General features: G+C 37.3%; 6 protein-coding genes across 6 annotated transcripts; 3 read left to right on the plus strand and 3 right to left on the minus strand.

Moving 5' to 3' along the window:
- The first annotated feature begins 19,145 nt into the window (after nt 1-19,145).
- Nucleotides 19,146-21,786, plus strand: LOC110372149 (ADP-dependent glucokinase). The gene is made up of 3 exons (XM_021328711.3): nt 19,146-19,671; nt 19,907-20,352; nt 20,522-21,786. Exons 1-3 carry the CDS (start codon nt 19,337-19,339, stop codon nt 21,211-21,213), a joined length of 1,473 nt encoding a protein of 490 aa, XP_021184386.3. The 5' UTR covers nt 19,146-19,336; the 3' UTR covers nt 21,214-21,786.
- Nucleotides 21,787-24,151: 2,365 nt separating this feature from the next.
- On the minus strand, nt 24,152-25,683 carry LOC110372171 (nuclear nucleic acid-binding protein C1D). Its single transcript, XM_021328734.3, has one exon. The coding sequence runs from the start codon at nt 25,488-25,490 to the stop codon at nt 25,056-25,058; it is 435 nt and encodes a 144-aa protein (XP_021184409.1). The 5' UTR covers nt 25,491-25,683; the 3' UTR covers nt 24,152-25,055.
- Nucleotides 25,684-26,490: 807 nt separating this feature from the next.
- On the minus strand, nt 26,491-30,402 carry LOC110372138 (26S proteasome non-ATPase regulatory subunit 1). The gene is made up of 2 exons (XM_021328695.3): nt 29,740-30,402; nt 26,491-29,157 (listed from the first exon to the last, which is right to left on the minus strand). The coding sequence occupies exons 1-2, from the start codon at nt 30,257-30,259 to the stop codon at nt 26,666-26,668; spliced, it is 3,012 nt and encodes a 1,003-aa protein (XP_021184370.1). The 5' UTR covers nt 30,260-30,402; the 3' UTR covers nt 26,491-26,665.
- A 484-nt stretch (nt 30,403-30,886) lies between these two features.
- LOC110372142 (signal recognition particle receptor subunit alpha homolog) lies at nt 30,887-43,205 on the plus strand. The gene is made up of 10 exons (XM_049844353.2): nt 30,887-31,094; nt 31,592-31,844; nt 32,064-32,174; nt 33,211-33,346; nt 33,767-33,908; nt 37,269-37,401; nt 37,800-37,942; nt 38,518-38,673; nt 41,840-42,047; nt 42,238-43,205. The coding sequence occupies exons 1-10, from the start codon at nt 30,978-30,980 to the stop codon at nt 42,666-42,668; spliced, it is 1,830 nt and encodes a 609-aa protein (XP_049700310.2). The 5' UTR covers nt 30,887-30,977; the 3' UTR covers nt 42,669-43,205.
- Nucleotides 43,206-45,680: 2,475 nt separating this feature from the next.
- Nucleotides 45,681-48,896, plus strand: LOC110372158 (uncharacterized). The gene is made up of 4 exons (XM_049844359.2): nt 45,681-45,852; nt 46,228-46,386; nt 48,112-48,241; nt 48,623-48,896. Exons 1-4 carry the CDS (start codon nt 45,730-45,732, stop codon nt 48,889-48,891), a joined length of 681 nt encoding a protein of 226 aa, XP_049700316.2. The 5' UTR covers nt 45,681-45,729; the 3' UTR covers nt 48,892-48,896.
- Nucleotides 48,897-51,998: 3,102 nt separating this feature from the next.
- On the minus strand, nt 51,999-60,597 carry LOC110372150 (protein maelstrom homolog). Its single transcript, XM_064038560.1, has 11 exons — nt 60,324-60,597; nt 59,530-59,731; nt 58,967-59,110; nt 58,327-58,557; nt 57,573-57,736; nt 56,940-57,083; nt 56,249-56,311; nt 55,111-55,177; nt 54,567-54,632; nt 53,408-53,479; nt 51,999-52,350 (listed from the first exon to the last, which is right to left on the minus strand). Exons 1-11 carry the CDS (start codon nt 60,450-60,452, stop codon nt 52,316-52,318), a joined length of 1,317 nt encoding a protein of 438 aa, XP_063894630.1. The 5' UTR covers nt 60,453-60,597; the 3' UTR covers nt 51,999-52,315.
- Nucleotides 60,598-60,948: the final 351 nt, after the last annotated feature.

A 60,948-nucleotide genomic window follows, 5' to 3' on the forward strand; every position in this document is an offset into this window, starting at 1 on the left:
TGTCATCCTTCTGGATCTCATTTTGAAATTGCATGGTCTTGTGACAAAGAATATAATTATTCGTTGATTATTCATCACAATATTATAGTATAGGTAGACACCAGCAATAATTTCTAAGACCAAGTCCAAATGCGCAAAATTAACCGCAAAAAATACAAACGATTTTATAAATAACCAACGAGCTTTATTCATAATCCGAATCATACACCACAATTTACTTACCACAAAGAAAAAATATGATAAAAAACACTCAAAGCAAAATTAGGTCATATGCAGAAATCAATGTTCTACAAAAAAATAAAACAATTTAAGAGCGCTATTACAAAATCGAATCGCTCAGGTTTAGGTAAATTAGACGATAGCCGGCAGCACTTGCGCGCGTGTGCGTCTAGTGAAATACGCAACGCACACCTGCGGACCGCCACGCGGCACAAACAAACTTGAGACTTTGCCACTTTTATTTTCGAAATAGTTTATTGGTTTTATAGTTTATGAAATATTATTTGTACCGATGAATTTTATAACCTAGAATAGCTCGATTGAGTTACAATAAACAAATAATCGTTTACAATTTTTAAATTATTTAATCGACAACCAAACTATTCACCATGTTTATCAATTTTAGGTATAAGTAATTAATTTATAAAAATAACTAAAATCTATAATTCGTCTTCCATGTATTGTATCTTCATTTTCCTGCAACAATAAAAACTAGGAATGTAAATAGTTTATTAAAACAAATATGTCTGTTGCGAGTGACAAAAAATACTTACCATATTATTTGTACTGGTATCCGATTGAGTCTGATAATCTGAATTAAATATGCTTTCATTATCCTGCAAGAATCAAAGATATCCAATAATATTATTATGCAACAGCGAAACTAACGACGATGACATTTACGTACATATTTCTATATAACCAACATCAAAAAAAGAGAACCCAATCTATAACATTTTCGCATTACAATATCATGGGTTAATACTTGTGTATATTACATTTCAATCAGATCATTATAACTAATAAATAAAATAAAAACTCACTAGTATCAAAACGAGTTCGTTGCGCAGGTTGCGCTATATTTTTCGAGCTCCGGCGCGTTTGCGCGGCGCAACAGCGAGCGATACGTCCTCCCTTGATAAGCGCCTGGCGCTGACTAAAGTTGAACACCGCGCGTCACAAGATTTTTGTTTGCATTGCAAACAAAAATTATTTTAAAATATTGTTTTCCTTTTAAATAGACCAATTTTTTTTTTCAAGCTTTATAACAATACCACCTTAATTATTAAATATGTTTTATTTGAATTTGGATTATACTTTCATAGATAAAAAATATAGTTTTGTACGGAAAATTGTCAGTAACTCTCAGTTTTATAGAATTATTTTTGGTGTATTACTGTATGAATTGTAATAAATTGGTGTAAGCAAGCACAAGTACAAGATATAGTTGTATCTTGAGCATTTTTATAAATGGTTAAATTGCTATATCCTCGAAGTACTGAAGCATCAAAAGATTCCCAAAAGCAACATTTTATGAAACATCCTTTGCAGAGACAAAGATTTTACTGATGTACGTGGACAAATTAAAATATTTATTGAAAACAGCCCCAAGATAAATGATCAAACTTTCTTAATCTTATTTTTGTTTTTTTTTTGTGACTATATCCAAAGCATAATGACGCATCAAAACTCGTATAAAACTCGAAAATTTGTGATAGCCCTCTTAAAAAAAGAAGCGACTGGCTGCAACCATAAATTAAAGACCTCAAATGAAGATAAAAAAGACCTGAAACGAAAATGAAAACAAAAATCTCCAAAGAGGTCGAATATAATCAAATGACTCAATAACACAAATAACAAATGAAATCAAAAGCTAAACAGTAGCCTAACATTTAAATAATGAGTCAGTATTGGTCACGACAGCCGGGAGCTTCGTATTACCATAAAAGGTTATTCGGCCATATTAATGTACTCGTGGAAAGATGTTGTCTGTGGTACGCGGGAAACTGTGATTGAAACATAAACAAGATAGATCTGAGATAAAGCTAATGATGGATTCATAAGTTGTAGCGACATACTAATTATGGTGTTCGTGCGTGCATAAACGAGCCTCTTAGTAAATACAAACTTATACCTGCATACACACGTGGAAACCGTAAAAAGTAATAAGCTATGTAAATGGAGAAATGATCAATTTCGATGTTTTGTAAGTAGTCTTATATCACTGTTTTTCATTTGCAAAAGAAAAATATGGAACCATTGCAAAATAGTTGACGTGGGTTTACATTAGGTATATGAAAAATAACCACCCGAATGAGTTTTCCCAAGATTTTCTTACTCGTTTTACTGTTCAAATATTCCTGTCTACTTTCTCGTTTTATTGCAGTTTTTCTCCGAATTTTACCAGATTATCACTTTAACTTGATTTTCTTCTTCTTAACTTTTTTGTTTTGCATAATTCTATTTCTGTCTACAGCGGAAATGCTTATTATTTAGTCGATAAAGTCGTTATGACGTCATCATCATAGTTTAATGTCACATTGAGAATGGATTTTGTATGCAAAATGGCTATATATTTTACGTAACATCCTGTGTTGGTTTGTTAGTTTTTTTAATACTAATCCGTTAAATGCCAAGGTACTTATAAGGAGGTTTGACTAATATGACGGTGTATCATTATTGGCACATCAGGTAACTAGATACAATTTGGCTGTGGGATCCAGCAGGAACATAGTTAATATTTAGTCAGTAAAAGTCTGACATTTTGCTTACGCTGCATCCATGTTACCCCCTAACAAGAAAGTCTCTACCTCGTCTTCTCCTCGAGGGTCCACCTAACCTTATCAATATGTAACTTATACATATTATTCAAACCGACTGATCTTGCTTGAGTGAATTAGGTAAAAATAAAGGTTTTTGAATACTTTTGCATTCCTCCGATATTTTCCTGTAACGAACTATGCTGCAACTATCCGGCCATTAAATTATAGATCCATATTTAAATTAAACAATATTATTAAGAGGTCACAATCACAAGAACTTCAGCAGTAACAAGAAATTGTAATAAGATCTCTTCAAACAATCGTGCTCAAGCAATTTCGAACTTAGCCTCGTTCATTGAGTCCTAGGGCTTAGTACTTAAACTTATGTAGGTATATAAACAGTTCAATTAGGCCATTACATTGATCATTACTCACTCAGGTGCCCAACACTCAACTCCGAACTTCATCGAGTCGCATGCGCATAAGAATGATGCAGATTTCCCATATAAAGGATGGAACCGATCTACAATCTACAATTTTAACGGCAAACTCAAAAACTGTACGCCAAGCCATTTTCAACCTTAACACGTCCACATAAAGGTTGCAATAATGAAAATTGGCGGAAAATATAGATTGGCTAATTCCACTGGACCCAACCTTAGGTAAGAGACTGTTTACATTAAAATTAACGGCCGGAGACCACTGTTAATGAAAATTGAAGTTTATGCCATAGAAAATAAAGGTGGTTATTCTATTTTAAGGCAAGTATTGAACGGTATAGTACGCGTTCATTCAAATGAATGGGATCCAATTACATATAAATGTTTCGTGAAGGCGATACTTTAATAATTGATTGCTAATATCTTTAATTGTGTTGTAGATCAGTTATCAAGAGATTAGATAAGATTATTTACATGTTCATAAATAACTTCCATACACTAGAAAATAGAGCATTGCTATACATACATTAACAATAGTAAATGGGTTTAGAGACAATTTGCAGGCGTATTTACAAAGTGTACATAGCCAAAACGCATCCATAGGAAACTGCTCGCTGATATTTTGTAATGCTGTTTTTAGGGTTCCGTAGCCAAAATGGCAAAAACGGAACCCTTATAGTTTCGTCATGTCCGTCTGTCCGTCTGTCCGTCTGTCCGTCTGTCCGTCTGTCACAGCCGATTTACTCGGAAACTATAAGTACTACAGTGATGAAATTTGATGGGAATATGTGTTGTATGAACCGCTACAAAAATATGACACTAAATAGTAAAAAAAAGAATTGGGGGTGGGGCCCCCCATACATGTAACTGAGGGATGAAATTTTTTTTTTCGATGTACATACCCGTGTGGGGTATCAATGGAAAGGTCTTTTAAAATGATATAAAGTTTTCTAAAAAACATTTTTCTTAAAGTGAACGGTTTTTGAGATATCAGCTCTCAAAGTCGTAAAAAGTATGTCCCCCCCCCTCTATTTTTATAACTACGGGGTATAAAATTCTAAAAAAAATAGAGGTGATGCATGCTAATTAACTCTTTCAACGATTTTTGGTTTGATCAAAGTATCTCTTATAGTTTTTGAGATAGGTTGATTTAACTGTAATTTACGGAACCCTTCGTGCACGAGTCCGACTCGCACTTGGCCGGTTTTTTAATTTGTGATTTCAAAGTATACACGATTTTTGCTGCTTGAGTATAATTCGTAGCTTAGACGTGCACATGCATCTTTCCAATTTATACACGGTCAAATTTAACTATACAAAATTAATATTAGGTAAAGCATTAAATAAAAAAGGCTTTTGAATCTGAGTTTGTTTATTAAAAATGCTAATTAAACAGGCTTCTTTTTGATATCATTATACGCCCCCAAAAATGTATGTTGCCTTCTAAATTACTAAGTCACCCACAATTAACGAGCATCTAAATAATACTATCTTAGCCACTAGTATCTTCTAAGTAAACCACTCTAAATACAACTCAGCATGATGGTTATTTTTTAGCATCTAAATTTGTAGCATGCATTCTAACAGTAAACTTCTAAAATAATATTAAATGACACCATAAAATATATTTACAAGACTACGTGGAGTCGGTTTTGCAGCGATTCATTTTCGTCACTAACTTCAATTTTTATAATACAATGTTTTTTAATTGAAGGTTATAAATGGCAATATACTAAAAAGGAGGCCGAGTTAGTAAATTAGATGACAATGTATAAATAATGTTGTAAAATTGGAAGCTTAATCATGTGTTCAATAAATAATTTTGTGGCTGCACTTATATTTCCCATAAAAAATCAACTTATTTAAAAAATATACAAAAAAAATTGAATTTACGAGCATTATTAATATTTAAATTAACATTAAATGCTAGGTCGTGTTTTAATCAAAATGGCAGCATGCAACTGCTCGCGAATAGATTGGAATCGTAAAGTTTTTCGCACCTATTCCAGTGTATACACGATTAGTTTGCATGCGGACTAGCACTGTATATTATGGAACAAAGCAAGTTACTTTGGCCACTACAAAATATATGCGAGTATTTGCGTACTGCTGCTGTATACATCGGAAGACTTTGTATAAAAAGTGATTTCCAATCTATTCGCGACTAGTTTCACACGCTTGCGTACTTGCCATGTATATTCTGTAAATACGCAATTTGCAGGAAGAACAAGTAAGAATCTAGTTCAATTTGGGATAAAATGTTCCTCGGACTTGTACTTGATTTGTAACATTAACATAAATTATTGAAACTCCCTTTAAATCGCACTCACTCTCAAAAACTGCTTTTTAGGTAGTTAAGTACATAATAAGTGGAAAAAATTAAGATGGAATACCCGTCTAGACTTATTAACAAAAAATTTGTTTAGGTAGATGCTGCCCGTACTTTGTTTTCCGAATTATAAAGCACGTACCCAAGCATAGTTAACTAAGTAATAAAACAACTGGAACTAGTCTGTGAAACGTTCCACGTCGTTTCATTCATGAGTTTGTTCACCGAACAAAAAACACTGTAACAGAATCTCTCTTCATTGAAGATAAGTCCAGTGTTTGCACTAATTGGTCATTACCTGAGGGATCGGAACAAATAATTACGCCTAACAAAACCTTCCCTAACACCTATTACAACGAAATAAAGTTCAAATTGCAACGGTCAAATCCAATATGGCCGCTCCAAACGTCAGTTTTCTCTGCAGACTTAGATACAATTCAAAAAATCTCAACAAAAACAGACCCAGCTACCGAGAGCATACTTTATTAGTAATTTATCATATTTTCTCAAGTTTTAATGATATATTTGATTCATATAGTTTTTAACCAGATTCCTATATTGCATTAATTGCGTTCGTTTAGTTTTTCATTTCCTGAGTTAACAGTATTGAGCGTGGTCACACTAATTGATAAAGTCAGTAATAGCTGTGGACTATAGTGGATCGGTATTCGAGAATTAACATTAGTAGGTGTTTCGGAATTCTATTTAATATCTAGTTACTGTTTATGAGATGCCAAGTACGATAGGCATACTACATAAGTACGTATTATAATTTAAATTAAGCCTAGGTAAACTTAATTGTGTACCTAGTGTAATTAGCAAATACCTGATATAAGCCATTCTTTGTCCTTTTTTAATTGGCCCAGATAATAAAAAAAACATGAAACCGCAAGATAGCAATAAAAAAATATAAACTTGTTCAAAAATTGGGGGGAAACATAATAACACAGAAAAAATCACGTTATATTTTTCGTATTTTTAACCAGATACTTATCTAATGCATTATGCAGTCATTAAGGATAAATTAGTATAGAGGTAAAATAGCACATTTCAGTAAAAAAATATGTCAGTTAATACTACCTACTTTTAATGAAGTCTAAAGCCTCACTTCAGTCAATTCGGAAAGGTCACAAGAATGCCTTGCGGACCGGTTTACTTGGAAGAATAGGTAAATCCTTATTTCACTACTTATGTAATGATACAATTAATGGCTACATTATTTATGGCAAAAACATGTAAATAACAACACCAAATTACTTCGGAATGCCACCCGAGGCTGTGATTTATTTGCGAACATGAAAAAGCTTAAGTTGGTACCCTAGTAGGTAAAGTAGGTACTTTTAGTATTCAGAAACCCATTCAACAGTCAATTAAAATAACGTTTGTTTAGAAGTTAAAACCGGATCAGCATTGCCTTGACATGCACATATGTATAACTGCATAATATGATTTTATTGCAGTGTTATGTATATAGTTACCAACACCCATACCATGGCAAATCTCTCTAGCTTGGGAGACACATCAGCAGTGGATGTTTCATATTTTATAAAAAATCCAGTTAAGTTTCGAAGGATAAACTGTAGGTCCCGGTTGTCATTGAACATCTTTGACAGTCCTTACGGGTAGCCAGAAGACGGTGACTAACCAGTCTTACCTAGGCATGTTGAATTGCTCGGGTTACTGGGTTGAGGAGGTCAGATAGGCAGTCGCTCCTTGTAGAATACTGTGGTCATTGCATTCGGTAAGACTGGAAGCCGACTCCAACATAGTTGGAAAAAGTCTGGGCAGTTGATGCTACAGTTTATATCCCCTAATTCTTCATATTTCCGTCCTGATTCCCATGTCTATCCGACTATCCGTTACGACAGTTGATCCCAATTAAATAATTATGGGTCTATTGATTGATGAAAGTCCTGAGCGATTGATTGCCCCAATTAGCTCATTGATAGCTGCTAATCAACGGCTTAGAAGCTTCAAATGAGGTTTGACTTTTTATTCGTTAATATAAAGGCGGCTGCCCTGTTTTTAAATCATTACATCCATCTTAATTAGGTAATTATCATGTTTTTTTTTACTGCGAACGATTTTCCTAGACAGGTGTTAAAGAAAAAATAAGAGAACTTAGTATATCAAAATGGCAAAAGCTGTAGGAAAAAACGTTTTCATCCCACCATCTCGGAAAGAGTAGTTTTATCCTTTGGTATCTGAGTGCAAAAGCCGTTTTTATCCTCTAGAGCGGCAAAGTGATTTGAATTTAGAACATCGTGTGCAATAGTCCATTTGTGACAATCTTGATAAGACTTTTCAAACAAATACATATTAAATAAATAAAATACTGCTTAAAATAATTATTCAATTAATTAAGTAATTTTTATTATTGTTTTTACATAGATTTTTAACCTCGTTTCATTTTTAAACTGCGTTTTCAAATAAATGAACTTTAATACGTACTTCTATTTAATTTGATACTCATATGTGCGCGCCATTTTGTTTTTTGCATTTCCTCGATGAGGTGGGATGAAAAGTTACGTGTTGCACTCGAGTGCAAAGATTTTTCACCGTGTGCTCTTGGTTATAATTTTACGGCTAGGGTTAGGCATATTATGTACGTAACTACACGTGAAAACTTATTCAACAAATACAAGAGACTGGTACAAAATTAAATTTCATGCTGTCAAGTGCAGTTTAAAAAAAAGAACATGAAGATATAAAAATAAAAAAATCAACGCACATGCGTACAGCCAGCAACATTTTAATTAAAATAAACTCCACACCACTCCTCACATGGTGTGTTATATTTTCAAACCTATTCAAGAAATTAAAATAACAATAATGGATATAAATTATTGTATAATAACAAATAAAAAGGCTAAGTTTAAAAATATGTTTAATTCATCTCGTTGTAAAGCAATTTCTTCACGGTCTATGATCTTGGTAAATTAGTTCATTAATTCTTGTTTTACTTTAGGTACCTTTAAGCTGTATAGGTAATGTGTTGGATATTTATCTAATTAAGAAAACATACCTAAATACTTACACTGAACGCTGCTGAAATTATTTGAAAACAATTTCATTAATACATACACACTTTCTGGTCTCTATATTAATTCTTAAGAAAAGTCCATTTAAGTTTATACCTATTCTGAAAACTTAATAGCGTCTTTCCAGTGGTTTCTTGAAAACAAGCAAAATGTATTGAACCTTCAGAATAACCAACGTGTTGCTTTATTTAATAGTAGATACATATCTAAACCTCAAGCTTTAATTTAAAAGCGTTCATAAAATTAACGGCATTTTTGTCGTATTTCCAGAGCAAAGAGGCGCCTGTTAGTCGTTCGTCGCCAATTAGCTGACTGCCGACTACGCGGTTCAATTTGATCTAATTCACGTGGATATTGTGACTGGCAGCTTACTATCTTACGATCTTCTGAGGATAATCGATTGTAGTGTATCGATTTAATGGCTTGATGATCGAGTCCGGAAACGTTTGCTAACAATCGGTAATTACACTTATGTGATTCTGAAGTCGGATCTACAGTAATTACTTATTAAGTTTTAATGCTTACCTAAATATTGCATTCGCAATTTCTCAATGGTTGACAGCATTTTTGCAATAATAATTGTCCTTCACCATGGTAATTGGGAGCTTACAATACAATGAAGCGCATCTAGCCAATAGGTAGGTAAACCTTACTGCCAGAAATATTCTCACAGACACTTATAGTACGAAGGTTACTAAGATCTACATACATGATATATATACTTTGGTAGCTTCTGCTTGCTACTTAAGAAATCACGCTTCTCTAGGCTAGGGCTGCCATCCGTCCGGGTTTCCCCGGATTTGTCCTCGATTGGAGGCCGTCCGGGGTCCGTCCGGGCGGGGTTTCAAGAAGTGTCCGGACACTTTTCATGTTAGGAAGCACCTTATGGAATTTAAGTATATGGTAATAGTAAATGGGTAAAAAATTGGGTCTTGTTTTGTTTTTTTTTTTCGGCTTCGTCCGGGGAAAATATGCGATTAACGCCAAATGTCCGGGTTTTTTTAAGGTTAGTCCGGATTTGGTGAAATTTGAGATGGCAGCCCTACTCTAGGCTTCTCGTGGAGCAGAATGGGCAAAAAGACTTTTTGACTAAAACTCCCCCAAGTTTCTTCTAGAGCTTTTCGTATTCTAGAGCCACAGTACCTAAGTCTTTCGAATCCTGGAGTCGAAACTCCCATTTCATTTCTCATTCCCATTTCATAACTTGCTATGTAGGTACCTACTCTACTTACGTCATTTCGTAGGTAAGCCACACTAATATTAAAAAGTGCAGCTTAGCTTTGGTCTACGAACGCTTTTTTTAGTGCATTGCCCCTAACAGAGAAGTGCATTGTCACATGCAGACACGATTAGGTATTGGATTACAAAACTATGAATAAAATTATCACACTACATTATTAACAAACGTGTTAGATATAATGCGCAGGTTAAAAAAATATCTGCCTGTATAATTTCTAAGATGCGGTTAAAGTTTGAGTTTATTTTAAAGGGTTTACAAAATTCGTCAAACTGAAACAATTACAAATAAACGTATGAGCATAGGTGAAGACGTAGGCGGAACCTAGTGCAAGGATCTTTATTAGGACAAAAACTTTACCTCAATCGCAAGAATCATACTCATTATTTATTCAGCGATTTAATTAAGTGTAGATAGATAAAAGAGATAATCTGACTAAAAAATTTCACGCATCGCTCAATGCAGATAACGTAAAACCACAGAGCTGAACCAATAATGTCTATTATCTTCTTAGTTTTAAAACAGTTTGTGGTTTTTTCAGCTACCATAAAGGCATGAAGCACTTAACATTATTTTTATATTTGCATATTAAGCTTCACGTGACTTCTCGATTTCTCGTCAATTATTCGCTATTAGGACGTTGAGAAACCAAATATGAATTTCTTGAACCTAAAAAAAATAGTATGTCTTTATAGTCTCGACTTTTTAAAGATGCAAATCTTCAAAATTCAATCAAATTTGGAACCCGCGGCCCTTAGAAGACTTACCTAATGTAAATCTTGGAACCATTAAAAGTAAAAAAATCACCAGTAATTAGGCCCAAGCGCCATAGTGTGAAATGACACTAATCGTTAGTAACTTGAGAATAATCTAGTCAATAAATGCACCCAACTATGTATCAACACTTGATTAACATTCAGTTTTAAATGACTGGCCTGTCAACACTTACAACCATATAGAGAGACGAAATTACTCCGCTTTGGTATCACACCTAGAAATCTCATACTATTTGCATTTAACTCGGGGCTAACTCACTTCTAGATATTGTTTAGATCTTTGTCAGTTTTGAAGCTGGTATAATGTGATATAATTACAAGGTTTTGTAGATCCTTGACAAATTATTGGTCTCCTGTTGTATGCAGGCCCGCCGTAAGCGGGCGTGCAGCGCGTGCACAGCACGCGGGCGGCACATCCTAGGGGGCGGCAAATCTATCGAGTTATCACGTAATATTTAAAAAATACAATATCTTTTTACTAATGATTTGATTTCAATATTTCCGAACACAGCAACAGCGCTAAGAATATTACTTACACTGCCGGTTTCAGCTAGGTACATCTGTTGAAAGGTCATTTTCAAAATTAATGATTCTTAAAAACGATTTAAGATCAATATAGCGTGGGCCAAATGCTATTTAGGGGGCGGCAAAATTAAACCAATAAAATTTCAGAAAAAGCCGCCCTAGTTTTTGTCGTCTCCTATCAATTTTGACTGTTTCACCCTTTGCATCCCCAAAAAAATGCGCGCTCGCTGCGCTTGCGGCTCCATGACAGATATCGCATTTTGTCTTTGTTTAATTGTAGAGGCATTCAATTCCAAAAAAACATTTTTCGCGCACGTCCGCTATGGCTTTTTATGATAATATGTTTACTTCATGAAAACTCTAAGGAAAAAATCGCGCTCGCTTCGCTCGCGGCTTTTGCATTTCACTTCTGTGCATATCTTACTTTTTGACTTTGCTTTGTTAATTTACAGTGGTTTTATTTGTTTTGTGTCCTTAGACTTAAAAATTTTCGCGCTCGCTCCGCTCGCGCTGTCTTACATATGAAATGTGCCTTATAAGTTTTCAACGGGAAACCCACCAAATAACATATTTTACTGACTTTAAACATTGTTATAAATATTTAAGTGCGTTAGTTTAAGTTAATCACAATCTTTCAATACATAGGGGCCACTTGGGTAATGATTGCACTGCATTGATGCCCTAAGCAATTGCTTAGTTTGCTTATGGGCTAACCCAAGACTGCTTAGGTTACTCTGAACATTTCAAGTAAATAAAAAGTTATGTGTAATGTATGTTATGTATTGCAATAGTTATTTATCCAAAAGTAGGTGGGTTTTCTGCAATCAGAGCGGTGCATGTACATATTTCTTTCTGTTGGACACGTAAGATGGATATGAATGGGCGGGGGAGGGGAGGGGGGTCCGGACCCCCTGGATCCGCTCCCGTTATATGTATATTTTTTGTCAAAACGTATGTAGTCGTAGGGCGGCATAATCAGTTTTGCACGCGGGCGAACAAACAGCTAGCGGCGGGCCTGGTTGTATGATAGTCATACTTAGGTATAATGTGACGTTTATAAACTCTTTTGCAAAAAAAGCGGGCACCTACGCGAAATCTTAGTTTTAAGGACTTTACGTGTATTTCAAAGGGGTTTAATGATTGTAGTATGTTTCTAGCATCAAAAGGGTTAGCCAAGCATGCGTGAGAGTGTATTCTAAATTTGAATTTTGTACAATTGCTAAGAAATTGGTTAAACCTTGTTTTGGACTAATTGCTCGCAGAAAGTTCGTCGGTGTTTTTAAAAGCTTATGAAGTGATTTTCAGAAAACTGATAATGCAGTTTTAATTAATGATTAATGTACCTTTTTGTTAGATCAAAACATTTTTGAAAAACTATGCGTGTTTGATAAAATTTTCACCTGCTCTAAATGGGCTATACTGATGATTGATGGCAATGTTAAGAGTTTCGGTATTTTAGTGTAAAGCGTTCTTCTGTTTAGATATTATACCCACGTGTTTTAAAATATCGCTTTTTCATAATTAAACACTATTTAGAGGAGTATCAGTACATTGGGCTGCGACAAAACCAATTTAAAGTAAGCAGTGCCGATCGCAACTCGTCTCCTATCGGACTTTGACATTAAAAAATACCAAATTTTGTGATAAATGTTAAAATTAACCACATGAAAAATGATGAGGAGGATTTAAGCTATCTAAAAAGTCTAATTATTGCCGCGTTGAAGCTCTCTATAACTCCATAGGTATCGGGCAACTAAACGATGATTTCGCTGAAAGGGAGTCAAGAATTCAAAAGTATTGACCAAACGTATGTTTCTTAAGAAATGAGCAGTAAGCCAATTATTGTTATGATTTAAGCAGGAAAGTGCTGTAGATGCTAGGAAATCTCGGTGCAGGCAAGTTTATTTAATAAAATGTCAGTGGGATGAAAACACGCTATTTGAACGCTCAGACTCATAGATCTTTGGAGGTCTACGGAGTTTCCCAAGAGACGAGGTTGTTTGAAAATCAGTGATTACGAGACCTTAAGACCTCGTGCTCACAGTCTATGCGCTATTTTCTGTATTTTGTAGAATTTCAAGATTTTTAAAAATGTTAAAGTCCGAAAGGAGACGAGTTGTGATCGGCACTGCTTACTTTAAATTGGTTTTGTCGCAGCCCAATGTACTGATACTCCTCTAAATAGTGTTTAATTATGAAAAAGCGATATTTTAAAACACGTGTGTATAATATCTAAACAGAAGAACGCTTTACACTAAAATACCGAAACTCTTAACATTGCCAACAATCATCAGTATAGCCCATTTAGAACAGGTAAAATTTTATCAAACACGCATAGTTTTTCGAAAATGTTTTGATCTAACAAAAAGGTACATTAGTCATTAATTAAAACTGCATTATCAGTTTTCTGAAAATCACTTCATAAACTTTTAAAAACACCGACGAACTTTCTGCGAGCAATTAGTCCAAAACAAGGTTTAACTAATTTCTTAGCAATTGTACAAAATTCAAATTTAGAATACACTCTCACGCATGCTCGGCTAACCCTTTTGATGCTAGAAACATACTACAATCATTAAACCCCTTTGAAATACACGTAAAGTCCTTAAAACTAAGATTTTGCATAGGTGCCCGCTTTTTTTGCAAAAGAGTGTATGTTTGAATGCCACCCTATATACCTAAAGAAAGCTGGCTAGTGTCCATTTCGAACAAAACTAAAATAATAAGTGTCCGCCCAACTAGTGTTTGCTCTGTTAGCTCTTCCAGCATGAGATGTTTCCTAATTATTATTAACTGATTTCCCAAAAAGAGGTTCTCAATTCGCCGGGCTATTTTATTCAGGGTAGTATTTAAACGCAAATCAAAAAATATCCTTTTTCTATGCAATAAGATTCCGAATTCCCATCAAAATTACTGATTGCACAGCAAAATATTCAACTCAAAATATCACTAAACACACTACAATTTATTTTCGCAGCGTACAGCGATTTTTCCTAAAGCAAAAGCTTTTTCATCAATGCACAGCTAATAATCTTAATGCACATTATACATGTTAACTCTTTTTCTTTTAAATATAGCTTCTATTTTTATATTATTTACAGCAGTTTTTCAGAATGAAACAGCATTTTATTTGTCTCAGTCATCTTATTATTTATTAATTACGGCATAATGAGACCAGCAAAATAATATAAAATTAAATACAAAATTGTAATTTATTGAATTATTAAAGCGCGTCTTGCTTTCGCGGGGCGTACACGTTTCCTTTTTTGCCCTAATAATAATAGGCAACATTTTTAGCTTCTGCAGCTGGCGCCACGTACTTGAGTCGGATCGCAAGTCCGATGATATGCTTGCATATACATACTATAGTTCTTTAAAAAAATAGGGCTGGTGCATTGTCAGTCATTGTCAGTATTTCCTTTTGGCACACATTTCATATAAGTAGTCATTAAAAGGCTACTACTATAATATCATATTTCAGAATGTTTATAGTCAGAATCATCTTTTGGCATAGTTTTGGAATTTTTATTTTCCTGTAAGAAGCATGCAAACAAGCCTGAAGCATGAAAGCAGGCATGCAGCATGTAACCAGGCATGCAACATGGAAGTAAGCATGCAACATGCAGCAAGCATCACTTCTGTCACGGCTCCGGCGCTTCGTGGCTCCGGCGGTCAAATGCGAGCTTATCGTCGCAGATGATTTTCACGCTCACCACCGCAGCTTGGCTTACTGGCCGGCCGAGCCGGCCAGCCTCAACCGCGTTGGCGAGCGTTAAAATTACTTGCTCCTCAGCTCGCAGGCCGCCTCGCCCTCCGCGCCTACGCGGTTTTGAATTGCACTCTAGGGTAGGGCAGACAAGACTACGTGGAGTCGGTTTTGCAGCGATTTGTTTTCGTTACTAGCTTCAATTTTAATACAATATTTTTAATTGAACTCTATCTTACTCACTCGCGCCACTCTGCACTCCAGTGACGAAAAAGCGCGCGAAGCCGCGAACCTTTTTCAGTTAATTTGTTCTGTTTTTAGAAATAATGCAATGTGACAGGATTTTTTTGTTATAATAATCATTTAATTTGTCGAGCATGGCTTCTTGAAAATTAAGACAAATATGATGAACAGGTTTTGTTGTACTTACTGGTTAATATGCGACTGGGATAGTTATTTTGCTATGAAATATGGAAAATTTGCTGTGCAGTCAGTATTAATGCTATGTATGTAGTATTTTTGTACAAGAATAAATTTAAGTGTATTGCATTATAATAAAAAAAGCAATGTCATATTGATGTATAATTTCGAATTATCTGCAGTTTGAGTGTTGTTAAACATTTAGTTTATTTGTAGTGAACTAAGTTATTTGATGTAAAAAAGAATATAAATGATGAGTATTAATTGATAGGCGATTATTTATTTGATATGCAATTTATAATATCCCTTTTATTCATCACTAGCCGTTTTCCCGCGGTTCCACCCGCGCCCCGTGGGAGCTACTGCCCGCACCGAGATAAAATATAGCCTATGTTATTCGCAGATAATATAGCTTCCTAATGGTGAAAGAATATTTAAAATCGGTCCAGTAGTTTTTGAGTTTATCTATTACAAACAAACAAACAAAGTTTTCCTCTTTATAATATTAGTATATGTAGATAGAGGTAACATGAAAATGTGTGGTTAGTGAGAAACTAAATAAATAGAATGATCTTAGTAGTTACTTACCTGTTTATTTCTCCGAATAGATTTGATTTAATAGCAGTTTGAACGTCGCCTTCAGTGTCCAAATGTTATGGAATGGATATCGATAAACGTGCCTCGCTAGAATTAAATTTTGTCCGTCCTAATTACTGGACACCTTATCTAGAGATGCTATGAATCTATGTCTATGTAGTACCTATCTGCGTATATTTTTAATCAATTGCTGAGCTGAACTTAGGTGCAACCATTTACTCGTAGGCAGCGCGTGCTGCGGTCAGCCGCTTTTCATGTAATTGAGATTTTTTTAGATAATAGGTATACTTATTTATAAAAAAAAAACACTGCAGCTTGTAGGCCAAGGCCATTAACTAGTGTAAAATAAATGCACCTTTACCACGCACATATGAAAATAACAAAAACGTGCATCATCCAAAATCCTAGAAAACTATGAATAAATTGCCAGTGTCATTTATTTTCCGTTGTCAACCTGCTCTATATATTTTTCATCCGTAATTACTATTTGCAATTGAAGAGTCACATTTTCTATAAAAAGATTGCGTATAAAATGTAAATTGAAATAATATTGTTAATAATAAACAGTAGGCAGACGTAATCGCTTGAAATACGACGGCAAGTCATTCATTTCTCTCGAACTGGTAATCCTGACCTCAGAGACATGAATCATACGACCCGATACTGGCGAGCCTCCTACGAACATACATGCAATGAACTTCGCCAATTTACTAAGAGTAAGTATAAAAATTCGTGGACTTTGTCGGAAATATCAATAGGTATTGCTTCTGATAGTGCATTACTCATAGACTGAAATGAATGTGTGAAGGGTGTGGCAACTTAATAGCGATAAGCTCTCAATAGTGCTGGTCAGATCGACTAGTTGTCACAACCCATATTCGAGATGCAAAACTTGCTTTCGTCTGTTCACAATTCTTTACTATTTTTATGGGGCTAATTGTCCTAAGTTCATACCATCAGAGGTGGCAGCATACCTCCACCGGCGCCAGACAGTTACACCACACACAGATTTCATCTCCGCGTTATTTTGGCGACAATACGTGACTGTACCTTATTTGGAACCTTTATACTTTTTCAGCCTGACTTGTGCCTTAAAAAAATATTTATGTCTCTTTATGGTAGCAGTAGTGTCTATTGTTGTTTTAAGATGTTAAAATTACAGAGAACGATGATAAAATCTTTCCTTTTAAGGTATTTTTAAGGCGATGCATAAGCTTTATGCTATCATTTTAATGACATAGTGAACATTAAATATCACCTAAAAATTAATGCTTTGACCGTAGTGTCCCCTTTATTTCGTTTATATACAGCTTCTGTACAGCAACAACCTTTATTAAACGAGCCTACGAGGCTACGAATACATATTTGTAAATCAGATAGCAGAGTTTGATATTATAATTTACACAGGCGCTTAACTCAGGCCATTAGGTTGCTCATCGTTCGTTTTAGTTAAAATACTGAGAAATCGTTTCGATACGTTTTATTAATTCTAAAGACTTTAATATATAAAATTGCTATAAGAAAAACATTTTAGAATTTGTATTCAATTGCAAGCCACTTGAATTAAAGCAAGGGCCAGCAGTATGACTCTGTAATAATAACGGGAGCCATTAAATATTTATACGAATTTTAATTTCACCCAGTTACAGAGCGACAAACTTGGAAAAGTAGGTAGGCCAAAAGGTCAAGTAGCTCCAACAGATAAAAATAAATTGCAACACTTGAACTTTGTTAAAATTAATTACGATACACCGTGACACAGACAATTTACGCCTAAAGCTCTTAACATCATACATGCTTCCATTTTAGGAGAGCGACGCGACCGGTTGTGCCTTATACGGCATGTTTTTTGGCTTTCGAAAGCATTCGCAAGATATCGGAGTCCGAGGATCGCGTACTCCTTAATGAAGTACCTACTTACATACCTGTAGATAGCCAAATGTTAAAACAATATTGATGTTACGGACGCACCAACTTCTCCGAGAGTTACGCGAGGAGTGAGCCTTATCGCGGTTTCCATCGGTGATTTGTTTGCAGAAAGTATTTTGTCGGTCTTCAACAATACCTGTGCGTGAACGCGAACAGGCTTTTCCAATTTACACTATCTGTCTTCGCTTCTCGAAACATTGGCCGTTAACGGCACTGGGACTTGACGGTCTTTTACCTTCTTTTTAGTATGCTATGGTTGATTAATTGGTTATAGATAGATCAACAATTAACCACTTTCGGAGCGAATAGATTTTTCGGCTTAGGAGCAGGGTGTGAGGGACCACCAAAATTCTTGTCTACGACTTTTATGAGACACATCACGCTGTCGCAAGGCGTAGGGTTAGCGAAAACGATTGAACTTTTTTAATTTCTAGCTGATAGTAATAAATAGAAGTGATAAACCCACTTCCATTTATTACTATCAAATTAAAGAATCAAACCTATTTATAATTTTTGACGTTCATAAGTGCATATAAAGAGCTAAATGAATAAAAAATATTTGACTTTGACTTTGAAAGAAGGATTAGCGATGGCTGAACAGATTTGGATGAAATGGTATAATCACACAAGCCATGGCTGATATCAGAACATAATATAATCGCCTACCTACCTACCTACATTAGTAAAATAGCCCAGAAGCTTTTTTTCTACTTTCCCATCCCGATCCTGAAAACAACAAAGTAAATAAAATCTAACTAAGCCACCATAAAATTATACCATATATAATCTTTTCCTTCTCGTCTCAATCCATCCTAAGGTTGTCTGGAAGAGATCGCTCTTAGCGATAAGACCGCCCATTATGTCACCTACTTTAAATACCTAGTTTAAGATCAAAAATGTAACATTGGTGTACCTAATAAAGAATATCTATCTATCTATCTATCTAAGGATAAATCTGAAATATATAAAACTTGCAGCAGGAACTCAGGGTTCGTTTTTGCACTTCTCATTTGGGTTTTGCAATGAAAGTCATACATCAAGATAATTGTATATTTTTACTGTATAATCAACGAAAGACAAGTTATTAGAATAGCGGGGATTTAATATTTCTACCGAGTTTTCGTTGAACGACCGCAAAATTCTCTCTCTTATGTTTTTTTGAATGTTGCCAGCGCAGTGGCGTTCGGAGATGCCACAAAAGCATTCCAGCGATCATTCACAACAACACAATTCAACATTCACATTCACTTACAGGAATTTATATTTTTTGATATGATGCGTAAGGTACAAAATTAAAAACCTGCAGATTTACAATTTCACAACATCATCGCTTTTTCTGTGCTGTCATTGTCATCACAAATGTCATACGATCGATGGCCAAGTGTCAATAATTTGTCATTGTCTTTCAACGTCATCCTGGGGTCGAACTTTTATATTAATTATTTAGATCGGTAATCATACTAAATACATAAATGCCTGTACTAAAACGATGAGGTGACGTGGATCTCAATAAAACTAATCACTTATGCATTCCAATCAGTAAGTTACATACATAAATATATTATATTTGTACGATGGCTGGTGTTCCGGTGAAGTTTGGTTCGATATTGTCGTTCTGTTTCGTGCTGTACGCTGTTTATTACCGCAAGAATGACATAGGTGACGTGAGGCTATCTCCTGTGAAGGAGCATCTGCTATTCCTAGAGAGTGAGAACAAGGTTGGCGCGGGCATACGACAGCCGAAAGTCGCGCTTGGCTATGGCGCGTGTCACGATCTGTTCGTCAACGCCACTTCGTTACTGAACTACAAAGACCTGAAAGGAAGCCCTGAACATTTCAATGAGATCTCGAATAAGGAGGAGTTCCTCAAAAGTTTTGCGTATTTCTTCAAACATGGCGCTGCTGCCGAGTGAGTTATCTGTTATTTAAATGACCATTAAAATGTATGTTTAACATTTGGTACACTTAGCATTGATAAGAATTGCAAACAAGGCTACATGTTTATGTGTAATAACTGCTCTATTATAGCCACTAAAGTTACTATAATTAGGTTTAATTTTCTTATAATTTTTTTTCTACTTGACCTTCTTAGAACCATAAACATTTTTCACATTAATACTCAAGACTTTTGTTCTCAATTTCAGGCGCTTTGTATCCAATGGAAAGCTGTATGATGAACTCATAGAACAGGCTTTAAAACTGCCTGACTCAAGATGGGCCATTGGAGGCAATGCCCCACTTATGGCCAAACGGTTTTACATCGAAGGGTGGAAAGTGCTGTTTGCAGCCAAAATGAGCAAGAAACTAAAGAAATACATTCCTAAAGATATTCAGATTGTTGGAGGAGAGGACAATGAGGTTGTGAAAGATGATGTGCATATGATTCTGGAGTACAAGGCTGATGAGGAGTTTGGGACCCTGAAGGCTCCCAGAGCAAATAGATACATAGTACATAATGATGAGAACAACCCCCTCCTCAGCTCTCTGGAGAAGTTTGATGAACACTTGCCGGGCTTCAGCCCTCACTTACTAGTCATTAGTGGACTGCAGATGATGGATAACTATCCTTTTAAAGTTGGAGATGGTAAAGGTATGTCATACACTACCCTATATAATATTTCCCTTTAACTGTTTAAATGAAAAAAGATACAGCCAACTTTAATGTTATGATTATAATAACATGTTATCTTATTGTCAGATAGGAATTAATGCTTGTTTACAAGCAGATAAAAATAATCATTTGTTTGTATTGATTACAGACTTAAGAGCTGAGAGACTGGACTTAGTTAAGAAACAAATACTATCACAGCCACTGACTACACTGGCTCACTTTGAAATGGCAAGTTATGTGGACTTGGAGCTCCTGAAGCACCTCACTACCAAAATATTGCCATTTGTAGACTCAGTTGGAATGAATGAACAAGAATTAACAAATTTATACAGTGTGCTAGAATATGGTGAAGTCAGTATCGTAGCTGACTCCAACCCAAGAGTAGCAACAGCCTTAGATCAAATGAGAAAAACCTTTTTATTGATAAGACGTCAAAACGAACGATACCAGAGCAAACGTAAGTTAACACGTATCCATGTACATACTCTTGCTTATCAGGCAATAATGACTGTTAAAAACTCTGACTGGAAGAGAACTGAGGCAGCCGCAGCAAAGGCATCATTGACAGCTCACAGATATGTGTGTAACAGCCAAGACATTCTCTTGGATAAAACTAAGCTGTTGCTTGATGACAGTTTCTCAACTACCACAGACAATGATAACACCAGCAGGGTGTTCTTTGAGCCCACAAAACCAGTATCTTGTTGGGACGAAGAGGTGGATGGTGAGAAGGTTGATATCTGTGTGGCCCCTGTACTTATATGCACTGAAGCTCAGCTCACAGCTGGTGCTGGAGACAATATCTCTGCAGCTGGACTTGTACTGCAGGTTGAGAAATAAACTTGCCACATAAAAAAAATGTCTCCTGAATTTTGTTCATTGACAACATTTTATTCATTCCATTTATGTATGTATTTGGTGCCATCTATCAGGATGATCTTTTACTGAATATACATGTTTTATCAAGTAATAATAATTATGAGTAGGAATTAATGAGTTATTTATTAATAATAAAATATTTTATGAATCTATTAATTTATTCAATGGACAGAAGTACAAGAAGACTGGTGGATATTTATTTTAATATAATTGTTGCTTGTGAATTGTATTTGGTTTTGCAATATGTACTGAACTTATGTTTCTTTTTTTTTTCTTGCTATATTTATTATTTGATCTTGATGTGAGCACAAGAACAAAGTTTTCTTACCTTTTGTAAACCATTCCATTGCAAAGCTAGATATAATAAATTTACTTATTGCATTTTTTTAATTCAACTTGATGTTTAAATGTGCTGTTTCTTGCAATAATTAATTACTATTAGAATTAATAATTTTTGCAACATTCCTAAATTTGACTTTGACTATTTTGAATATCTGGATGTTAATTGTTTGAATAAAATTCTTTTATACAAAATGTTTTTATTTATTAAATACTTATGTACATAGTTAGTATAAATTGTTAGTTGTGTACCATTCATTTTAAAATTAAAGACTTGAGTATTTAAATAAGAGCTAGGAAAAAGCTTAACAGCTTATTTACATAGTACTCAACTAAAAACAGGGAATTTATACACTCATTTAACAGATCTCTTAAAATCATCATGTATGTTTAAAAATTAAACTAACAAAATGAAAGATATCTAGTTTGCTTGAACTAGACTGCCTGGCTGAAGTTCAATCTATAGAGTCACTGGAAGATAGTAAGATATGCAAGTTAATAAATTTTGCAAAGCGATTTTGCGAAAATATGGGTGTGTAATGCAATTTAACTCTTGTTTTGAAACTTAAGAGAGTTAATAATTTTTCTAGAAAATTTATATACTTGTAGGTCTTGTTATCTTCCAGTGACATGTGCACGCCAAGATTCAGGCTATAATACTTTTTATACTCATTTTTGTTTTCAATCAACTTTTAACTTTTTTTATTCTTAATTTAAGAACAAAACAATATACCTTAACGCCCCTGTAATTACCCGTGCTATCTATGAGCCACTTCCTGCGTGGACCATGGGAGTGTCCCCTGGCTTTGGTACAGGCAACACAACAGTACAAGAAAACCAATTATTAGTAAACTTAAATAACACAACAATTTGGTCAGTGTATTCACACAATGCTTACATACTAGGGTAGGCAACTTTATGACTAAATACTAAATCAAAATGTGGGTAATGTAACACTAGAAACATATTGGCAATCTAGAATAACATTACAGCTAAATACTTATCTACTAATTGATGGTGGAACTGGAACTCATTTGAAGATCTTCATGATGGATATGTCTGGTGAGTGGGGATGAATAATGACTGAGTGGATGTGTAATATTCTTATATGGAGAGTTTCATGTTTATATTCTCATGGAACCTGATTTTCAGTCTTAAATGATTTTGGATTATAGAATTGCATTCATTCATCATTATCAGAGAATTTTATCTTCTTATTAGGTGGTCTTGCTGTAGCTTTATATGGATCATACAACCCGCTCTTGATAAACCTCTTTGCAGCTTCTACGTCCACAACTGGCCTCTTTTCTCGATCTTTTACTTCTTGCCATTTCAGCATCACAGTTTTTATTCTTTGGAGTTCATCTTTGATCGGGTGTTTCGTCGGGTCGATGCCTTGTATTCTCAAATGAATCCAATGAAGTGAATTCAAGGTGAACGCCAAGAATAAATCGAGTTCAATTTGTGAGGGCAGTGTCATCTTATCGTAGTGTTCTTTAAGGGGTAACAATTGGTCCAGTACCTCTTGTACTTCCATTAAATTCTCCTTGAGGCTCTCGCAGTTGTTAACGAAGTCTTTATCCTTCGCTAATTCGCCGTATTTCAAGTCCCAATCCATGTTCGCAGCTTTCTGTTCCTTTACAGCTTTTATTATTTCTACTTTTATTTATTAAAATGTACTCTGTGGCCACAGCTATTATTATTTTGCTCTGGATTACGATTTACGATTACTATAAAAAGCTAGCTTCACAGCTGTTCACAGCACTGTTGACCATAGATACAGCTGTTGAGTGTTGTGTTGACAGGGTGTTTTTTTTTATGTAAATAAATGCCACAGATTAAAACATGTAGAGGTAGAAAGCTACCAGATGTGACCTAGTAGTATAGTTAGTAAACTACGGAGACAGTTGTGAGGAATTATTTATTTAATGTAAGCGTTTATAACAAAATAATTACCTATACAAATAGAATTGTGATGCTGGGAAGTTTGTTCCGCAATTTTTCTTCCCAGCAGAAACACCGGATGTGGTGAAGGGGGTGGTGTTGGGGCTGTCTTTTGTAAACCTGACCTTTAAAAACTGCAGATTTTCAGGCTTCTTTGAATAAAAGAATTTTAGCTTTTGTCTATCTTTATAGCAATCTTTGAAACATTCCTACAAATTGATTTCGACTATTTTCAATATCTAAATGTTAATATTATCATCATCTCTCGAGCCTTTTACCAACTGGGGTCGGCTTCCAGTCTAAGTTTGGATGCGATACCAGTGTTTTACAAGAAGTGGCTGCCTATCTAACGTCCTCAACCCAATTATCGGGTCAACCCAATACCCCTTGGATAGACTGGTGTCAGATTTACTCGCTTCTGACTACTTACCCGTAACAACTGCCAAGGATGATCAAAGACAGTTTAACGTGCCATCCGAAACACAGTCATTGTAGTCTAAGATATACTTAGAAAGTACGTACAAACTCAGAGCTCGACTATATGTATTTTTATTATCAGACCTATTTAGGTGTTCACAAATAAAGATCTGGATGTTAATAGTTTGAATAAAATCCATTTATGATACAAAATGTATTTATTTATCAAAAACTTATGTACATGTATATACATATTGATTGTGTACTAAGAATTTCGATAGTAAACACACATGAGTATTTCAATAAGAGCTAGGAAAAATCTTAACAGCTTATCTTAGAATATGACTAAAACAGGGCATTTATACACTCATTCAACAGATTTTTTTAAATCTTCATGAATGTTTAAAATTATGAATACAAAAATCTAGTTCACCTAACATGCAGAATACATTTTGAGAACGAAATATCTTAAACTAGCCTGCCTTGCTCAAGTACAATATACACAGAGATCCAGGCTACTACGCTATAATACTAAATAAACATATTTTTTAGTTTTTTTTTAAATTAAACTTTTACCTTTTTTTATTCTTAATTTATTTAACAAACAATATACCTTAAATGGGTCACACAAATGACAGAAAAAAACCTTTTTTTACTCTGATCTCCCTGCACTTTCTCAAACCAACATTTTTTAAACAATACATACCTACATTTCCAATTTAGGATTCAATGTTTGGTGAGTACAGGCTACACAACATTGCAAGAAAATCATTAATTAATTTATTATAAATAACACAACAATTTGGTCAGTGTGTTGACACAATGCTTAGGGTAGGTAGTTATCATGACTAAATCAAAATACCTACAATGTAACACAAGTAACATATTGGCAATCTAGAATAACATTACAGCTAAATACTTATCTACTAATTGGAGGTGGAACTGGAACTCATTTGAAGAACTTCTTGGTGGATATGTCTGGTGAGTGGAGATGAAGTAATGACTGAGTGGATGTGTAATATTGATATATGGAGAGCTTCATGTTTATATTCTCTTGGAACCTGATTTTCAGTCTTAAATGATTTTGGATTATAGAATTGCATTCATTCATCATTATCAGAGAATTTGATCTTCTTATTAGGTGGTCTTGCTGTAGCTTTATATGGATCATACAGGCCGCTCTTGATAAACCTCTTCGCAGCTTCTACGTCCACAACTGGCCTCTTTTCTCGATCTTTTACTTCTTGCCACTTCAGCATCACAGCTTTTATTCTTTGGAGTTCATCTTTGATCGGGTGTTTCGTCGGGTCGATGCCTTGTATCCTCAAATGAATCCAATGAAGTGAATTCAAGGTGAACGCCAAGAATAAATCGAGTTCAATTTGTGAGGGCAGTGTCATCTTATCGTAGTGTTCTTTAAGGGGTAACAATTGGTCCAGTACCTCTTGTACTTCCATTAAATTTTCCTTGAGGCTCTCGCAGTTGTTAACGAAGTCTTTATCCTTCGCTAATTCGCCGTATTTCAAGTCCCAATCCATGTTTGCTGTTTTCTGTTCTTTCAGACCACTGAGATTGAGATTTTACAAATAAATTAGGTAAACACCGGATACACTGATGCAAAAGCCAGAAATATACCACGTTTTTAATCTAATCCAATTTATAACCTAAACCTTGAATACCTATACAAATTGAAAAATGACTGACACTTTTTCTGTAATGTCAGTTGTCACTGGAACAACCGGGCAAGACGAAAATTGACTATCAGCATTTGGATATCCACAGATGTTGTTCCATTAAAAAATCGTAAAAGATATTTTTGTGAATATTATTTGCTTAAGGGGTTAAAAAAGGTCTGTAGATGATTATGGATAGTTTTAGATGCCTATACGGCATAATAAGCAGTATAATAAAAAACATCTTTTGGGCAGGTTTTGGGCATTTTACACGTTTCCCACCACCAGCCTATTTCATCGTCCTACTACAAGTCATAGGCCCAGTGCATAGGCCTCTTCTCATGGAGGAGTCATGACTCATACAGGGATGAATTTTAAGCAGTGCAAAAAAAACGTGGTGCACAATGTTTAACAGCATTATCTGCATCATCAGTATTTTTTTTATACATTTTTATCCGCCCTAAAATCAGCAAAATATGGATACTAACTATCTTACGCGCGCCGAGCCAGTACACCGATTACGACTTTCGCGTTGCCGCTGCCGCCGTGCCTACTTTGATGACTCTGACCGTACAATCGGTTACAAACAAAATAAACATCTTTCGCTATCAAAAACTATTCTTTTTTGTACTAAAACACAACAAAATAAAAATATATGTATCTATGAAACTTATTAAACTATAAGTTGACAAAGTTTGCGCACTGAATACAATTCATTCCTGTATCATTCTGATTGCTCAATGTCGACTGGTAATTTCCGACTTTTAATCGGGGTTTCCTCAAAGAAGTTTTGTTTTATAAATGACATCTAATTCATGGAAGAAAGGTACTAGGCAAGAGGTTTAAAAGAAACAACACAAACAAGTAATTAATTAGGTACATTTATTTATTTCTGAAACACAATAATAATTTCCTGTTAGTAATCATGTACTTTAACATTTTAATCTAGATGATAAATTGTTCAATACATTGAAAATGATTCATTGTCATCCTATTACTAGATAGTATCATCTGTTGATGAATTAGCTGAAGAGACAATATCAATCATCCAAGTACTCGAAAGGTTCTGGGGGTTCAGGTTCCTTTTCTTCTTCCGTCTTCGGGCCGAAAGCGGCAACTGGCTCGACCAGCAACTGTTCACCGTCACCAGAGTGGTTCAGCATTACGATACCGCCAATAGTTACGTCTTTCAACGGCGTAAAGCCTTGTCCCTCTACAGCTGTCAAGTTCTTCAACTGTTGCCTCATTACCCTCGCGGGGTTGTTCAGAATTTCAAAGGTAGGCTCTGGCTCTTTCTTTTCTTTAGTTTCCTTCTCTTCACCCTCTTTTTCCTCCTTCTTAATTTCCTTGGAGGAACCGGCCGTGGCGGCAGGTGCATCTTTATCAGATTTCCCATGAACTGTGATGTTTGGATTTGGTGACTTAGAAGGCTTCTTCTCTTCTTCATCAACATCCATTTTAGAGGTTGAGGAGGAAGTCATGCTGCTAGCTGAGCCCTCAGTTCCGTGCGCTCGCCTGCGAGCCTTGGCTGCTGCAATACTCAGCACAGCAGTGGTGACTCGCTCCCTCTCCTCGCGTTTCTTTTCTTCCAATGGCGCAGGGTATGCGTAAAGAGAAGGTTTTGAGTTGGACTTGAAGTCCATCTGAGGCATCTTTAAGTCGGAGTTGAGGGCGATCAGGCAAGTGGGTGTAAACGCCAAAGACAGGCAATGAGCCAATGGGAACCAGTACCAGTATTGGGTAAAGACTAACATGCCCACGACAGCGAGCATGTTCATGTGTCCAGTCCTGTTTTGTAGGGACACAGTTACGTTGCGACCACCAGCATCGATAATACCCTGGGCCAGGATAGCTCCGAATTTGGCCATTACATCTTCGTGTTTGTTAGAAATAACTTGTGCATAGAGTTGGCGGAAATATGTGACCTTAGGGCAAAGAACTTCAGTTTGTTGGATAAGAATCATGGCTGAGGCAATCAAGGCACCTTGCCTCACAAAGTTGACAGGATCAAACTTGACCATGGGTTCTAAGAGACCAATGGCCTCGCGATTGCCAGTTCCAGCGCAAGCAATACCTAAAGCCATAGCAGCACCATAACGTACGTGAGGGTTGTACGATTCCGCTAAAAGAGATACAACTGATGGGCACTGTTCTGGTGTCCTGAAGAGTAAGAATCCGAGAGCTGTTACGGCGGCACGACGTACGTCATCGTTCACATCAGAGACGGCGACGTGCAGAAGTGTGCGAATAGAGTCATTGTTGCCAGTACCACAATAAGCAGTGGCAATCGTGTAACAACCTGCACGACGCAGCAGAGGGTCCTTATCCCTCAGAAGCTGCTGTACAAGGGCATCTGCCTCTTCCAGTCTTCCATACATAGTGAAGGCTATACCTACAGCCAAACCTCTTAATATCTTCTCATGCTGAGTTTCTTGAGCATATGCAACCATATCTTCAATAGCAGCAGCATGCCTGGAGCCTAACATGACCATTCCCATAGCTATACCAGCTGCCTCGCCGGTGACAGCATCATCTTGATAAAGGTTGAACTTCAGTTGTTCATAGACATCTTGTCTGTGTGTACCCATAGCAGCCAGGCCAAGACCAAGACAACCTCCATGGCGAACCATCTCATTCTGAGCATCTTTTAGCTGTGTTAAAAGATAGTCAATGATATTTGCACCATGATTAGCATGAATTAGACCAAGGGCATACAGGCCACCACCCTCAGAGTAACCTGATGATGGCCCAGCCTCTTTTGGCAAGTAAGACTGCATGAGTGCTAATGACTCGTTTTCATGTCCCCTATGTATGACACCAAGGGAAGCTGTTACTGTAAGCTTGGCCCAGTTTGTGGCCCTGGCTAGCCATTCCAAGTTGTCCCTCAAGAACTGATCACTAGTTGTTCCTGAGTGCATGAAAGCATTAGCTATTACAGTGGCTGTGTGACATATAGACACCCTGATGGCATCTTTAGTGTTCTTCAAGATAAGTAAATCAGCATGATTAGATCTAATCAGGAATTGTAGTTGTAACCCTATGGAGACTTCACCTCCTAAGATTGAAATTAACTTTTCTACCCTTCTTTGATGTTCCTTTTCTTCATCATTCAGACTGTCTATATCTCTCTCTGGTTTCTTAGCCTCTTCAGCTGGTTGGTCAACCTCCATGGTGGCTTCTGGGAATGGTCCACCTTGAGGTTGGGGCTTACCACCAAGAGCACTGGGGATGGGTGCTGTGGTCCTTAAAGCTTGCAGTACTCTGCCAAGGAACTGTTGAGTAGCTGAGTCATATAAGTCAAACGCTATTTGGTAAGCCATGAGGACGGATTCTTGAGGTCCATGAGTAAGTTTGTCAAGGATTTCAGCTACTGAGAGAGGATCTTCGAGGAAGATAAGGCACTGGCACATGTTGACATAGTCTGGGATGTTGAGGCCTCTGTAGAGACCCACCAGGGACCTGAGGACTGTGCTGCGGAAGCCCCTGTTCTGCAGGAGGCTCATGGCAACAGTGAATGCATACTGAAGCATACCTGGAATTTGAGAAACATAACAAAATATCATAATTTTGAAAAATAAACAAAAATTGGAATTAGTATCTGTTTACTGATTCATCTATTCAACACCAGTGAAAACAGTAGAATAGGTAGTTTATCATAATTTGGGAGTTAATAATTCGTTACATATATTAATTTTATTTACATCTTGACTTATTTTTATGTACAATTTGTGCCAGTTGAAATTTTTAACATTGATGAGAATTATTTCAAGTTCCTGACAAATAATTTCTCAACACATAAGTTTTGGCTTTGAGAAACCACCAAGTCATGATTGCTCAGCATTTTAGTATTTTAAGTAGGTATCTGAAAGTATTCCAGTATTTTCCTTTGATCTAAAGTCAATAACCAAATAATTATGTACTATGTTTTTTGATGATTTCAATTTATAAACATGTGCAAAGGTTAAAGACAATGACCTCAAATTACTAATTTCTTTGAAATATTTGAGAAATAGTTTCAACTTAGCTTGTTGTGTTACAAAACATTAACGGATTCATTGGCATAGTATACAGAGACAAAAGATTTTTACAACCTTTGTTTACAAACTGTACTCACCGGCTACATCATCAGATTTCATGATGGATTCCTCAAATATGTCCATGCGGCGGGTCTCAAGCGCCAAGCCTAGCGCCTGCCTGTACTGGCCATCTTCAAGACATCGCTGGAACATCCGGTTCACAATGGCCTCCAGCCGAGGATCGATCGACTCCGCCTGGCTGTCCACGAACAGCGCCTTCCTCTTCTGCGTATAGAAGTCGATCGCCTTCGCAATCGTAGTATCCACATACTCATTCCTCGCATTCACGTCGAACAAATCACCAGCGCCCAGCGCGTACGTCAATGAATCTTCAAACGCTCCCAAATGGTAATAAACCTTACTTGCCACCAAAGCAGCGAGCTGGTGCTGGGAGAACACTTTATCTTCATGAAGAATTTCAATCTTTTCAATAGATTCTGATATTTCTGGCCAAAACTCGTCGACTATATTGTCCAACCTCTTCAATGCGAACTCTTTCACTTCGGACATCGGCTCATCCAGCAGGGATATAATCCCCGCTGCTGATGTTATATTCATCTTGGTGTTTTTTAACTTTAAATCCTGTAGCACTAAACTTCTCCAGACACTTTTTGCTTATTATTCGGCAATTTCTGAAACGAGTACAAATAATACGATGATTTGACAAATTTCTTTTACTCATAGACAAATGTTTTGCCAGGGTTTCCATTCTCCAAAATTCTACGGGTCACCTTTTCGAAAATGATAAATCATTATTTAATAAATAATTTTATTTATGAAAAAAGTAAAGTTTTAATGAATATTACAATTTAGTGACTGATGAATATCTAATCTAAAATCACCAGTCTTGCTCTTGTGAGTCTTTCACGTCTTTTTCATATAGTTCTCGTACTTTTTTATAAAATGACAACATTAGCTTCCGAATCATAGACTGAAGAAACATCAATGTGCGTTCTGAATTTAGATAATTATCTAACGAAATCAGGGAATCTTTATTCCTCTATAAAAAGAATGACTGTAACATGTAAAAAAAAACTCAATACTACTATAATAGCTACTCTAATATAATCACAACATTATATCAATTTTTTCTTGGGTAATTCATGACGAAAGTTTTGTGAAATACTTGTTAATTAATTCGACGGTTAGATATATGGACATTTCTGAATCATGCTGATTGTGAGTTGTCAATTTTCTGTCAAACACATTCCTACGTAGTGCGAACGAAACATCTGTAAAGTATCTCTCGCTGTGAATAAAGCAATTATTCTTCAAAATGTTAGACTTATTCAGCATCTTTAGTAAAGGAGGTATAGTGCTATGGTGTTTCCAGAGCACGAGCGAAATTTTTTCCCCGTCTGTGAACGCTCTGATTCGTAGTGTGATATTACAAGTAAGTACATTAACAAGTTGGGAAGCCCCTGGTGAATTGTGGTTTAATTTGATTATGTATTCACAGCATGGCTCATTTACATATGCTAAAATCAGTCTTATGAATGATTTTGACTTTAGAATTTACGTGTTAGGAGTAATTTTCGCAGTTATGTCCTTGGTTTATTTATATTGCGTTCTTGCAATGTTATCATGGTCTAAAAGGCCTTATCTTTAGCAAACCATATGTTACAATATATTGACTTGTTTGCCGTGTTATAAGATATCAATGCCTGGAGTTATTTATAAAACTATGTTTGCTCTTGTATTAAACTGTAGCCCATTCACTTATGTTGTGTTACAAAACTTATTTAATAGCCTAACCTATTGCAACATACTATTCTAATTGAATCATTTTATGTAACTCATTATTTCTATGTCTCAATTCTCTTTCAATGTATATCTTTTTATTGCCCAAACTGTAAATAATATTCATAGACAATTTTCTCAACTTTCCAGGAGCGTACAGGCAACAACACTTTTAACCATAATGCCTTATCACTACAATACAAACTTGACAATGAGTTTGAGCTGGTTTTTGTGGTGGCTTACCAGCGCATTCTGCAGCTATCATATGTGGACAAGTTCCTCAATGATGTGCATTTGGAGTTTAGGGACAAGTACAAGAATGAGCTCCAAGGAGGGCGGCATATCATGGACTTTGACTTCAAAACCTCATTTGATAAAGTCCTGCGGGATTGCGAAAAATGGGGTAAGCTTGATTATATTATTAGTATGGTTAATTCTTGCCTTACGCAAGAATGTTTTAAAACAACTTTTTGTAGCTTCTGTCTCACGCATGGATAGAATGACTAAAGAAAGAAAGTTGCTGCTATTTCTGTAATAAATATAGAGGACTTTAAAAAGGCTTCATAAAACCTACTGTTTTGGTAATATTTTATTTACTACACTCTTCTATTTTTTTTTACAGCAAAATCACAACCTAAAATTCAGATGAGATCATTCGAAGACTCACAAAAGTCCAAAAAGACTGTTGCTTCAATGATTGAACGTAAGGGAGAAGAGAAATCAAAGAAATCAGGTATGTTTCATATTATAAAAGAAAGTCATGTTGGTTACACTACTTATATATCAAGAATGGATAAACCATTTAAGCTGAGAATTAGAACGAAGGTATCATAGACCTGGGAGAAAGACCTTTCAGTAGTTTTTGTCACCATCTGTAGCAGGTCTCTGGTGACGCAGGTGAAACTTTTGGCAGAATATAGTAATTAAAGAAATAGTTGATAACGTCTTAATATAGCAGTCTACTGTTCCCTAACAGGATAATTGTAAAATATTTTGATACATAGCAACAGGCCTTTTCTGACACTATCTACGTGATAGTTGTAAAAATAATATCTATAGATAAGTACATTATTTTGTATGTATTGAATGAGTATGAATACTAAACTAAATTATCTTATAAACCGGTACTATCTTTTTCAATAGCTTTAATCCTGCTAACCTTGGTTGGCCATAACTGCAAGTTTGTTTACATATCAACCTTTACTTACTTAGTTGGTTTTATTCAACTTTAATATATTATATTCTATATAAAAGGATAGATTGAAAACTCCTTTGTCTTACTTTAAATACAGGATCATTTCGTAAAAGAACCAAAACAGGAAAATCAATTCATTAATAAAACAGACAAGCAGTAAACTGTAGTTACTCATATGACCATAGGAATTTACAAGATTACTACTTGTACATTTATGTCATATAAGGAACATTATGTAAAATATGGCGGCATTGTGTTCAGGCGCCAGGAAAACTGACAACCAATTTAAGGGGTATTGATATGCCTGGGTAATGGGTAGAGGAGTTTAGATAGGCAGTTGTTTCATGTAAAACACTGGTTCTCAGCTGCATCCGCTTAGACTGGAAGCCAACCCCAACATAGTTGGAAAAAGGCTCATGAGATGATTGTGCACAATACAAAAAAAAAAAATTATGCAAATGGTTTGCGTAATTCTTTAATTGCATGTATGTTCTGATTCTGGGGAAAAAATCAAGGAAATGGTTCAAAAAGAATTCGTTATCAGTCTATTTATTTATAAGGTTGTTTATTTCAGTGAAAATCGTGGAGAACAAGAACCTGACGAATGGCAAGGTGGAGGAATCACCGGAGGCCGAAGATGACGTCATCGCTCTGAACAGAGCTAAGTTAGCTCAGAAACTCGCTTCTAAGGGAAAGAAGGAACTGCCTAAGTGAGTAGTTTTGAAATATTAAAAAATTTAGGGGAATATATTGTATGTTGATAAGATATATCAACAAAAAACAATATAGTACAGTAACAAGTATATTCTTTAAAATTTTTATATGCAGCTTACTTGCAACAGCCAATTTTAGAGTAATAATCACGGCGTAAAGAAAGATGAATAATGCAGGAAGATCAGGTGTGCTTGATCAAAACGATCAGTTACGAGGCGTTCAGGTTCCTTGAGATATTTGTCAACGATTTTTGATATTACGAAAAATGATTGGGTCCAAAGAAAAGAGCAAAAACGTTCTTCGTTCCCCGAACACCCACTTTTTGGCGCGCTACTTTCTTCGGAGATTTTTCGTTATTACGAGTAATTTTGTTCTCCATGATCGATAAGTATTGCAATGAAGCTGTGTGGTTGCAGGAAGTCCCCGAAGTCCCCGAAGGTGGAGCGCGTGAAGCAGCCGCGCGTGTGGGAGCTCGGGGGCGGCGCCCGCGACCTGCCCAACCTCGACCGCGGCACCGACAGGCCTGGCGACACGCCCGACATCACGCCCGACACACAGGTACACTACTGACTACACGCCCGCGACCTGCCCAACCTCGACCGCGGCACCGACAGGCCTGGCGACACGCCCGACATCACGCCCGACACACAGGTACACTACTGACTACACGCCCGCGACCTGCCCAACCTCGACCGCGGCACCGACAGGCCTGGCGACACGCCCGACATCACGCCCGACACACAGGTACACTACTGACTACACGCCCGCGACCTGCCCAACCTCGACCGCGGCACCGACAGGCCTGGCGACACGCCCGACATCACGCCCGACACACAGGTACACTACTGACTACACGCCCGCGACCTGCCCAACCTCGACCGCGGCACCGACAGGCCTGGCGACACGCCCGACATCACGCCCGACACACAGGTACACTACTGACTACACGCCCGCGACCTGCCCAACCTCGACCGCGGCACCGACAGGCCTGGCGACACGCCCGACATCACGCCCGACACACAGGTACACTACTGACTACACGCCCGCGACCTGCCCAACCTCGACCGCGGCACCGACAGGCCTGGCGACACGCCCGACATCACGCCCGACACACAGGTACACTACTGACTACACGCCCGCGACCTGCCCAACCTCGACCGCGGCACCGACAGGCCTGGCGACACGCCCGACATCACGCCCGACACACAGGTACACTACTGACTACACGCCCGCGACCTGCCCAACCTCGACCGCGGCACCGACAGGCCTGGCGACACGCCCGACATCACGCCCGACACACAGGTACACTACTGACTACACGCCCGCGACCTGCCCAACCTCGACCGCGGCACCGACAGGCCTGGCGACACGCCCGACATCACGCCCGACACACAGGTACACTACTGACTACACGCCCGCGACCTGCCCAACCTCGATCGCGGCACCGACAGGCCTGGCGACACGCCCGACATCACGCCCGACACACAGGTACACTACTGACTACACGCCCGCGACCTGCCCAACCTCGACCGCGGCACCGACAGGCCTGGCGACACGCCCGACATCACGCCCGACACACAGGTACACTACTGACTACACGCCCGCGACCTGCCCAACCTCGACCGCGGCACCGACAGGCCTGGCGACACGCCCGACATCACGCCCGACACACAGGTACACTACTGACTACACGTCCGCGACCTGCCCAACCTCGACCGCGGCACCGACAGGCCTGGCGACACGCCCGACATCACGCCCGACACACAGGTACACTACTGACTACACGCCCGCGACCTGCCCAACCTCGACCGCGGCACCGACAGGCCTGGCGACACGCCCGACATCACGCCCGACACACAGGTACACTACTGACTACACGCCCGCGACCTGCCCAACCTCGACCGCGGCACCGACAGGCCTGGCGACACGCCCGACATCACGCCCGACACACAGGTACACTACTGACTACACGCCCGCGACCTGCCCAACCTCGACCGCGGCACCGACAGGCCTGGCGACACGCCCGACATCACGCCCGACACACAGGTACACTACTGACTACACGCCCGCGACCTGCCCAACCTCGACCGCGGCACCGACAGGCCTGGCGACACGCCCGACATCACGCCCGACACACAGGTACACTACTGACTACACGCCCGCGACCTGCCCAACCTCGACCGCGGCACCGACAGGCCTGGCGACACGCCCGACATCACGCCCGACACACAGGTACACTACTGACTACACGCCCGCGACCTGCCCAACCTCGACCGCGGCACCGACAGGCCTGGCGACACGCCCGACATCACGCCCGACACACAGGTACACTACTGACTACACGCCCGCGACCTGCCCAACCTCGACCGCGGCACCGACAGGCCTGGCGACACGCCCGACATCACGCCCGACACACAGGTACACTACTGACTACACGCCCGCGACCTGCCCAACCTCGACCGCGGCACCGACAGGCCTGGCGACACGCCCGACATCACGCCCGACACACAGGTACACTACTGACTACACGCCCGCGACCTGCCCAACCTCGACCGCGGCACCGACAGGCCTGGCGACACGCCCGACATCACGCCCGACACACAGGTACACTACTGACTACACGCCCGCGACCTGCCCAACCTCGACCGCGGCACCGACAGGCCTGGCGACACGCCCGACATCACGCCCGACACACAGGTACACTACTGACTACACGCCCGCGACCTGCCCAACCTCGACCGCGGCACCGACAGGCCTGGCGACACGCCCGACATCACGCCCGACACACAGGTACACTACTGACTACACGCCCGCGACCTGCCCAACCTCGACCGCGGCACCGACAGGCCTGGCGACACGCCCGACATCACGCCCGACACACAGGTACACTACTGACTACACGCCCGCGACCTGCCCAACCTCGACCGCGGCACCGACAGGCCTGGCGACACGCCCGACATCACGCCCGACACACAGGTACACTACTGACTACACGCCCGCGACCTGCCCAACCTCGACCGCGGCACCGACAGGCCTGGCGACACGCCCGACATCACGCCCGACACACAGGTACACTACTGACTACACGCCCGCGACCTGCCCAACCTCGACCGCGGCACCGACAGGCCTGGCGACACGCCCGACATCACGCCCGACACACAGGTACACTACTGACTACACGCCCGCGACCTGCCCAACCTCGACCGCGGCACCGACAGGCCTGGCGACACGCCCGACATCACGCCCGACACACAGGTACACTACTGACTACACGCCCGCGACCTGCCCAACCTCGACCGCGGCACCGACAGGCCTGGCGACACGCCCGACATCACGCCCGACACACAGGTACACTACTGACTACACGCCCGCGACCTGCCCAACCTCGACCGCGGCACCGACAGGCCTGGCGACACGCCCGACATCACGCCCGACACGCAGGTATATAGTATACTTGAAAGTTTTTAAACTGACGCCATCTATACATATTTAGAAGGAACTAGCCATATCACACATACATCCCGTGGGAACTACTAAACTAAATCTATACTTATTGATAGAAAAGTAAATGCTTTCCCGCAGTTTGGTACGTGCAGAAAACTACTCCACGTACCTGAATAAAATATAACCTATGTTCAGAGGTAATGTAGCTTTCCAACAGTGAAAGAATTCACGTAGTAGTTCTTCAGTAGTTTCGGAGCCTTTAGGGTACAAACAAACAAAAAGAAAAATCCTGTGGTTCCTACGGGACGTGAATGAAACCGCAAGACAATTAACATAAAAGAGAAGTTGGGATACATTAAATTTTTCTTATATCTTCCGAAGCCATATCAGGCAAACTTCTTTATAAATCGTTTATACCACGTATAAACATCAGTTTTTCATTCTATATCAATGAATAAAATTCCTATCCCACAGTTGATCGGTCAAATGACCGGCGCTATCCGTGACTTGGAAGTGGAATCAGAAGAGAGCAGCAGCGAGGATGAAGTGGAACAGTCTGCGCAGCCAGCCGCCAAGAAGTCTGGTGGCATGTTCAGCATATTTAAGGGTAAGAAATATTATTTTTGGTCACGTGATTTGGTACTTTCACTAGCTTTTACTTAGAAAGAAACAATATCATTCAACTCAATTAAATATCTTGCCAAAAATATCATCAAAAGGTGCATAGTGAAAAGTGGAGCTATCATAGGTAATGTAATAGCTATGACGTCACATTTTACTATTTACATCTCTTTTCTGGTATTTGACAATTTCTCCTTCAACTAAATTGGAATAGCTTATAAATACATACATAACTTATTTTCGATAAATTATTTTTTCCTGAGTACTTTTTGATACGATTATTGAAAGCCAAACACCCTACAATTCTTTAATTCTTTTTTTTAACTTATTCATAGTACATTACCTATACTTTTTTATAATATATTTCCCTACCCAATCTCCCAGGTCTGGTAGGCTCTAAGGCCCTGACGGAAGAGTCGATGCGACCGGTACTCGACAAGCTGCAAGACCATCTGATCGGCAAGAATGTCGCCGCCGACATCGCTAACAAACTGTGCGATTCTGTTGCTACTAAGTTGGAAGGAAAGGTAAGAAAACACTCAGCTTTACTACAAAAACTTAAACATTTATTGAACACTTGTCTAAAAAAAGCGTGGCTGCAAAACGGACCTTATTTCAACGTCATAATTTTCCATTTTTTTAGACAAGTGTTCAACAGACGATTAAAAGTTTTATTGGTACGACGGACTATGTTTACTACTATGTGTTTGTTTTGACTTAATTTTTATAGGATATGAATTTGGAAGAACCATGCGTCAATTTGTCCCATTTTTTTTTAAATTGATTAACAGTGAGGAATCTTATGTCCATCGTCTGTGTTAATAACTTAATAACTTGCAACAGTAATGTAACTTATGTTGCTCGGAAGGTCTTGATGCATTATAAAGGGTCCAAGTTCGATTCCATTAAAAACATGGTATTTTCGACCGTGTAAAAATACATAAACGTTAGTAACTGTATATCGTACAATATTGATGGAACCTACATCATTTGAAAACATCAAGACACAAAAAAAGAACTGACACTCCCTCATAACTAAAAAATCATATTTTCAATGTACTTAAAAATGGTAACTAAATAACTATTTTTTGTTATGCCGCAGGTGCTAGGCACATTCGACAGCGTGGCTAAGACAGTGAAGGCGACACTCACAGAGTCACTCGTGCAGATCCTGTCTCCCAAGCGCCGCGTGGACATCCTGCGCGACTGTATGCACGCTAAGGAGCAGGGCAGACCTTATGTCGCTGCTTTTTGTGGGGTATGTAGCTTTTATCGCTTTGATAACTAGAGAGACAGTACTTTAGTAAGTTTTTGAAATCTAAGCTAAGTGAACAGTTTGATGAATGAATAGATGTAGTGTACATGTTTTTTTTTTAAAGCCATTTGTGGATTATGTCTAATTGGTATGGTTCAATTTAACAACTTTTCTTGTCGCAGACTCTGCTTCCACCCGGCAAAAAGAATATCATTTCAATATTGTCCTTTAGATATACTATTTTACATTAGCATTGTCAATCAGCAGACAGTTTGTTGTCAGCTCGCTTACCACCGTCAGACTGCTCGGTAGTTGACGCCTCGCTGGCCGCACACGAGCGGTCGGCGCGCCGTCGCCGCGAGCAGGGCGGTGTTGATTTGAGCGGTGTTGGAGCAGAGTCGTTTAAGGGTCATGGCACATTATAGAGTCTGGCCAACGAAAGCTGTCCAAGAAAAAAGGCGGCAATTTTAAAAAATCAAGAGCTGACAACCCCGGCTATACGCTGCTTAAACGGAGTTGATACTTATTATTATTCTAAACTAATAAGCGATATTTATATCAGTGTTTCATATCAGAACATTACGACTATAATAACATTATTAAAAAATGTCATAGCATAGCCATTTTTTAACTTCTGCATGCATTGAAGTCCACAGGGATGAATTAAAAAAAAAGTTATTACAAAACGTTTATTTGATGGATTTTTTTCTAAGTACTGTGTTTCACTCGCAGACATTTCATTATTTTCGAGAGTTTTCAATTTTTTTACTGTTTCCGCAATTGTAAGTTTTATTTCCTCGTAGTCTTTGTCCTCGTTAATATTATCTGAAAAGTAGATACACCGTGAAAACTATTGCGTTTTTAAACGGTTTTATTTAGCTCACCCCGTTTGTTTTATTCATTCTTGGGTCAAATTTAGTAATTCAAATTTCACCCTCTTCCTGTCAACCGATTAATCTGAAATTTTGTATACACCTTTAATTCCGATGACAATACAATATAGTAATATCAATAACATTGTAAATCCAATATGGCCGCCGGCACAAAATGGCGGATAACGTAGATTTTATCAATCCCATCAATATGGGTATCAAATGAAAGGGCTCAACAAGCAAAATACAATATACTATAAAAAATTGAAATCCAAGATGGCGGCCGCTACAAAATGGCGGACAACGTAGGTTTTATCAATCCCATCAATATGGGTATCAAATGAAAGTTCTCAACCAGTAGAATACAATGTACTATATAAAATTAAAATCCAAGATGGCGGCCTCTACAAAATGGCGGATAACTTAGGTATAAATCCCATCAACATGGGTATTAAATGAAAGGTCTCAACAAGTAGAATACAATTTACTATGCAAAATTGAAATCTAAGATGGCCGCCGCTACCAAATGCCTGATAACAATTTTTTATCAATCCCACCAATATGGGTATCAAATGAAAGGGCTTCACAAGTAGAAAACTGTCAGTAACTCCAGCGGGGCCCAACAGGGCCAAGGCCTGCCTGGGCTGCGAGATTGTTCGAAAGAGTTACCGCGGCCCTGGTACATAAAAGGCCTACGACGGAACAAAACGATTTTTAGTCAAGAGTCTGGCACTCCCTCACCGCTGCTGACCCACAGCAGGAGAGGTCATGTGATGATTTTTGGGGTTGTTACAAAAAAAAGTATCTGGAAGGGCTATGTATTGAGGAATTGGATTGTAATAAATTTTCAGGTAAGAGACCGTGTAATAATGATGCACTAAATGAATTAGATAGAATGAGGAATATTCGGTAGGCATTTTCATTAAATACTAAAAACTAGAAAATAAAAATCGGTAAAAACTTTTAAGTTAAACGGTTTTATCTTATGTGTACTGAAAACTAGAAAATAAAAAAATAGTTACTTACCTGTCAACCTACGTAGGTGGTCCCGGTCATATTAAACTAAAATAAAAACGTGGGGCCCCTGTGAAATCCTACCTATGGCAAAGCATATCTTTATACTTTGGTAGATCGTGAGCTCGGCGTTCGCTGGTGAAGCCGCTACGGCTGATTATTGATTGTCAAAATCTCCAGTTACGATTATAGTAAGTCGATGCAATCCACACCTATTATACCTCTAGAAGAAAGTACTACAGCAATAGTTAATGGGCCCCACGTTTTTATTTTAGTTTAATATGACCGGGACCACCTACGTAGGTTGACAGGTAAGTAACTATTTTTTTATTTTCTAGTTTTCAGTACACATAAGATAAAACCGTTTAACTTAAAAGTTTTTTTTACCGATTTTTTTTGCAAATAAGTCAAAAGTATCAAGATGTTTCAATGGAAATTCAAAAAACTAACCTAAAAGTGAAATGACTGAATCCAGTCGTCGTATTTTCTCTGCAAATTTCTGATTCAAATCACTTTGTACGTCTTTATATTTGTCAATCATAGTAAATAGAAGCTTTCTCGTCGAACTTTTGATTGTTTTCGGCATTATTTTATACAAAACCAATGAAAAGAAGATGAAATAAAATAACAAACTGACTTTTTAAGAAACGTCAATGGGACAATTTTGACAGTTCTAAAATATTGCCATATTAAAAGTTTAGAAATTAATTCGTGGTCAGCTTTCGTTGGCCAGACTCTACCGGCACAGCAACAGCACAGCTCCACACCAGCATTTAACTTGTCATTCAATTTAGAGCATTAAATCGTGTATATTATAATATATTTCGTAATGTCAATATGAAAAAGCCAACGGCGAGCAGTCAGCGTGCTTGCCGCTTCCACACAACTCGACTCGCCGCCCGCGTGCTGCAAGCGAGCGGTCCTCATGCGTACAGCGCGCCGACGGCGTGCTAATTGCGCGCCGATTCCGAGCCGGCAGCGAAACAACGTCATTACGTCGTGTTCAATCATAACTGTCTTAAAACAATATTGAGTTTGCGGTGTCAGCAAGCTTACACCTCGCGCGCGGACGGCGAGCTTGCACCTTGCGGACAACGCGTATAGTTAGCGCGCTGGCAGCTAGCCGTAGTCTAAATTCGAGGTGCCAGTATAATGTGCCATGACCCTATGTGTGCTATGGACCTTAAGAGTATACCCCCAAATACAAAAGTACAGCTTTGTGTTGTACAAAGCGCGTAATACGTAATATATATAAATATAATTTAATTCTTCTATTTCCCCAGGTAAACGGCGTAGGCAAATCGACAAACTTAGCAAAGATTTGCTTCTGGCTGATCGAGAACGACATGTCGGTACTGATCGCCGCCTGCGACACGTTCCGCGCCGGCGCCGTCGAGCAGCTGCGGACACACACGCGCCATCTCAACGCGCTGCATCCCGAGGCCAGGCATCACGGCAGGAAGATGGTGCAGCTGTACGAGAAGGGATATGGTAAGTTCATATTAATCACATGTCAGTACAGTAGTCATTTTATATTTATTAAAAGAAAAAAAGTTCCCTTCAAACCCGTAACGATGCTGGCCCATATCTACCTTACATTACATAGAAATTTATTTCCAAAAAATCTGAGATTTCTTCCATGTCTTATAATCCTATACTCACCCTACCCCTCTCTCCGCAGGCAAAGACGCAGCCGGCATCGCAATGGAAGCTATTCGATACGCAAACGATTCTAAAATCGATGTCGTCCTAATCGATACCGCCGGCAGAATGCAGGACAACGAACCTCTTATGAGAGCTTTGGCCAAACTCATCAAGGTCAATGAACCCGACATGGTTTTATTCGTCGGCGAAGCTTTAGTAGGCAATGAGGCCGTTGACCAACTAGTTAAATTTAACCAAGCGTTGGCCGACCACAGTTCATCGACTAACCCTCATGTTATCGATGGAATAGTGCTGACGAAATTCGATACTATTGACGATAAGGTGGGGGCCGCTATATCGATGACGTATATTACGGGGCAGCCGATTGTTTTCGTAGGAACGGGACAAACTTATACTGATTTGAAAGCCTTGAATGCCAAAGCTGTGGTTCATGCGCTTATGAAGTAATTTGGAAAGCTGTGTGTGGACTATTTTTGGAGTCTAAGTTTATATAAGATACTATCTGAACGCATTCTTGGTATGTGGAATGATAAGCATTCTTACCTCCTTTAGAACTATTGAATACCTATCACTGCCTTGAAGAATTTCCTAAATATCTATGAGCATGTTCATAATAAAAATTAATCTTCTTTTTAGCCAGATTTTTTTGCTCTATTGGATGCGATATTTTTCTGTCCCATTTCAAGTATGAGAGTGAGTAGACAAGTAATATCATTCCTATCTCACCACACAAATATTTCTATTATATTAACCGACTTCATAAAAGGAGAATGTTCAAAGTATTTTTTTCGTCTCAACGTATTTATATCGCATCTTAGAAAATGGATGACAAAAGCAGTCTACACAGAGTTTTCTTTTATAAAAGGTACATTATGAATACATATTATTATATTATGATGAATAATTTTATTGATGTTTAATGAATTTCTCCCAACGTTCAATCAATGTGGTGTTATGTTCACAAATAAATGTTTTATTTTCTTATATTTTTGTTTTTATTCGGGTTCTGTTACAGGGTTGGTGCATACTGACGGTTTTTTAAATTAATTGGGAAACATAGATTTTAATATTGTGTGTTAGTAAAATATATGTTTAATGTCGATATTTTAATGATCAATGTTGCTATTAAAAGTTATCTAAAATATTGTATGTTTTAATTATAATAGAATTTTATCGTTAAATTGACAATCTATGACCACCAGTATGCATGTAAATAATAATGTCTATTTTATTATTATTTTAGTAAATCTTATTTTATTATATCATATTTTATTATTCAATTGCTTTATGTACTACGTCATAAAATTATAATAATTAGATAATTTTATGATTAGAATTATATTATTTTTGAGAAGCATAATTCATTGTTTTAAACGTATTTTTGGTGAATGGGGAATGAAGAGAAATATTGAATAAGATTTCAGTTTCGAAAATACGTTTTGAAGCTTATTGTTTTGCTGACTGAAAAGTTACTAAGTAATCTTGTATTGTTTGCCTAAAACATAAGAAAATTAAGATTAAAGTTAGGAAGCAAACCCATAAATTATTTAATGTGAGTTTCGAACAGAAATATTTTCAAGCTACGTTTATTGTTTGATCACACTGACTGCGACACTTTACCCTTTAAATTAATTTACGGGTTATTATTATAAGCTGCAACTTGGACCGTGAAAAAGAATTTAATTAATAAAATCATATTTTGATTGTTCCTGAATGTATTGTTGCTGTCACTGTGACTTGGTCCTGGTCTTTTTTGATATCTATACTTTAGATAATCTAGAGAGAATTTAACTTTACTCAAAATATCAATAGATTGAATATACATAAGTACTGACTAAATTCTTACTTCTCAATACTCAATTTTCATATTATCTCGAAAGTTCTAACTGTATCTCAAAGTTTTTGCCAATTTTCCAAAAACATTTTCTTATTCATCATAAAACATACATATTTCTTGTTAAAAGCGTATGACAAGTGCACGCCATATTAATTTCTTAAGTCTATTGTAGAAAGTTTCTGTTACTTTCCTCTTGTTAGTATATTCCTATATTGTAGAACAGATATACTCAATCTTTTCAAACACATTTCATATTTCATTCAGCAGTTCATGTTCAGAAAAGCATAATATCATTCCACTTCTGTGCTGAATAAACCTTGTAACATAAATACTGCTAAATGTTAAATAAATAAAAACTCAGGTATCGAGAGAATTCTAGAAAAAAAAAATAAGCAAAAATAAATTCAAAATTAGAAGAAACATAATAAATAAAAAAACAGAACTTGCTACAAAGGTTGAGTATCCCTGTCGTAGTATAAAATAAAAAAATAGCATTAATTTTGAGTGCCTTGTATTGCTTAAAACATTGGCTCAGTTGTAACATTTTATATTTTGAAGTCGTTTAAAGCGAAAGTTAGCTTTTCATGACACAACACTGCCCATTCCCTTTTGGGTGATATCTTAGAAATTTATACATTTTTACCGCGGCTTGAACGAGAACAAAAACCTAAGTAATTGTAAAATGTAATTTATATCCACCTTTGAAATTAGTAATTAAAAAATCTGGAGAAATAGTCAGGCAGGTATAAGTTTTGCCGTATAATGGAACGGAGGCTTGATAATTTTTTTTTGTCAAATATACACCCTGCATAATTTTTGGCAATCATTTGATATGGAATTTATTTAAATAATTTACTGCGTGTAGTTATTGCAAATGTATATGTAATGGTTAGTGAGGATTTTTCAAACAATTCTTGTAAATAATGTTTATAATAAGTATTGGTGTCTATTCGTAGCTTCGAATACGGTGCTCCCATACCCCACCTAGATTTTGACCAAATGAATAGAAACAGCCATTAAATTAAATTGTATTGCTTATAGAAAAATCCTCTATAACCGAGCAATTTGAAGACCCTGGAAGAATCATGGTTAAAGGCATTATAGGCCTGTAAACAATTTTATTATAAATACAGAATATTTAAATAAAATATACTTATCTATTACTTATTATCCATTTTATTTTTACCCCAAGTTTCTATCTAGACTTTGTAGTATTGCGGTGGAAGTATATATCTGTAAACTCTGTTATTCTTTATTTATCAAAATGCAGGCAAAGCCACTAGCGGAAATTAGTCCCCATATAAAAATATGATTCTTTGAAGTTGACTAAAAATGTTACCTATTCACATTTTAGCTGATGGTAAATTATATTATCCATTATTTATTTGTCAATCTTAACAGGAGAGATCCTAAGATTGAAAACAGTCGGTCTCGTTTACCTAATTTCTATTGTTACCTATCATACCACATTGGTTTACCTATGATAACTATGCATCCCGCTGACCACAAAGTCCACTATTACCGCATAGAATTAACGCGAATTACTAGCACATAATAATTCAGTTTGACCTTCTAATTAACCAACATCCTAATTAAGACAAATAATTATAAAACAGTGGCATTTTTGGTACAATTCGTTTGGTGTACCAGTGGAGTGAACGTGTAAGCAATATGGGGAAAAGTTTCGACTATGTAAAGGACTTGGTAGTGAACTTCAAGTTGGATTGGTGTTGCTGGGTCATACCTGTCCGGATTGGGTTAATGATTATTGGATATTTTAATATATTTTTAGCGGTGAGTGAACTCTCTTTTTCTACAGTTGTATGAAAGTTTATTTTTGGCGGCTTCCGGTTCATTTTATCACTTCCGGAAAAATAATTTTCTTCTACAAGTTTTAATTAAATTGTGTTAGAGTAAATGGTTTATGCAGCTTTATAGGTAGCATCACATATCGATGTTATATTTGTAAAGATCCGCATTTTTACCAAAGGGCTCCAATAATGAGCATGAGTGCGGGTTCGAATCCCAAGTGTTTAATAAAGCCAAACATTACCATACTCTGATGACAGAAAGCACAGATTTCTTCAAAAGAACTGATTAAGCAGTTTGACAATAAAAATGCCAGGATCATAATTTTTGTTAGTCATAATGAGCATCTTCTTTTTCCAGGTAATCTCTCTCCTAGGCATAGCAGATGACAGCTTCACGCCCATCCTGGTGCAAGTACAAGCCACCATACTGGACGACAACTCCACTAAGCCCGTTCCCGTGACTGCCTACTGCATTGAACTGGCCTTCAACGTTATACTGCTATGCGGGTTGTATCGGGTATACATTATTTTATAATCTCTAATAGTATCAAAACTGAGAATGAAAAAAGTCTAGCATTAGAAGGGATTTTCCTTTAAGCAAGCGCGGATCCAGCCCTCAAAAAAGGTTGTGGTCACAGCTACTAGAAAATCGGCTACTAAGTACGAGTCGGAGCATGAACATGCTCATTAACAATCATGCAAGTCGTTTATGAACTTTTGAATTAAACTATTTCCTTTTTTCTGAGCATCAGGACTTTGGCATTAGGAATGAAAATAAACTTAGGAGGAAGTCATACTCGATTTAAAAAAATAAATAGTCAGTTTCGATCCGATATTTCAATATTTCAATCAATACCTTATATTGTTTTCTTTTTTTCTAGTAGCCAGTAAGCCAATGTATGGGTTTGACGTATTTGGTACACTTCTCAACTTTTACCTCATGTAGGACTCATTTATTTTTTATTTTTTTTTAGGAATATATCTAAACGCATATTATGCTCACTGTCAGTTCCGTCTTTAGCTTATGTACCGGGTGCAATCATTGCTAAAGCACCCCTATATATGGAAAGATTGTGATTATTTTTTTTTTCGCCAGCGTAGCAAGCCGGAAAATTTTTAGATTTTGTTGTAGTTATAAAACCAAAAGCGAAGACGCAGAACATAACCATATAAAGTTGCGCGAGCGAAGCGAGCGCGAAATTTTTGAGTTTTGTGCCACAAATTACCTAAAGAAATTATAAAAAAAGTACTGTGAAATTAAGAAGCTGTGAGCGTAGCGAACACAAAGTTTTGGAGTCTTGGGACACGAAATCACCCAAACAAGTAAAAAAAAGCCAGTGCTAAGTGAAAAGACCGCGAGCGTAGCGAGCGCGAAATTTGTTGAGTTTTGGAACAAAACAGTACCTAAACAACAAAAAAAATGTAAAATAGTGCCTATTGTAAATAATAACAATTTTATTGTAATAGACAGCTGTGTTGCTGGAAAGTTTGTTCTTCACCGCTTCTTCTTAACCAGAAAGTGGTGAAAGAGGGCGTTATGGGGGTGCTATCCTTTTCTACTTTCAATTTTAACTTAAACTAATCGAACGTTTTCGACATTGGACTCAAGTCACCGCAAAGTGAAGAAGCCGCGAGCGTAGCGAGCGCGAATTTTTTTTGAGTTTTGGGATACAAAAGTACCTCAAAAACTAAAGCTGTTAGAAAAAAATATGGTGACCTCGACTTAGTAAACAACAGTCATAAAATTATCTAAATGCAACAAAAAAAAGTCTTATTTTATCCCTTGTGTTATCATCAGCCTATCGATTTCAAAAAACCGTAAAAGTGTGACGTCACAAGTCTAATAAGGTTGTGGGCATGCCCATCGTGCCCACAACGGTGGATCCGCCCTTGCCTTTAAGTACCTACTCATTGATCCTGAATGAATGGGTAGGTAAAGGTAAAGTGACTCCTACACTTTCTCAAAAATCCGAATCATCAAACGAAAATCAACTTTTATGAGCTGAAATTCAGCCTGAACCAAATACAGTTTTAGTTTTCAGGTGACAAGTTTACATTAATTAACATTGCGGAAGTACTTCAATATTCTTAATGCAAAAACGGTTGTACAAAGCGGTCAATATGCAAGAAACAGGAAAAAAAGTTGAAGTTTAATTTAGTTAGCATTTTTGGTCATTCAATCGTGTCTTATTGGATTATTTCCTTTAAAATCATGTCATCATATTGTTATCTTTATTTACAGAAAGACCTGAAGCTGATGCGAGTGTACATGAAGTACTGCATGGCAGCGATTATCGCGTCCGTCATGTTCTACTCTATGGTGGTGGCGGCCATCGGCGTTATAGTCACCATCGCTCTGGTGCTTAGCATTTGTGAGTATCACGACATTTCATACAACATCAAATTATATAATTTTCCTTCTAAAATTCATCATAATATGTCATCATAGTTAGTACCGGTTTCCGGCTTTTTATATGTTCCATTAAACCACATTTGTGTCAAAAAAACCATTGTCTGTAAAGTCGTTTTACTGACGATAGTTGAACGTGACAACGTGAGTAGCTGCCGATTGTGCCTCTTTGTCGCTCGCTGCGTGCTCTCGCTTGCACTTCAAGCCTTAAACGGAACGCCTCAGAGCGAGGTAACGCCGCATGAGTCATGTTTTTTCGTGCGTACAGCCGGCTCCATCGATTTATAAGACGTTGTCACGTCAAAAACTATTTTTGATTCAAATCATTTTACTTTCTTCACAGTATACCAAATATACGTGCTCGTACTAGTAAGAAGTATTCTGGTAGAAATGAGACTAGAACAAAAGAATTCGGAGCTGCCAACTGTAGTCATGAGCACACTCGTTCAAGAAGAAAAAGAAAAAGAGAAGGCCGAGAAAGACAAAGTCGAAGCCGACGTGGAAGCCTTAGAGGAAGTCGAAGTTGAGGTCGAAAAGAACCCTGAAATCAAACTCGAAACTGTGGACGAACTGCCCACGGAAGAAACAGTTCACGTACACGATAAACAATAAGCGTGTTGAATTTAATAATAAATTACTATAATTAATAAATTAATAATTTACTTATTTATTTTATTTGTAGTTTCATTTTTAACCCACTTCAATTAAAGAGAGAACCTCCTCACTTCGAATGTATGATTTATTGTAAGTATCTCAAATGCAGTAACTAAAGAAATTGAAATAAAAACAAAAGTGTAATTATAAACAATTTAATTGTCAAGTTCAATCACAAAATAAGTAATGTCTTAATACGTGCAGGTTAAATCTGCAGTCAGATCTATTACTAAGTGCTAAAGGAGACCTGCACCAATTAACTATAACCAAACCATATCCAGCCGTATACTTGCCACACATTGGTCAAATCGGCGATTGGTCAACTGAAAATGGTTCGGTTATCATTAAATTTAAATGGTGCAAGTCACTGTAAGGCTCGGCACAAACGGGCCACCGACCATAGCTGCCTTGGTTCCATGTTGAAATGATCTATGAACAGCTGTAAATACCAATCCGTATAGTTTGATGGTCTGCGGCAGCATTGTCGAGCGGACATCGGCGGTAGAACCGTGGAACCGTCCGCGTATAGTATTAACTTACCGCCATAATGGTTTTTTGTTATGTGTTGCAATCTCAAGTGTATATTTTTGTCAAAACAAAGCCAAATTAAATTAACTGGATCATTGAAAAGTGATTTAATTTTTTTACCCCATTTTTTAGTATGGTGTACAAAAAGTGGGCCATGGCTTCATACATTTTGAAACATCTCATGGGTATTTGTTTTTTTTTTAATGCAACAACACGTTAACAATTTGTTTGGTGGCCAGCATGTGCCGAGCCTAAAATACATGACACTGAAAATATTGTTCTTATAGAATAGATACTTATCAACTACTTGGTATATTGAAAAAATGTTGAGTAATACTTATCAAGTAAAAGTATTCCGTAATTCGGTTTCTTGTCGCAAAGTAATTGTCAAATAGTGGTAGTCGGTATACACGGCTCACGCTTAACGATTTCACAGGCTCTCCAAATAAGACCGTTAGCTGTGAGCCATTTACAACTCAGAAAAATTAATAGTTACAAAAATATATTCATGTTTGTTTTTTCTTGCATTGCAAACTATAATAACAGATCACAGTTAGCTTTACATACATACAAAAATATTATAATTCTACCAAAATACCTTCAAAAGTAACTTTACATAACTTTGGTTTTGGTAAAACAGGAGTAGAAAAAGCATATATTGTTATTGGCACCATGTTAATATAAGTATAGCACATTTATTAGACAAGTAATATTGTATCTATGGGATTTTCTTTCACACACACTGGCAACACTGGGATATTGGGGACATTCAGAATTACTACGGATTATTACTAAGAAATGTATTTACAAGCAGCAATATTCAATTAAATTCTAGATTTTCACCTCAAGGTAAGCCGGTAAGGTAAGGTTTTAGTTAAATTGTTGTTGTTCAACACAGTATGTACGCTGTTAACCTACTCCATTTAATCAAAGGTAACTGCATGGTGCATTATCTCTTTTATCTGTCGTGTTAAATATTGATGCATATCTCATGGTCTCTTTCATGTAGGAGCGTGCTTAAAATAGTGTTTTTCCCATATTCGTGTCATAAAATTTGGTCTTGTTTGGTTTTTTGTTGACCTTTCTTATAAATGGTGTAAGACTGAACTTAGATTTGTTAATCACAGGAGACGGAAACAATAATTAGGTTCCCACTTTATTTTATGAAGTGTGGTTCCTAAAGTTGGCTACATATAAATGAGATCATTCACCATTCATTTGTATCTCATACCAAATAAAGTCCTGTCCTGTGATTAACAAGCATATGCTCATTTACTTTTGCTCAAGGCGTCGTCAATACAGTTTGTCCATTCGGTATGTATTTCAACTGTCCATTTTATCGCTATCATAGTCATATTTAGAAGCCGACCCTAACATAGTTGGGAAAAGGCTAGACAGATAATAATTCGGATTTATAAGCTCGTTGAATTTTCTGATTGTTGTCTTTAAACCACTTCTTTTGTACTTGAAACTTTGATGACGATCTACTAGATAGATATTTCAAATCAGTTTTCAATTTTTTGAGCACCCATTCATAGCCCGGTTCTAGTACTCAAATAATAATTAAAACTAAATTGAGTAGACTTACAACAAAACACATTGCACTCTCAATAATCAACTAATTATGTGCAAAAGGGTTTTTTGGAACTATGTACACTCTATACTGCTATGTACCATATAATATGTATTTAGGTATATTGTGAACCGATTTTATAAAGGAAGAGATTCTAATTTTTCGGAATATGAATGATGTGTAATTTCTGTGAATTTTCAATTAGTTTATTACTGAGCGTGCGATATTCATTTTTTTTAAAAAGAGGTAGTAAAATACTAAATGAACATAATAACAAGTTTATGCTTAACGCTAGTTTTACAGTCTCTGTATCCTGTATCATATAGAAAAAAATGGACGAATAAAAATATACTATCTGACAGTATACGAAATTCTTTCAGAATTTTTCAAAGTTCTGACATTCAGAACTGTTAAAGCTTATAATAGACTTTTAAGGGGAGAAACCAGCGGTAAACAAATTCAAATTAAGTTAACTGTACTTTTCTATACAACATAAGGTTTTTTGAAAATCAACTACAAAATATTATGGATATATATAAAATAGTGAGAAAAATAACTGATTTCATGGTAAATAAAAAGCAATTATAACATTCTTATATTTTAATGAAACTTAGTATTAATTTCGTGTTTTTCGCAATGTCCAAATATTAGAAAAAATATGCATTATATAACAAGTGCTATATTGAGTATTTGAGTACCGCTGGATGAACTTATAACAAAACTTAACTGTAGACAAACAAACAAACTACATTTATTCTTACTAATCAGTAATGTGATATGAAATAAACTAGTACTCTTATTGGCAATTTCTATAACGAATCTGTTGATTCAGTCCCTACAGAGATTGAATTTTTACTCTAATAATAATCCCCTTACAAGTACATAGTGAAAAATGTCTGTCTCGAGGAAATAAAACAACAAACGATTGGTTATTGAAATCTACCAATAGTTTTCCATCATTTTTAACCCACTCGTTTTACTTTCAAACAACTTGACACTTTATCACACAAACAATAAGGTGTATAATTCGATGACATTGTAAAATATAATTTCAATCACGTATTGTGTAGTTCGTCTGTCTGCGGCCGTTCCCTATATTTTATCTATCTTTTGTTTTGATCTTACCAGAGATAGGAAGTTTACATTACTTGTATGGGGCTCATGTCAAAATTCTATAGTGAGTAAATAAATGGATAGACAGAATATTAGGAACAGCCATTAATAATAAAAATGTCAGATATGTTACATAACAGTACAAAAAAAAGATTGGCATTGAATGCTTTATTTTCTGACGTTCCGCCTGGCCATTCCGCGACCTGAAAATAATTGTTTTTTGTCATTTGTCTATACCAATATAATACAGAGGAAACTTTTGTTTTTTTTGAGGCTCCGAAACTACCGACTTGAAAAATTATTTCACTGATGGAAAGCTACATAGGCTATTCACTGTATATTCACTGTAGTCGCTAACGGGGTTATAAGTTTCGAATTAATTAACTATGGGATACATTAATTTGTTGTTTTATAAATAATAAGAACTTATCTGCCGCGTCCTACAATGGTACACCGATAATACCAATAGATTAGCAGAGTATTCACGATCATTTCGCATGATCACTAGCGTAGGAATGATCAAAAAAATAGGATACAGCCCTTTCACACGGCAATCCAGTTTTGCGGGACCGACCTTACTGCAAAACTGAACTACGTGTGAAAAAACAGCGTCCGTTTTTGCAGGATACAGTAAAATGCCAGTCCCGCAAAACTGGACTGCCGTGTGAAAGGGCCGTAACAGTGTAATGTATACCCCTAGGTATAAGGATGCATTTCTGTAACTGTATACATTATGAAATACATAAACATCCCCAATTATTTAACCCCTTGTATGCAGGTGCGCGGATCCACGCAGACGCAATTGATTTTCTATTGTTCTCTAATTCATTCAAGTAGACAAGTAAGTATGAAATAAATAAATTTCATACTGACTAACTACAATCAATATATTTCAGAATAAATTAAAACAATACTTAATCCAAAAATGTTATTACAATATAAAAGAGTTTTTAGAGGACAGAACTAAACAGTAAGATAGTGTGCAATATAAAACCATTTAAATATAATATGTATAAGTAGGTAAATAGAGGTAGTATAAATATAATGATAATAAAATAATAAAGGTATATATGAATATAATAAAAATATAAGTAAATATATAAGTTGTACCTAAGATTAACTAGTTTGTAAGTAACTGTATTTTAAAATTGCTGCGCCCTAACAGGGTATCATGTATGTACCTCTACATTATATAACACCTTGTAACACTCATGATTGCAATAAATATTTGAAGTTTGAATAATGAAACAAATGTCATACCTCTTCCGTGGCTCACAGACAATGCCGGGAAGGCTTCCTCCGTCAGCTCGGGAGGTAACAAAGGCTGGGCGACTGAAACAACAATTATCACCACATAGTATATATACCAAAGTCGCTTTCTCTGTCCCTATGTCATTGTTTTACTAGGATAGTTTTTGATATTTATTGTAAATATCTATGTAAATAAATAATAAATAACTGTGTTGATATACAAAAATCCAAGATGCAGTCTCGAATAAAACTAACGCTCGAAAGTGTCCCCGAACACTAATTCTGTCTCTGTCTATAAGGTACAAGTTAAGGTACAATACGTTATTGCAAGTTTAACTTTAAGCGAATTGCTTAAAGTCGTTATTACAACGCACTGTAGCTAGAGCAATACAATGTTCCGACCGCAGTGGTCGCTAGGACAAAGAAAATGAGCGCACAATTTTGATTGTTGCGCTCATTTGGTGAGGATGTTTTTGAGACGTTGAGTGTGCATCTTAGGTTTTTTGTAAATCAATGCCCTATGTTCCTTGTTACGCTTAAACCTTCAAAGGTAAAGTAGAAATCAAATTGATAAAAGTGGTCTTCTTTAGCAATCTTACTACTCATTAACTTTAAAGAAATATAATAATTATGTGTGATTAACCGTCAGTTGCACAAAGCTCCATTCAAATTAATGCTTCTTTAAATCTATTGGTGACTCTTTCTTTGTCAACCAGATAAAAAGTGTGAGCAATAGATTTAATGAAGCTTTAATTTTAATTGACCTTTATACAACTGATGGTAACTGTTAATAATTTTAATTTGAGAAGAAACTGAAGAGTGGAAAAGTGGTTAGATGACAAAAAAATGATTTCACTCATCGATTTAGATTTTGACGAGTGACAGGGAAGACATATTGCGCCGACCCCAAATAAAGTTGGGAATAGGGCAGGAAGAAGAAGATTTGGATTTTAGAAATGAGTCATCCTCCGAGCCTTTTTCCAACTATGTTATTTTGGGGTCGGCTTCCAGTCTAACCGGATGCAGCTGAGTATTAGTGTTTTACAAGAAGCGACTGCCTATCTGACCTCCGCAACGCAGTTACCCGGGCCACCCAATACTTGGTGAGACTGGTGATTTTAGAAATGAGTATAATGATATTTAGAACTGAGTTTTGCCTGTAACTTACAATTGACGTCGGGGATGCGTTGCGGCGCGTGCACGCGAGCTTCGAGTCGCTTCGTTCTGCCAACATCTGCAAATATATACACACATTCATAACTAAACATATAATGAAAAATAATTATGCTCCTTTACCATACCCACTTAATAAAGTAAACAGTTTGGTATCTAAAAATTAAAATGGACAGCAATCTTCAAATTATTTGAAAGTATGTACACAGATCATAAAGTTGAATGGAAACATATAAAAAGATATTTAATACAACAATTTGTCTATTCAAAATTCAATTTACTTGTCATTTATTATTTCTAATAATAGAATAGGCTTTCATAAACGGATAACGGCATAGATTGACAAAATCATAATTAACCCCCACACTCAGACACATTTAATGATTACTTAAGTCAATCCTTAGTGACGGAATGTCATACAAATCCTTCACTAAGTAATGGCTTAAGTAACCATTAAATGTCTCTGAGTGGGGAGGTATATGACACAGATAATATGTTCCTTAGTTTATAAATATACAAACAGAGGGCTCTATACTCACATTCAAGGAGACTGGGAGGGGCCTCGAAGGAATCGTTCACTGTTGAGTTACAAGATGACGATGCATCCTGCAAATAATTTTACATTTATTGACATCAACTTCACTAAATATCCTAGGTATTACCTAAGGCCCAGCGCAGACCGCTGGAAGCACGTTTAAAGACAACAATTGAATATAAACCTTAACTCCCTTGACATACGGTCTACAAGCGATGCTCTCCGATGCTCTCGCACGTGCCCGAGCGGAGAAATGCGAATTTATTCTTTTGTAGACCGTATGTCAAGGTTGTTAAGGTTTACATTAAATTGTTGAATTCAAATGTGCTCCGTCGCGCTTCCAGCGGTGTGCGCTGGGCCTAAAAGTCTAAATTGACAGCGAAAAGATGACAACCGTCATCTAAATAGTTTACGAAAATGGAAGAAACCAACTCATAAGAGTTAATCCTTCGTGAATGGCACCTCATTTGCGTTGGCACTTACGACATTGTGTTTCTATAGCAAACTTGTACAATTTGTATTCCTAAACGACATAAACTCAAAAGTCCACAATACAAGGAATGATAGATCAGATATTAGTATTTATAGTTTTTTAGCTAAAGGTTCCGATGTCTTTCGTCAGTTTAATATCTGTAGAATTCGTCAATCATTGTATCAAAACACTTTGGAAGGCGAACTTCCTTGGTAAGATTTGTGGAAGACACAAGAGCATTATCCTGAGACTTTCTTCAAAGTTTCACAATCATCATCATCCTCAGCCCAGTTACCCGGGCAACTCAGTACCCCTTGGTTAGACTGGTGTCAGACTTACTGGCTTCTGACTACCCGTAACGACTGTCAAGGATGTTCGATGACAGCCGGGACCTACAGTTCAACGTGCCATCCGAAATACAGTCATTGGTGTCTAAGATATACTTAGAAAGTATATACATACAAAACTTAGAAAAGTCGCATTGGTACTTGCCTGACCTGGGATCGAACCCGCACCCTCATACTTGAGAGGTTGGTCCTTTACCCGCTAGGCCACCACAACACTAAAGTTTTACAATACAAAGATTTACAAATTCTACGTCTATTTATCTATCAAAAAACATTGAAACACTATAACAAAGATCATTATTAATTGCTATAATAATATTTACATTAAACCCAGCCACAGTGGGACCGCTCCACACCTTCTTAGCGTCCCTGTACTTCAGGATGCCCTGAAAACACCAATACACACGGAATAAGCAACATTTCAAACATTGCATTTTTGCAGAAATTATTGGATTTGGAATGATTCTTTCACACTCAGAACACTGTAAGGACTCAAGCTCCCAGGTAAACTTTTCTTTACTACTAGCCGTTTTACCGCGGTTTCACCCGCGTCCCGTGGAAGCTACTGCCCGCACCGGGATAAAATATAGCCTATGTTACTCGCAGATAATATAGCTTTCTAATGGTGAAAGAATATTTAAAATTGGTCCAGTAGTTTTTGAGTTAATCCATTACAACCAAACAAACAAAGTTATCTTTTTTATAATAATATTAGTATAGATTATGTCCTTATTAATTTTTTTTAATGGGAAATCATCAAATGACCCTTTCCGCTGTGGGTGCAGCATGTGGGAGTGTCTCTTACTGACTAAAACCCACCATGTTCCTTCTCAAGCTCTTTATGTACGAGGGCCGCGGTAACTCTTTCAAACAATCCCGCAACTCAAGTATTTGCCTCCTCACTCAGAGACATTTAATGGTTACTTAAGCCATTTCTTAGTGAAGGATTTGTATGACATTCAGTGTGCTTAAGTAATCATTAAATGTCTCTGAGTGGGGAGGTTAGTCACTTACATCAACATCATATTCCTTAGGCACATGTTGTCCGGGCTGGATGTCGATGCCCACGACTGGGCAGCAGCTATCCATGATGGTGTACGCCCAGCGCTGCGTGCGGGAACTCGTGCACTCCATTGATTTCTCGTTGGCTTCGTGATGCTGGAACGAGTAGATCAGTAGAATTAGAAGTTATTTATGTTGCACGGATGTATCAATCACCAACTTACAGACTACGGACTGCTTTGAGTTAGTTTCTTAAACCAACAAACCGATTTCAGCCCGACCCGGGAATCGAACCCGAGACCTCGTGCACAGCACTCACGCTTTCGACCACTAAACCAATGAGGCAGTCAGTATACTAGACACGCTATAAGAAAGAGCAACATTTTGACTCAAGTCTTATGTATATTTTTAAAGTTGTTAGATATTTGTTATAAAACCCGTAAAACAGTTACATAAAGGAAAAACAAATGATGATTTGCACAAATGAAATTTTAATTGACAAATTGTTCTTAATTGTTTTTTTTTTATTATTTGTGTTTTCTATCTCTAAAATTTTACCACATGAAAATTAAATATTACTTATTAAACGCTTTTACTTCTATCTATAATAAAGCTGAAGTTTGTTTGAACAGATTTTGAACTTACCTCACAGCCCAGTCCCGGTGTATACTTGAAGGGGTCCTTCTTGAGTTGTATGAGAGCGAGCGACTCCTTAGGGAAACCCTCGTTCTTGTTGGACTTGATGCTGTTTATCAGGTAGAAGAACAGCGTGTCCAACTTGTAGATGCGGAAGATATGCTCGTCCTCACCTTCAAACAATATTATTGTTATTTAGCAAAGAGTTTGTAAGATAACCATGTTTTACTTGACTGCCTAGACATGATTCCTTTTGTGGAATATATGTCAATCAGTGACCACCTTTTTGGAAGTCGGTTATTAACAGTAACATTCAAAATAGGCTATACATTACAAATATTAATAAATAATGAAGTAAAAGTCGCATCACGCCGTATACATTCAAATTCAACCAGACATACGTCGTTTGAAGTAACCCAATTATATGATGTCAAATTAAAAGTATCTGATTGCACCAAAATGAACAAGAAACTTATCAAGGTATGTAAGTGATCATGTTACTCATGCTTATGTTTTCAAAATAAAGGTCAGATAAGACGTACATGTAAAATTCAGCTGAATCACATAAGGCTAGATTGATTCCAAGAAGTTTGTAAATGAAAAAGCTTACTATATTGATTCTAAGAAAGTAATACAGACGACCTCCAAGATCTAAGGGGATCTGTGGAGATCTAAGGGGGAGGCCTATGTTTAGCAGTGGACTTCCTATGGCTGAGATGATGATGATGATGAATAAAAAAGGTTTACATATAATGTAACTTACGGGCTTTATTGCTCATTTGCAGAATAAAGTCTTGAACAGCCAGCACTTTCTCAGGCATAGTGTACAAAGGCGGCAGAACTTTCAAGTTCTTATCCTTCTGTTTCAGGTAGTCAATGATGTTGGCTAGTATTTCTATGTAGTTAGACTGGTTTTCAGTCTCGTCCGGCATGTCTAGACCTAGCTCAGTGCTGCCGTGTTTCACGTCTGATGCGTAGCCAACGGGGATGCGACCTGTGACCCAAAGACGTGTGTTAGAGAGCGAAATGATATACTCCATTTAAATACGTAGGTACGACTTCTTAATTAAAAAAAAAAAGAATTCAAAGAACAAGTGTTTACATGAAAGCATTATAAAGGATTAAATATAGTGACCAAAATAATTAAATGGTTTTGATACCCTTATTTCTGAAACCAAATATTATTATTAACACTAGCAAATTACAGTACCAGCTATTTTAGTCACAACTGCACTTCTGATAATTGAATTTGAACACCTATTCTCATATATAGGTTAGCAATATGTTAAAACTTTGGTAAATATTTTGCATTAAAAATGAGTATACAATTTTAGTGATGGTTTACTATTTTTGTCTGTTATTAGTATTTCAGGTGGTAAGTTAAACTTAAATCAAATATTTACCAGGGTTGATGAGTTCATGATAGAAATCCTGGTATCCAAGCCTCAGGTTGAATCGTAAGACAGTGCTCTCTCCTATCACATACGTATTTCCCGCTTTGCAGTAATAGTTCACATCTATTAAGTAGAAGTCTTCATCCTGAATGCCTGTGAATAAGAAGAAAGAATGAGATACCAAAATTGGATACCACCATTTGTAAAATCAGAGAAATATAGAGATTTGTGACTGGTTGGTTTGTACACCAAAATAAAGATGTGTAATCACACTAATAATTTAAAAATGAAAGTTTGCAAGTCTGTTCATTTTTGTTGTTTTCCATAAACAAGAAATGAACAGACTTGCAAATTGGTTGAATGGATTTTGATGAAACTAGAGTGTCACTAAAACTAGTGAACTTTTGCAACTTGGCAGTACAATTATGAAGCAGTAGAAAATCCATAGTGCCTTGCAGATATCTAAGCTGCGATATTCAACAGGTTAATTAATAATAAATTAATATGATTGTATAAACCACCAAACAAAGGATGCTTATAATATCCCCAACATGACGGTCATTATCACTTACTTTGATTAAAGGCCTTTATTTTGACCATATTCCGGATATCATCAATTTCATTCTGGATTGCCTCTTGTATTTCTTTCTGCTGCTGTTCGATGTGCGTTAGCGGGACCCCGGTAGACGTGTACTTGATAACTGGCATATTCTGTTTTGTCCTCTCTTGTTTGGCTTTGGCTTCCCAGCGGGCTCTCTCTTGTGGGTTTACAGTCTGCGGGAAAGTGCGTTAACTTTGTGTATGGCGCTAATTATAAAACAATAGACAATCACTTAGACAACCCACTGACCATCAATTGTGTTTCGCGTGTTTCTACGGCCTAGCTTCACTCTCATACAACGGGTTAGTGAAAGGCCTATCTTAGCTACACTATATATATATATTCTAATATTATAAAGCTGAAGAGTTTGTTTGTTTGTTTGAACGCGCTAATCTCAGGAACTACTGGTCTGATTTGAAAATTTCTTTCAGTGTAAGATAGCCCATTTATCGAGGAAGGCAATAGGCTACTTTTTACCCGGTACGGGAAGTAGTTCCCACGGGATGCGGGTGAAACCGCTGGCAGAAGCTAGTTAGCTATAATATTTCTCATGCGGTAGCTTATAATAATACTGTCCTTACATTCTAAGCTACATGAAAACTAGGAATTCATATTGGTTGGAACTTCTTCGACTAACTATGGCTTTACCACAATGTACCTTTATGCAAAAAAGACTCCTTCAGTACCGTTTTCGTAATGGCGCCAGCGACATTGTATTTACAAAATAATTAAGCATGCCTACCTAAGTAAAAAAAAAGTAATTACCTTCCAGACTTCGCCCGCTGCAACTGAGACATCAGCCAATGATCCATAGTTGATGCCTTTCTTCTGCTGTTCGTCTTTATAATTTAGCATAAAATAGAAGAACGCGTTTTTGGGAGCTTTCTTCGGCATTTTGTACTGTGCCAGAAACAATTCACGTAAGATAACACGCTACCACACCAAAATTGAATTCTGTCTGATGCTAATGCACAGAATACAAGACTGAAACGTTGAAATTGCTGGCAAAGTGAAATGCAAGAAAACTGCTGAACAGGATCCTTTCAACCGGCGAACATAGGGAAAAGTGACATGACAGTAGGATGTGGGATAGACATTGACAGGGATAGACCACTTCCGTTTTACTGTCAGTCATAGTCATAGACATAATAAACTCTTTTGCAAAAAAAGCGGGCACTTGTGCGAAATCTTAGTTTTAAGGACTTAACGTGTATTTCAAAGGGTTTTAACGATTGTAGTATGTTTCTAGCATCAAAAGAGTTAGCCGAGCTTGCGTGAGAGTGTATTCTAAATTTGAATTTTGTACCATTGCTAAGAAATTGGTTAAACCTTGTTTTGGACTAATTGCTGACAGAAAGTTCGTCGGTGTTTCGAAAAGTTTTTGAAGTGA

This window comes from Helicoverpa armigera, chromosome 16, assembly GCF_030705265.1.
Source record: "Helicoverpa armigera isolate CAAS_96S chromosome 16, ASM3070526v1, whole genome shotgun sequence".
Taxonomy (NCBI): Eukaryota; Metazoa; Arthropoda; class Insecta; order Lepidoptera; family Noctuidae; genus Helicoverpa; species Helicoverpa armigera.

What these genes read in the sequence shown, in the direction of transcription:
- LOC110372149 (XM_021328711.3), top strand. Translation starts at nt 19,337, where the DNA reads ATGGCTGGTGTTCCGGTGAAGTTTGGTTCGATATTGTCGTTCTGTTTC. An exon ending in AAACATGGCGCTGCTGCCGA is followed by an intron (nt 19,672 to 19,906) that starts GTGAGTTATCTG and finishes TCTCAATTTCAG; the next exon opens with GCGCTTTGTATCCAATGGAA. An exon ending in TAAAGTTGGAGATGGTAAAG is followed by an intron (nt 20,353 to 20,521) that starts GTATGTCATACA and finishes TATTGATTACAG; the next exon opens with ACTTAAGAGCTGAGAGACTG.
- LOC110372171 (XM_021328734.3), bottom strand. Translation starts at nt 25,490, where the DNA reads ATGGATTGGGACTTGAAATACGGCGAATTAGCGAAGGATAAAGACTTC.
- LOC110372138 (XM_021328695.3), bottom strand. Translation starts at nt 30,259, where the DNA reads ATGAATATAACATCAGCAGCGGGGATTATATCCCTGCTGGATGAGCCG. An exon ending in GAAATCTGATGATGTAGCCG is followed by an intron (nt 29,158 to 29,739) that starts GTGAGTACAGTT and finishes CTCAAATTCCAG; the next exon opens with GTATGCTTCAGTATGCATTC.
- LOC110372142 (XM_049844353.2), top strand. Translation starts at nt 30,978, where the DNA reads ATGTTAGACTTATTCAGCATCTTTAGTAAAGGAGGTATAGTGCTATGG. An exon ending in CTACTAAGTTGGAAGGAAAG is followed by an intron (nt 37,943 to 38,517) that starts GTAAGAAAACAC and finishes GTTATGCCGCAG; the next exon opens with GTGCTAGGCACATTCGACAG. An exon ending in ATGTCGCTGCTTTTTGTGGG is followed by an intron (nt 38,674 to 41,839) that starts GTATGTAGCTTT and finishes CTATTTCCCCAG; the next exon opens with GTAAACGGCGTAGGCAAATC.
- LOC110372158 (XM_049844359.2), top strand. Translation starts at nt 45,730, where the DNA reads ATGGGGAAAAGTTTCGACTATGTAAAGGACTTGGTAGTGAACTTCAAG. An exon ending in ATTTTAATATATTTTTAGCG is followed by an intron (nt 45,853 to 46,227) that starts GTGAGTGAACTC and finishes TTCTTTTTCCAG; the next exon opens with GTAATCTCTCTCCTAGGCAT. An exon ending in TGCTATGCGGGTTGTATCGG is followed by an intron (nt 46,387 to 48,111) that starts GTATACATTATT and finishes CTTTATTTACAG; the next exon opens with AAAGACCTGAAGCTGATGCG.
- LOC110372150 (XM_064038560.1), bottom strand. Translation starts at nt 60,452, where the DNA reads ATGCCGAAGAAAGCTCCCAAAAACGCGTTCTTCTATTTTATGCTAAAT. An exon ending in ACGCATCCCCGACGTCAATT is followed by an intron (nt 53,480 to 54,566) that starts GTAAGTTACAGG and finishes TTGTTGTTTCAG; the next exon opens with TCGCCCAGCCTTTGTTACCT. An exon ending in GTCTGTGAGCCACGGAAGAG is followed by an intron (nt 52,351 to 53,407) that starts GTATGACATTTG and finishes AATTATTTTCAG; the next exon opens with GTCGCGGAATGGCCAGGCGG.